This window comes from Lepus europaeus, chromosome 11, assembly GCF_033115175.1.
Source record: "Lepus europaeus isolate LE1 chromosome 11, mLepTim1.pri, whole genome shotgun sequence".
In the NCBI taxonomy this organism is placed as follows: Eukaryota; Metazoa; Chordata; class Mammalia; order Lagomorpha; family Leporidae; genus Lepus; species Lepus europaeus.
The window spans coordinates 90,725,985-90,795,879 of NC_084837.1; the positions used below are offsets into that span (position 1 = coordinate 90,725,985).

Genomic DNA, 69,895 nt, shown 5'->3' on the forward strand with positions numbered 1-69,895 from the left:
AGTGGGGTGTGGGGTGCGTGGGGCGCAGGTGCCAGCTGTCACTCAGCTCCTCTTTGCTCATCAGCTCCCTACCGGCCCTCACCCTCCACTGCAGGGTTCGTGAATGAGGACGATGATGGAATTACTGCCTTAGCATTCCTTCTTTTTGAGAGTGACCCAGCAAATATGCTGGGACTCGTTGTTTCTGTTGATTTGCCATTTGGTTGCTGGGGGAGGGTCTTACGGGCCTTCCCACACAATGACTCCAATGCCAGGAAAACCAAGTGACGATCCAGAGCTCCTAGGAAGTCCATCTCCACGGTGCCCTCCAGCACAGGGATGCAAGGGGAGGGTGAGGCTCAGAACCCTTTGGAAGCCCTGCGAGACAGCCTGGAGCCAGGACACAATGTGCCATCTGGCCCCCTAAACCCTCTCTCTCACTGGAGGCCGTGATGCGGGGCCGGGACCAGGGTGAGCTGAGTGATGCCCCTAGGGTACAGATTGTAAGGGAGCGTTCACTCTCAGGTGCCAGTCCAGCACGTGCACGCATGGAGCGTGTGTCCCTTCTGAAATGCTATGTGCTAGGCACCTTGCTTGCTCACCTTGGTCCTGGCCCTACAATGATGGCCACTGCCATTCAGACAGTCTCTGTCTCATCCCAACCTACCACCTGGGAGTCTTAGCCATTATGGGGCTTCAGCATAGCAGGGGTTGGGATCACCTTACCTAGCACCACCCACGTGCTGCTTGTTGATATCTGCCTGAAGGAGCCAGTTCCAGAAGCCCAGCCCAAGGAGACAGGATCCTACCTGTGCCTCCCGAGAGTGGAGTCTACGACAAAGGCATGCATACAGGAAGTTTATCTGGGAGGCGATCCAAGAAAGCAGGATCCACGTCTGACAGGAAATGCAGCAGTGTTTTCGCACCGTAAGTCTGGGCAGTTGGTGTTTAACGGGAGAAGCAGTGAGGAACGGGCGGCAGCACGGGCGCTGTTCTCTATAGGGGCAGTGGCTCCCCTGCCATTGCAGGCCTTGCTTTTTTTTTTTTTTTTTTTTTTTTTTGACAGGCAGAGTGGACAATGAGAGAGAGACAGGGAGAAAGGTCTTCCTTTTCTGTTGGTTCTCCCTCTAATGGCCGCTGCGGCCGGTGCAGCAGGCCGATCTGAAGCCAGGAGCCAGGTGCTTCTCCTGGTCTCCCATGCGGGTGCAGAGCCCAAGCACTTGGGCCATCCTCCACTGCACTCCCAGGCCACAGCAGAGAGCTGGACAGGAAGAGGAGCGACCGGGACAGAATCCGGCGCCCCAACCAGGACTAGAACCCGGGGTGCCAGTGCCACTGGCGGAGGATTAGCCTAGTGAGCTGCGGCGCTGGCCTAGGTCTTGCATTTTTAAGGGCTGATCATCCTGAGCTGGGGAGCGGGGCTGACATGGAGATGGGATGGGAGTACAGCACGGGGCAGTGGAAGCACCTTACATGGTGCCACACCCAGAGGTGCCTCCATGTGCTCTGAATTACTGTCTCCCATTTCTCCCAGGCAAGCAAGGAATATCCCGGTGCTCCTCAAAGCGAGATCCCATTTTGAGAGTCTGTTTCCTGGGGCCGCATCCCATACCATGTAGGGAAACAGATGGTGTTTCCAAGCTAGTTAATTTAAGGAAGGTAATCAGGGGACCTTTTACAAAGGTGTGGTCAGGGCTACCACAAAGAAGGGAGTAGTGTCTCAGGGCTAGTAAGAGCAGGGGTTACGGGACAGGGTCCTGCCTGCACACACCGTATTAGAGTCACCATTTGAGAATGACAATGTTTATTTCTCGCTGAAGGCCTGTAGGGGACACAGGCAAGGCCCAAATCAATCTGCCCATTGAGGGAGGTTTGGGAGTTTATAGAGTTAGGGTGATTGGGGCAGAACTCAGCAGGTGCAGAGACAAGGGCTGGAGGAAGTCGTTGGAGCATGCGCCTTGACAAATCCCATCTTTACAGGTCAGTTAAAAGAGGGGTACTGAGGCATCATGAGAGGAACGTCACCAGTGCACCATTGGGCAGCTCCCTGGCCAGTCTGAGCTCATTTGCACAGGCTCCAGTTACAGGACTGGCTGTAGCCAGTTCTGTCCAGTTTTATCAAGGACCCTGGATAGACGACAGCTCAGCAGATTTTTTTTTTCCAAAGCAATGGTGATAGGATTGCAAGTTGCTATGCAAGGTATGCTAAGAACTATTATGGGCTGTCACATGCTAGGCAGCCCATGGTAAGCTCGCTGCTGAGCAAGGGCTGGGGGATCCGATCCTTTCTTGTCCGTGAGTTCAGATCAACCCACCCCACCCCACTTCTGGGTTCATTCCTGTCTTGCAGGGAGAAGGGGCAAGGACTGTGCTGAGTGACCTCCTGCTGACAAAAGGTACAGGTTGATCAGGATTTGAGGAATGAGATGGTTTGGCACCAAGTCATGTATATTCTCATTCCTTCTATGGGACTGATAGAGAGGTTGGTACCCCCTGCGTTTGGGGTTGAGATGACACAGAACTAGCCCAGTGGCCAGAAGTGTTTGAGTGACGAGTTCAGTGAGGAATTGGGGGTGATGGGGCCAAACAGGAGAAGCAGTAAGACCATGGCCAAAGGACCTCCGAGTGGGATCTGCCAGGATCTGTTGGGGTGGAATTCCTTAACAGATCTCCAGCCTGCCAGGGAAGGAGGGTCACTGTTGGCACGTGGCCAGCCGGCCTGTGGCTGAGAGAGGAATGCTCTTTCCCTGTTATTCACTGGGGGTAGAACAGGGTCTGGGAACTGGTCCTCCAGCTGCTATGTCAGATCTAACCGGTTTGTACCAGTCTCCCATGTGCTTCCAGTTAGTTGTGAGGCCTTGGTCTTGCTCTCCAGTTTCTCGTAGGTGGAGGCTATTATCTCATTCCTCCCCGGAGAGGTCTATGCCTCCTTGCCTTTCTATGGAAATCTCATCTTCCATAATTGCTTCCCACTGATTAAGGGTGTGGGCCCTGCCTGTCACGGGAGGAATACAATTCTCTCACGGCCCACCCAAGGGTCTCAGGGGCAAGTGGTGTCCGTTGGCAGCAGGCACTGGCTGAAGTCCTTGCAAGGCCGACATTTTCATAGGAAGCTGCTGAAGCCGAGAAGACACACACATAGCAAGCAGGGGAAACAGGCAAGGTCTGAATGTTAGCAACAGTACAGCGAGCGTCGAGGGTCCTGGGGGGCTGAGAACCATGTGGGAGGGGGGAGAGCTGCCTCGATGGTGGTCCAAACCCAGCTGTTTTTTTACTCCTGCTCACTGTTGGGACCACTCCCCTTGTCCATAGACTTTCTGGGTGTTGGTCTCTATCTGCCCTGATTTATTTGCATGTGGGTAGCGAGTGTGATTAATTAATAGCACAGCCACTTCTTTGTTCCACAAGGATACAACCCAGTGCCAAGCAGTGACTGAGGAAGGAATCATGCTGGCCGCGGAGGCCCTGTGGAACGTTTGTTTTTCTTCGTAGGAAGTCTGTCCATATAACTGGGAGTCGAGCCTGGTGGGAAAGTGCTCCAGTTTGCCTTGCCGCTGGAATAGGATTCGTCCTAAGGGGCGAGTGGGTCACTCTGTTAATGAAAGATTGTCAGCAGGAAAACCTGCAGCACCATCGGCTGATTGTGTGGGACAATTTAAGTACACAGAGAAAGGTCAGGGGCAAATAATGACGTCATCTGGCTATCCTGGGCTGTGCACATGAAACCAGGGAGGCAGAAAGAGCTTACCAGAGCAGACTGGAAAGTCAAGCCAGAGAGCCCTCAATGAAACAGAAGCTATAGAAGATGGCGAAAGAATAAGAAACAGACTTTAAAATTAAAGATCAAAATGCCTTGCAAACTTCTACCACCAAGTCAATACTTGAAGTAAACCTTCTTGCTTTAACACAGGGAACCAAATTCTAGTTTTATGTCTGTGCACCTTGGACACCAAAGTTCAGCTTTTAGGAAATCTGGAGTTAACTCCCTTCTGATCTCAGCCAATCTAATCTCACACAGTTTCGTCGTTCACAAACCTGTACAACCTTCTTCCACTCCTTCGGTCTCCTCCTTCTTGCGGAACACCAGTCGTTGTACTTTAGGACAAATATTACTCCTCCTTTGCTTCTTCTCTGTCTAGCTCAGATGTTAATGGTTCAGTTGCTTACACATTTAGCCAGCACTGCCTGAAATATCAAACTTTTAAGCAACCTGGAATAACAGAATTATCTTAATAGGTGCAAAAAGTCAGCAGATCTTAAAAGGGGCCAAGAAAAAACAGGTAGAGCTAGAGAAAGTCGTAACGTGTTAGCTCTATAGTTGCAATTCAGCGTTTTAACTTTAAACCTTGAGTGGGTCCCCATTCCTGGGAGTGCTGGTGTCAGTTGTGTTAATGGTTCTTTCTACTTGGGATGGGTGCTGATGTAAGCCTAGCAGACAGAGCTGGCTACCATACGGGCACCCCCTACGGTGTGTCTGAACCCAAATTTGGAGTCAACCTTCCTAGGCTTAATCCCTCACCTCTCCCGAACAAAGGGGACAAAGGGAGTTGCTGGCCCTTCCGTGTGCGTGCTGTGCGTGGATTGTAGTGTCGGGTGTGAAAATACCAAGCATCGCGTCTAGTTAATGCCTCTCTCCTGGCACGGTGGCCTCTGCAGAGCTGGGAGCTCTGGAAGAGGCATGTGACTGTGACTGGCAGGTAATCGTGCCGAAGAGCCCTTTCCCATGACCTGTTGGCCTCGTATTTGAGTTCGTGTTGACAGCATCTTGTAACTGTTATGCTCCCACCTTGTCATCCTTTTCTGAAAACACCGCGGATCTCACCTTGTGGCTAGGTTCTGTTTGTTTCACGCTACCAGAATGGACCTGTCCTGGTCTCTGGTCCGGTCCCACATTTGCAGTACAGATTCAGCATCATAAATCCTTTTAGCCATGCGTTGGAGCAACAAAGAGGCTTTGGAAGAAGTGGTTCTCCAGCCAACTGCCTAGAGTCCATTGTGAGATTTGACTTTATCAGTTCTGTGGGTGAGAGCCATCATTTCAAAATGTTACATCAGCAGCATTATGCTGGGAGTTGTACTTCTGCAGAATTCTGAGGGACAACAGATACAAAGCCCCAAACCAGCAAGTACACAACACATCAGGTCCATATGTTAAAAGCAACAGAGTTACAGTCCAACGGCAGGCATAGGATGGCTGGCTATTTGCATGAGTACGGCAAGAAAAGTTGATTTGCCATATAATAATCTCAGCTTTAAGGAACTCAAAGTTCAGAAGCCCAGTGAAAGCAGAGTTTAGTTGTTGCTGTTTTAACCATAGTGTCTAATCCTTTGAGATTTTAAGGCTTACTAAGAGGTAGTAATCTTATTTGTTTTCTGTAAAACTGGGAAACCTTGGTGCCGGGCAGTCTGTGTGTATTTTTGGATATGCCAGTGTTTCCAGTTGTATCCTGTTATGAAGATGACAGATTCTTATTGAATTTACGTGAATCATCACATTGTCATCAAAAGAAAAATTTCATAAGTAGGTATTTTTTTTGGATTCTGAAAGAATTAAAATATGGAGCAAAAGCAAATGGTTTTATCTTTATTTACAAAAACGTGCTTTATCAAAATGCTATAAGCCAGTGATAGACCAAGAAAGTGTCTTTAAACTTTAGAAGACAAAACATTTAAGCATAGAACCAACAATGCTTTAAATAAAAGTGATGGAAGCTCACACAACGCTTCAGTTCGTGCAGTCTCAAGTGAGGAATTCTTGTTCAGCCTCAGAAGCTGCATGAATTTCTCAGTTGTCAGAAACCTGTGTTTTAGAAAATTTGTTGGGGCCGGCACCATGGCTCACTTGGTTACTCCTCCGCCTGCTATGCTGGCATCCAATATGGGTGCCGGGTTCTAGTCCCGGTTGCTCCTCTTTCAGTCCAGCTCTCTGCTGTGGCCCGGAAAGGCAGTGGAGGATGGCCCGAGTGCTGGGCGCCTGCACCCGCATGGGAGACCGGGAAGAGACACCTGGCTCCTGGCTTCAGACTGGCATAGCTCTGGCCATGGCAGCCATTTGAGGGGTGAGCCAATGGAAGGAAGACCTTTCTCTCTGTCTCTCTCACTGTCTAACTCTGCCTGTCAAATAAAAAAAGAAAGAAAGAAAGAAAAAAAAGAAAAAGAAAATTTGTTAAGGGGCTGGGCATTGTGGTGTCACAGGTAAGGCCGCTGCCTGTGATTCTGGCATCCCATATGGGCCCCGGCCCAGTCTCAGCTGCTCCACTTCTCATCCGGCTCCCTGCTTATGCAGTTGGGAAAATAGAGGAAGATGGTCCAAGTGTTTCATCCAGGTGTTCTCTCCGTATGAGAGACCCGGAGGAAGCACCTGGCTCCTGGCTTTGGCCCAGCACAGCCCTGGCCATTGTAACCATTTAGGAAATGAACCAGTGGATAGAAGTGCGCTCTCACTCTCTCTCTCTCTCTCTCTCTCTCTGCCTCTCCATAACTCTGCCTTTCAAAAGTAAAATAAATCTCTTTAAAAAAAAAAAAAAGACTATTTGTTAGCGTCTTTTCCATAAGTCAGATTGTGAATGTTTCTGGAAAAGAATCAGAACCATGAATGACAAGAGATTTACAATTTCCATGGCTAAATTGCTGATAGCGGCTTGGCAACTGTGTATCACATTTTATAAAGCAGCTGGAGAGAGTCCTGAAACTTGGGTGCCCTGGGCCTCCAGGCCGGATGGGAGGGGCAGTCTCAGTCATCCTGAGCGCCAAGCTTCCTGGTGAGACAGTCCTGATTGGTAACATCTTGTCAGGACCCTCGGGCTATGTAACACCTCCTCTGTATCCACAGCAAACCTATAGAAGTTTAACATCTTCTTAGAACTTGACCATCTCCATGGATCTAAACCTGATTAGCTCTCATCTCTCTAAGTTGAGCGATGTATCTCTGAGGGTTTCCAGGGGCCTACCTGGACATCTCAGGGTCCAAGGACTAAATTTAAAACTTTGACCCCCCTGGGAACGCAGTAAAAAGTGTCAAAGGTCAAAACAGGACCCCAAGTCTCCCACCTGGGTGGTAGGGACCCCAACTAGTAGAGCCATCACTGCTACCTCTCCGAGTCTGCATTTACAGGAAGCTGGAACCAGAACCAAAGCTGGGACTTGAACCCAGGCTCTCCGGTTTGGATGCTGTGGGCATCCCAAGTGAGATCTTAAACTGAAGCCCACCCCGGATCCGTCTTACTTCTGCTCCCCTCAGAGAGGGAGGTTTTCGCAGCTCTGATGTGTGTTTTCCTGATTTCTGAGTCTTCAGGGTGTGGCACGTAGCAGGTGTCCAATCAGTTTGTGTGAAGTGATGACAAGAAGTCAGAAGTTCATCCTGTGCTGGCCGCCCGTGAGGTTCAGCCTGACGCTGGCCTCCTGCCCTTGACTTTGTCCCAGCGTTCCTGCCTTTTCCTAGGAAGCCGAGCAGTGCATAGTTCAGCAGTTATGTTTTTACTTCAGGGACAAGGGGCAGGGGCACACGGGTGTATGAAGTTTTGCAGCTTGGACAAGCCACGGCCATGGTGTCATTTAAGACGAGGGACTGGGGATGATGAGGATGATGGCCAAGGGGCCGGAGACGGCGAGTTTTCCCCAGAGAACGAGACCTCCTGGCACCCTAGATCTTACCGTAGCAGCACGCTGCCTCCCTGGTGTCTCAGCAGCAGCCTGAGACACGCAGGCTGCGCCATGATCTTCCCAGCCGAAGCCACGGTGTTATGCCTGCAGTCCGTGGTCCCTCAAAAATCATACCACCAGAGACCGAAGTTGAAGCCAATTAGCAGGGTCGTTTTTATTACGAGTTCGAACCCGGGCCTCTCAGTGCCTCCAGGAGAGGAAGCCCCCCGAGAAGCCCCGAGCCCAATTCTTACAGAGCTTTTATTATCATGTACAAGCAGGTTTTAGGGGAATACTTAGGTCAAGCTGACACTTCTGATAAGTCCCAACATCACCGCAGACTCCAGGGTGGGGGCTGGTTGTTATCTCAAGCTTTAAACCTCCCTTTTACATTCCTGGACCTGGGTCAGGGCAGGGTCACATCTGGCCAGGTGGAGGGAGGGGGAGTGTACAATAGCGAGGGCCAGGAACGGGCAGTGGTGCAGGTCGTACAATAATCAACTTAATGTAGCTACTGGATTACTTAGCTCAACATCTAACATAACACATATAGAAAGTCAAAGACACTTAGCATTGCTTATTATTACTACTAGTTGCCTAATGAGCTAATGTGATTACACTTTAGGTTACATTAAAATAATAATATTTTCTAGCACTATTATAATGGATAATAAGGGCGTAGTAAAAGTTGGTTATGCAGGTGTCTTCTCAACGGGAGTCCACGTCTTGCTTTATTAACACCTCGCTGCCTCTCACCTCCTGGAGGCTCCGGTCGCCACTGTCGCCTCCTGCAGGGATCCTGCCTGTGATCTCCTTTCTGATCTCATGCATCATGCGTCTGCAAGCTTGATTTCCAGTCCCTTGGTGACCCTCTGCATGGCTCCTGCTGGCGGGCGTCTGCCCGAAACTGCAAGAACTTGAAGCAGCTGCTGGTGCAAAGGGCAGATTTCCTAGTGGGACCAGTTCCCTGGGGAATAGCAAGGCGAGGCCACTGGCAGGTCCCTGCCCTGTCACCCTCGGGAACCTTGGGACCCGGCAACCACCATCATCCAGGTGGGGGCCCATCTGCCCTGGTTTGCCCTGAGCCCAAGGACTTGGGACTTTGGGTGCTGGGCCAGTCAAGATGAGTTGGTCACCCATGTCCAGGAAAGTTCAACCTCAAGAGGCCAACAAGGAGCCCGTCCACCTCTTGCTTGTCTCTGAGGGCCTTCACCTAAACTCTGCTCCACAGCTGGGGTGCACCGTGTTGTCGCCCGAGTGCAGGGGCTCCGTCGCAGTCTCCGCAGGATGCGCACGTGATAGGGGAGCAAGACAAGGGAGAGAGAGAGAGAGAGAGAGAGAGAGAGAGAGAGAGAGAGAAGCAGCCACACCCGGTGAGCAGAGACCCGCCCAGGAGGAGTAATGCAGCCTGCTGTTGGCTGATTCTGCTGTCAGTCAAGGAGTGGGGTGGGGATGGGGGAATGAGATCCTGATAACAGACCTTTTCTTCAGAGGGTGCAAGGGGCAAGGACTTAGAAACGTGTCCCAGACACGTCAGTGCACACGCTCTTTAGGCCCTGGCTGCCTGCCCGCCATCAACCCGACACGAACATGCACACACACACACGTATGCATGTGTGCACTTGCACAAGGGCACGCACACACATGCGCACACATACATGGGTGCACACACGTGAGCACACACACAAGATCAAGTCTAGAAAGTTCCATTGGAACAGTGCCACAGACTCGGTAGGCCTTCTCCTGCCCTGCCTGTGCGTGTGTGTGTGCACGTGTGGAGGAATATGTCGGTTTGGAAGTGGCGCAGCTTGTGTCACCACCGCCACCAGGGTCAGGGTACAGAGCCACCCCATTGCCTCGGGAGAGCTCCCCCAGGGTCAGGGTACGGAGCCACCCCATTGCCTCAGGAGAGCCCCCCCACGCTTCCTCTCTCGGTTTGCTGCCCAGCCCTGATTCTCAACCCTTGGCGAGGGCTCAGCTGTCGTCAGGACCTGCCACTGACACAAACCTTCATAACACGCGTGGAGGGCATATTCCGCAGTCACACACCTGGACTAAGCGCCCATCGAAAGGGAACACAGTGACACTGTGACACTTCGGCTGCGTGGAAGGTGATGTTCATTCCCAAGGTATGTGCATCCAATTAATTTCATTGAAAGGAGCCCAGAAATGGAGCACTTGCGCTGTTAAAGATGCTGGGCCAGCGCCGCGGCTCACTAGGCTAATCCTCCACCTGCAGTGCCGGCACACTGGGTTCTAGTCCTGGTCGGGGCGCCAGAATCTGTCCCGGTTGCCCCTCTTCCAGGCCAGCTCTCTGCTGTGGCCCGGGAGTGCAGTGGAGGATGGCCCAAGTGCTTGGGCCCTGCACCCGCATGGGAGACCAGGAGAAGCACCTGGCTCCTGGCTTCAGATCAGCACGGTGTGCCGGCCACAGCACGCTGGCCACGGCGGCCATTGAAGGGTGAACCAATGGCAAAGGAAGCCCTTTCTCTCTCTCTCTCTCTCTCTCTCTCTCTCTCACTGTCCACTCTGCCTGTCAAAAAAAAAAAAAAAAATAAGATGCTGGCTGGCTAAGCTGACGTAGAGGGCCGGTGCTGTGGTGGGGCGGGCAAAGCCTCCACCTGCGGCATCAGCATCCCATATGGCACTGGTTCGTGTCCCAGCTGCTCTCTTCCCATCCAGTTCTCTGCTATGGCCCAGAAGATGTTCCAAGTGCTTGGGTGCCTGCACCTATGTGGGAGACCTGGAAGAAGCTCCTGGCTTTTGACTTCAGATCTACCCAGTTCTAGCCTTTGTGGCCAATTGGGGAGTGAACCAATGGTGAACCAATGATGGAAGATCTCTCTCTCTCTCTATCTCTCTCTCTCTCACTCTGTAGCTCTGCCTCTCAGATAAATAAATAAAATCTTAAAAAACAATGTTGACACAGAATCATCTTCTAAGTAGGTGGTGAGAGCAGAGGCAGCACAGTACCCACCATGTGTCCTGTGTGTATATGTGTTTGTATGTGTGTATACATGTGTGTTCTGTGCATGTGTTCTGTGTGTATGTGTATGTATATGTGTTCTCTGTGCGTATGTATCTGTATATGTGCATGTGTTCTCTGTGTGTATATGTATATGTATTGTGTGTATGTGTACCTGTGTGTATGCATGTGTGTCCTGTGTATGTGTCCTGTGTGTATGTGTGTATATGTTCTCTGTGTGTATGTATGTATGTGTGCATGTGTTCTGTTTGTATGTTGTGTGTATGTGTATATGTATGTATGCATGTGTGTTCTGTGTATGTGTTCTCCGTGTGTATGTCTCTGTGTGTAGTATGTGTGTATGCATGTGTGCATGCGTTTGTGTGTGTATATGTGTATGTATGTGTGTGCATGTGTGTTCTGTGTATGTGTGTATGCATGTGTTCTGTATGTATGTAAGTGTATGCATGTATCTGTGTGCATGTGTTCTGTGTATGTGTATATGTGTACATATGTGTTTGTATGTGTATGTTCTGTGTATGTGTTGTGTGTGCATGTGTTGTGTGTATATGTGTATGTATGTGTGTATGTATGTGTGTTCTGTGCATGTGTGTGTATGTGTGTATGTGTTGTGTGTATGTGTGCATATGTGTATGTGTGTATGTATATGTGTGTTCTCTGTGTGCATGTGTTCTCTCTGTGCATGTATGTATATGTGTTGTATGTGTGTGTGCATGTGTCCTGTGTATGTATGTATGTATATGTATGTGCTCTGTGTGTTCTGTGTGTATATGTGTATGTGCATGTGTTCTTTGTATGTGTACATGTGTATGTATGTGTGCGTGCATTCTGTATGTGTATAGATATATATGTGTGTATTCTGTGTGTGTATATGTGTTCTGTGTGTGTGAGTATATGTGTGTATGTGTTCTGTGTGTATATGTGTATGTGTGTGTGTGTGTGTCTCTGGGGTGTGGACATGCAGCTCTGTAATCACAGACATTATGGATCTGTACATTAAAACCATTCTAATGGAGGAGACTGGGGGCTAAGGAATGGGGGGAACTCTCCCTCTCCCGTGCCTTTCTTGCGTGAAGACAAGAATTGACCACCCATCGCCACTAACAGGGAAACAGAACACGCAGAAGAGGTTCATGACAACCCAAAGACCAACTTACCTGGCAAAGCAAAGGTGTGAGATATTTCAAGAAAGTGTGTCAGGGACCTGGCACTGTGGCATAGCGGGTAAAGCCATCGCCTGTAATGCCAGCATCCCATATGTGTGCCGGTTCAAGTCGCAGATGCTCCACTTCCAATCCAGCTCTCTGCTGTGGCCTGGGAAAGCAGTAAAGGATGGCTCAAGTGCTTGGGCCCCTGCACCTGCGTGGGAGACCCAGAAGAAGCTCCTGGCTCCTGGCATCAATCTGCCCAGCTCTGGCCGTTGTGGCCAACTAGGGATTGAACCAGCAGATGGAAGACCTCTCTCTCTGGCTCTCCTTTTCTCTCTGTGTAACTTTGATTTCAAATAAATAAATAAATCTTTTTTAAAAAATTAAGGCATGTCAGGAAAAATTGGCAATGCAGACCGTGAGGGCCACAGGGACATACAGTGACTCTGGGCTGGGAGAAGCAGGGAAGACCTCCAGGAGGAGGTGGACTTCCGCTGGGCCTGAGGGGTGAGCAGTCACAAAGGTACCACACAGAGGCGTCTCTGTGCAGAGAGAAGGGAGACCCGGCAGGTGCCAGGGCAGCACAGCTCTGCGCTCCCAGCCCTGCTCTCGGCTCACTCTGAGCTGAGGTACCGGCTTACCCTCCTGCCGTCTGCCCCTGGCACAGGGAGCCTTAGCATGGCTGCCCCATTGGGGTCTCATGGGGACTTCCTGGGATGCACTAGCACAACCACCTTGCACCTGGGTGCTGCCTCACAGGCACTCAGCACTCAGCCCCCGAGGCAGATGCGATCTGTGGTCCACAGAGCTCAGGAGCATGCCCTGGGGCCCAGGAAACAGATAAGAACCACAGCAGCTATGCTGGCAGGGGCCACTGCAGGCCAAGCCCCTGGGGACACAGGGGAGGTAGACAGATCCCAGCCTCCCAGGGCGTAATCAGGAGGTGAGCAAAGCTGGTGCACACAGCATCCCCTGCAATGCTTTGTTTTCAAAGATTTATTTATTTATTTGAAAGGCAGAGTTACAGAAAGAGGAGGAGAGACAAAGGGACCTGAAAGAGAGAGAGGTCTTCCATCTGCTGCTTCACTCCCCAGATGGCTGCAACAGCCAGAGCTGGACCGATCCGAAGCCAGGAGCCAGGAGCTTCTTCTGGGTCTCCCACACAGGTGCAGGGGCCCAAGGACTTGGGCCATCTTCTACTGCTTTTCCAGGCCATAGCAAAGAGCTGGATTGGAAGTGGAGCAGCCGGGATTTAAACTGCCACCCACATGAGATGCCGGCGCTGTGCTGGCCACAGCGCCAGCCCCACTCTGCAGTGTTATGAACTGGCTCCAAACGATCGATCATAGAATTTGCCTGAGAATTTCAACCCTACAGAGGTGGGACTGAGGGAGCTTGGCCACATTCCAATCACATCAGGATAAACACATTCCATCTGCAGGAAACCTGCGCTGCACATTTTTGGGGCTGGTTGTTTGACCTCACCACCTTGGTTGTGATGCCTCTGAGGAGGAGCTGTCTCCACCCTCCCACCTGGAATGGGAGCTGATGCCTGCAACTCAGCGCCTGTGCCTGCTCTCACTTCACGGCCTGGGGCAGGAAGCCAGGGCCAATTCCCCGGGGAGCAGATAAGGCCCTGGGTCCTGGGGAGGGGTGGGCCAGGTCCTGCAGGGAGCTAGCAGGCAGGAGTGGCAGGCAGGGCTCTGTGGGGCCAGCAAGGCAGTGCCAGCCTACCACACTCACCCGGCACTGACTGTGTGACTGCTGCAGGCCAGCAACCCTCCTCTGCTGAGATCCTCCGGCAAACAGAAGACACGACTTCCTGCCTCCGTGGAACTTACACTCCCGTGGGGAGGGGAGGCAGGCAGAAGCCAGTAACCACAGCGGGTGAGCACCTTACCCAGGAAGTTAGAAAAAGACCCACGATGCGGGAAGATAAGAGGGGCCAGGGAGATGGGGTCAGTAATTTAGGAAGGGGAGGGATACGATTTTTTTTAAATAATTCTTTTTAAAAATTTATTTATTTAAAAAGTAGAGCAATAGAGAGAGGGGGAGAGACAGAAATCTTCCATCCACTGACTTATTCCTGTGACACCTTGAAGAGCCAGGGCTGGACCAGGCTAAAGCTAGGGGCCAGGAAATCCATCTGGGTCTCCCACGTGGGTGCAGGGGCCTAAGTACTGGGCCATCCATTGTCTTCCAAGGTGCATTAGCAGGGAGCTGGATCAGAAGCGGAGCAGCTGGGACTCAAATTGGCGCTCCAAGATGGGATGCCAGCACCACAAATGACAGCGCCACAACACCAGGCTCAAGACCCAATTTTAAACCAGGGAGCTCAGCCTAGACTTCATGAGAAGGTGATAGAAGTAAAAGCTTGAAGGAGGTGAGGGCGTTAGCCACGTGACTCTCTGGGGTAAAACTGTTCTGGGCCAGGATGTAGAAAACATGAGGCTGGGCGAGCGCAACAAGGCAGCTGGTCTGAGTTAGAAAAGACAAGACAGGGGAAGACGGGGCCCAACTTTCAAAGGTCGGATTAAAGAACAGGGAGTTAGCAGGGAGACCTGGGGAGGGCCTGGGGCCCTGGGGTCTAGCAAAGGCCATGGTTCAAGAAGGAGCGAGCACGGACATTTGCCCAATGCTGTTGCGGACTGAGAAGGACCCTAGGATTGGGCAGGAGGAGGTTATGGGTAATCTGATCCAGAAACCTTTCTTTTGAGGAGAGAAATCGGATTGGAATGAGTTCCCAACAACAACAGAATAGGAAATGATGAAATGAAGACCACGTATTGACAACTCTCTCAAGAAGTTTTGTTGGGTCCAGCGCCGTGGCATAGTGGGTAGAGCCACTGCTTGCAGTGCCGGCATCCCATATGGGCACTGGTTTGAGACCTGGCTGTTCCACTTCACATCCAGCTTTCTGCTATGGCCTGGGAAAGCAGTAGAAGATGGCCTGAGTCCTTGGGCCCCTGCACCTGCATGGGAGACCTGGACGAGGCTCCTGGCTCCTGGTTTCAAATCAACCCAGCTCTGGCCATTGCAGCCATCTGATGAGCAGATGGAAGACCTCTCTCTCTGTCTGCCTCTCTGTGACTCTGCCTTTCAAGTCAATAAATAAATCTAAAAAAACAAGATACTATAGACAGATCACCTCTCTCAAAAAAAAAGGAAGTTTTGTTAAGGAAAAGGGGGATTGGGTAACAGCTGGAGAAAGAAGGATCCAACGAAGCAGCAGGAAACGGTGCAGGAGGCAAGGGAGGAATTTCAAGATTCCGGGGTTGGGGAGGGGATGCGGCTCTAGGCACAGGTGATTGGGCTGGCACGGGGAGTGGCGTAGGTGACAGGATGCCCCTCCTCTTCCCCACCGTGGGTCTGTATTGTTTCAGGGGTCATCTGTCTTTCCTGACGTGTGTTACCAGATGAAAGTGGCCGTAGCAATGTCCCCAGCCTACAGCCAGCAAGGAAGACACCAGTGACCCATGCCGTCGGGCTGGAGTGACAACAGGACATGAAAGTTCTGTGTTCCAAACAGCAACAACACAGTGGGGACACGGCTAATGCACCCCCATTTCATCCAAGGGATGAGAACGAGAGACGTTCACAACTTTTCCTTCCACAGTGCTGGTTTCCTGCTGTGATCAGTTTTGTGTCACGGGACAAACATTTTCAAAGATAACCCCTATTAGTACCAGATGTCTGGGGAAACAGGCGCTCTCCTAAGGCAGGGAGGGGAAAGACAGCCGCTCGAGATCTGGGAGAAGCTGCTGGGCGACATCGAATGACATGGGAGACTTCATACTTTTAGGGCTTTGTAATCCCCCTCTGGGGAACCCATTGTAGAGAAATCACTGGAAACTTGGACAGAGCTTTGATCACATGATTTCTCACACAGTCGTTTAGGGCAGCGGAACAAATGCAAGGAAATTGCGTGTCCAAACATGGAAGCCGAGATAACCACAGTTTGACATGTCCATATTTAATAACACGGAAAAACACTTAACGCGTGTTGGAAAATGAGTCACAAAATCATTTCTGTTGAACTACTCAATACTATCTTAGGAAGCTCTCATACTCTCTTCAACTATTTCTAGCCTAAAAATCAGCTGTTGAGTAATTATTACTGCGTTATCCTATTTATTTGACTTTGTCAAATAAAATGCTAATAACCCTACTTTTCTCCATGATCTCTAACTGCATTTTCTTCAAGCCAAGTGGGGTCAGTTTCATTTCTGCCCCCTGTGGTCTAATTTCTTTATAAAGATTTATTTATTTTTGAAAGTCAGAATGATAGAGAGAGAGAGAGAGAAAGAGAGAGAGAGGGATCTTCCAATCCATTGGTTCACTCCTCAAATGGCTGCAACAGCCAGGGCTGGGCCAAGCTAAAGCCAGGAGCCTAGAACTCCATCCAGGTCTCTTATATGGGTGGCAGGGACTCCAGCACCTGGGCCATCTTCTGCTGCTTTCCCGGGTGCATTAGCAGGGAGCTGGATCAGAAGTGGAGCAGCTTGGACTCAAATCAGTGCTCCGATATGGGATGCCGGCCCCTGGCCAGTTGTGTGTGTGTGTGTGGTGAAATCCATACACAACATGCAATTTCTGGTCTGGACCACTTGGCAGGGTACAACAACTCCGTGGCATCGAAGTGTTTCCCACTATTGTGCAGCCATCAGCACCAGCGTCTCCAGAACTCTTTCCCTTGTGGAGAACTGAAGCTGAGCACCCTTCACACACTCACTGCCCACTGTCCCCTCGCTGGCCGCTACCACTCTGCTTCCTGTTTAGGCTGGCCGCTGCAGCTGCCTCATCTTAGTGAAATCCTAATCTTCCATGACTGGCTTATTTCACTTCATTTATGTTCATTTTTATTTTAAGTTCATATTTTTATGCATGCTTTTCTATCATTTTGTCCTTTAAAGATTCTAATTATATTTAGAGATTTTGTTATTTTCACTTCTTACAATGTGAATTATTCTCCCTCTGGTTAGTTTCATGGCTATCTCCAAAGCCTTGTTTTTCCTGTTGAAGGATTTTTTTTAAAAGATTTATTTATTTACTCGAGAGGCAGAGCTACAGACTGAGAGAGGGAGAGGGAGAGAGAGACACAGAGAGAGAGGTCTTCCATCCACTGGATCGCTCCCCAACTGGCCGCAATGGCTGGAGCTGGGCCGATCTGAAGCCAGGAGCCAGGAGATTCCTCCGGGTCTCCCACGTGGGTGCAGGGGCCCAAGGACTTGGGCCATCTTCCATTGCTTTCCCAGGCCATAGCAGAGAGCTGGATGGGAAGTGGAGCAACCGGGACTCAAACCGGCGCCCATATGGGATGCTGGCGCCACAGACGGATACTTAACCTACTACACAGTAGTGCCAGCCCCTTGTTGAAGGATTTTTGGAATGCCAGGTTGTTGGCTCAACTTGAATGGTGACTGTGTGTGTGTCCATGCTCAGCCCTCTTCTAGAAGCTTCCTAGGGTCGGCCACCCAGTTTCCTAGGCCCCCGTGAACCACTGGCCTGGTTGGCGGCTTCAGGTCCTTGAAGACCCCAGGATATGGTGGGTCCGGTCACCAAGCAACCATTGGTCTGGCCCGGCTCTCGTTTAAGAGGCTGTGCCAACTTCTCCTCTGCCCCAAAGTACAGACCGTAAACCACTGTCCCGCCCACTCTGGTCAGCTCTCTGCCAAGGGCAGGGGCCCCGCCCAAGCCTCCCGAAGACAGCCCTGGCTTCTGGACCAGACAGCAGCAAGCCCTTCGCTTTGCTCTGACTCGCTCGTGGGCATTTCTGCCCAACGCGGGTGAACAGGGACGTCTGTTTTCGCGAGCAGCTGGTCTTTTCAGCTTTAAAAGCGCTCTGAGAGTGAACCGAGTTTGATTGAACCGGAAGTCCCACACGGCAGCTCCTTAGGCTCTGAACTCCGCCGGCGGGTGTGGCGGAGGTGGCCTCAGCATTCGGGCCCATCTTCTGCTCCCCGCTGCCCAGTTTCCCGCAGTTCCTCCCCGGGGAGGGTTCCCTCAGCCTGCCCTGCCCAGCCCCTAGGTGAGGACATCCCTCTGCCCACTCTCATAACTCGTGTCATTCTGGAAAGCATCCCTCAGTGCAGGGGCGCTCCCCGGGGCCCCCAAAAATCAAGACCCCAGAGCACCCAAACGGGACCAGAGCCATCTTGAGTCTGCAAAACTGGGGGGGGGGGCTCCTCCGCAGACGCCACCCCATGCCCTCTGCTGAACCCTGCTCAGCGTCCCGACCGCCCAGCGCACGCGCTCAGCAGAAGCCCTGCCCCACTGTGTGCCACAGTGCAATCATTGCTCCTGGAATCATTTAGTGGAGGGTGTTTCTCCTTCTCTCTCCTCTCCAGGACGAGCAAGACAATTAGAACAGCGGAAGTAGCCCCCCCACATGTTGCTGCAACACAAGCAAGTGAGCACCCCTGGTGGGAGGCAATGGACCACCAGGCGCTGTTAGGAAGGGGTGGGGAGGCGGACGGGTGCTTAAGAAGATCGGTGATGTGGATGACCTTGACGTTCTTTCCGGCTCTCCTATCAGGAAGACTAGGGCAGCCTCACCCAGGATCCTGAAATGGGCCCCCCAAGATGCTGTCGTCACAGTCCGCGCCACGGAAGAGCGCCCCACGTGGTCTGCCTACCACTTCTGGCCCCCCAGTAGCTGGACCTCTGGCCGGCGAGGGCGGGCGCGTTTCCAGAGGCCGCCAGGAGGTGGCGCAGTTCTGCAGACCGTCCCCCTGCCTGGCCTGGGGCCGGCCCAAGGGAGCAGCAACTGAGCTGGGGGCCGAGGCGGGGGGCGCCTTCCAGGACCCCCACCGCGGGCCACACAGAAGGGAGTCACTGCTACCACTCTGCTTCAAAACCAGGTGGCAATGAATTCTGGCCCTGATTTTGGAAATTAACAGAAGCTGAACCTCAGGCTCCTCCTGTGTTTGGACTCAACACTGAGCGCCTCTGTGATCCTAAAGGCACGCAGGGTTCTCTCCCCGGCCAGCAGGCAACCCGGGCTGCCTCAGAGCCCAGCGGGGCGTCCTCTAACTCAACTCTGTTCTGTGTGCCTGCAGGCGCCCTCAAGTGGGGGCCGCAGGTGGAGAGCTCAGTCACCATTGCAAGCTCCTGGGGTTGCTTGATCTGCGCCTCCTGGCAGGTTGCACGTTGGGCTTCCCGCAACCCCATCTGCAGGTTTGATTCAGTTGCTGGAGCAGCTCACAGAACTCAGGGAAACAGGCTCCCAGTGTATCACAGCAAACAGCACAGGGGCCAGCGTTGTGGTGCGGTGAGTGAAGCGTTTTATCATAAAGCGCCAGTTGGAGGCCCGGCTGCCCCACTTCCAATGCAGCTCCCTGCTGATGCGTCTGGGAAAGCAGGGGAAGATGGCGCAGTCCTTGGGCCCCTGCACCCACATGGGAGACCCGGATGGAGTTCCTGGCTCTGGCTTTGGCTGCCCAGCCCAGCCGTGACAGCCATTTGAGGAGTGAACCAGCACATGGGATGACCTCTCTCTCTCTGTCTCTCCCTCTCTCTCTGTCATGCTGCCTTTCAAATAGATAAGCTAAAATAAATGAGAGATATTACAAAGGACACAGATGAAGAGATACATGGGTTGGGGGGACGCCCAGTTGCCACGCCCTGTGCAGGTGCACCACGCCCCCCTCAATACTCAGGTATCTGGAAGCTCTCCGAACCCTGTCCTTGGGAGCTTTTTCTGAAGACTTCATTGCACACGTGTTGGAGAAGTCTGGCCACCTGTGTAGAAATGGGACTGGACAGAAGAGGGGGACCTATGGTAGCAGATTGAGTGGGGAAACCGGCCAGGTCTGCTCTGTGCAGGGTCCTCCCGCCTGGGTACAGGGCAGAGCCTCCCCCGACTCGGGGTCTGTTGATCTGCTGGGGACAAAACAGGCCAGGGAGCATCTACAAGCAGCTCCAGGACAAGCAGGCAGGGGAAGATCCAAGTCTCCAAGATCTGCCTCCGGGAGAACTTCTGGTTTCTCTGAGCTGCCTCGGGGGTGGGGGTGGGGGTTCAGAACCAGGAATGGAGGCTAAAAACATATATATATATATATATATATATATATATATATATATATATATAGCAGTTCTGAAAGCCCATGGCAGGCAGAATGAAGAGATAAGTTCATTCTGGCACAAAAAGGAACAACATGGAAATCGCACACGTGCAGGGTGTGCTGACCGTTCACGGGACACGCGCACTCTGGAAAGCTCGGCCTGGATTGCAGAAACTGTTTGCATAAACTCACTGAAGCGCCCTTGTGAATCAAAGTCACACAGCCAGGGACAGCAGAACAGCCCCCTAGGAGGGCCTGAGCTCCACCAGCTGCCCAGGGTTATCAGCTGAGGTTTTCTTTCTTTTTTTTTTTTTTTTTAAGATTTATTTATTCATTTGAAAGCCAGAGCCACACAGAGAGGAGAGAGAGAGAGAGAGAGAGAGAGAGAGAGAGAGAGATCTTCCATCTGCTGGTTCACTCCCCAAGTGGCAGCGATGGCTGTAGCTGACCCGGTTTGAAGCCAAGAGCCAGGAGCTTCTTCCAGGTCTCCCACACAGGTGCAGTGGCCCAAGGACTTGGGCCATCTTCTACTGCTTTCCCAGGCCATAGCAGAGAGCTGGATCGGAAGTGGAGCAGCCAGGTCTCGAACCAGCACCTATATGGAATGCCGGCACTTCAGGCCAGGGCATTAACCCATTGCGCCACAGCGTCGGCCCCTTCTCTCTCTCTCTCTCTCTCTCTCTCTCTCTCTCTCTCTCTCTCTTTTAAGAGCCTGTAGATCCCAGGATCTGCCCATTGCGCCACAGCGTCGGCCCCTTCTCTCTCTCTCTCTCTCTCTCTCTCTCTCTCTCTCTCTCTCTCTCTCTTTTAAGAGCCTGTAGATCCCAGGATCTGTGGGCTGGGAACCTTGCCAGTGGGTGCCCCAACATAGCACATTGGGCCAGATTTAGCTCCCTGGTGGCACAGTCTCCAGGATCAGTTTAACAGGGGGCGGGGTGGGGGGGATGGAACGCCTGCTGAGACACCTCCATTGTCACCTGCCATTGTCACTAGCCTCCAGGCTTCCTCTTCCTCATCAGCACGGTGAACCCCACTCCCCACCCCTGCCCCAGGCTATGCTAGGTGTGGAAAGTGCTCAGCCCAGGCAGGATGAAGGATGAAGTGTTCCTTTTGCTGATCATCAATATTATGGGTTATGGACCAAATTCCCCATGGCTGATTACTCTCCTAGCAGGGCCTGCCTCAGCTGCTGGTGTTTTCCACAGTGCTTTCCTAGACCCCACCCCCCAGGCCCCAGGGCTACATGCACAGGGGCTTCGATGAGGGAGGGAAAGTGGAAGGCACCAACCAAGCAGATGGACCACAGCCAGCATCCTTCCAATAAAAGCCCAGCCCCGCCCAGGGGACCTCCTGGCTGAAATTTCTCTGGACCAAGTCAGCCACAGCCAGCACTTGGATCACAGAGGAGCCGTGAGTGCGAGCAGGTCTTTAGGAAAGTCAGGACTGGGAGGAGCTGGGAGAGGCGGCCTCACCCTCAGGCTGCAGGGCTGACGGTCGCCTTGCTCGGACTCGGGCTCCAGAGGCGCGATGAGCTCACAGGGAGACCCTGCCCAACCAGGTCCCGAGGGCGGCAGAAGGTGAGTGGCGGCCCCCCTGGCCTCTCCACTGTGGGGAGGAAAGAGCGATGGCCGAACTTGTTGCCTCTGTGAATTTACAAAGTGTGACGGTGTCAGTGGTGGGCACAAGTCTCGGAGACCTGAGTTCCAATCTTGCTCTGTTACTGGCGTGCTGTGCCGTCTTGGACAAGTCATTCACCATCTCTGGGCCTGTTTTCTCACCTGTGATATAAGGCATCGGCCGTGTCAGCCCAAGAGCAGTGCCCCCCACCCTGCTTCTGACCTGGGCCTCCCAGAGGCACTTCCCACCCTGGCTCGGGTGGTCCCCAGGGCAGCCCCCTTTGTACGGGCTGCCGGCAGGGTGGTCAGGGGGCTGCTGCAGGGCAAGGCTGCCCCTGCACGGATTCCGGCCCTGGTGAGCGCGCAGATCTCTTGTTGCTCTGAAGTCTGCAGGTCCCTGCTCTCTTTCCTCTACTTCCCTGACTCCTTTTCTCCCCCCCCCCCCCCCCCGCTCTCGCCACCTACCCGCTCTGGCTGTCCTGGTCTCTGCAGTCCCTTCCCATTCCAGGGGGCTGCCACCTTTCTTGTTTAAAAAGCAAAAAAGCAGGGGACAAACAACAGCTACCCAATCCCGGCCATCCTTGGCTAGCTCCTGCACCACGGGCCTGTGCCCCAGAGTCCTCTCTGCTCTCTGCCCTGCCTGCCCCAGGCACCGCAGGAGGTGAAATAAACAAGGGCTGTTTAACACTCAGGGTGGCGCTTCTCCAGGGCTGGGCCCGGACCACCCACACGTGTGCCGCAAGTGTCTGTGGTGTAGACCCCTGGGCCCTATCCCACGTGGAGAGAATGCTCGTTGCCTAAGCTCTCCTGCCTTTGACAGGCATATTCACAGCTCAGGGACCACTCCTCTGTGGGAAGGCACCTTTGGGGGTTGTGGAGGGCTGCCTCGAAACAGCTGGAAGATGCCTTGAAATCAGAGGGAGGTGCAAGGGTCCTGGGGCCAGTGGTGGGAACCAGTGTCAGCTCAGGGACCTCAGGAGCACGCACCCCAGGCTTGGTGGCTGCGGAGGCCACCCCATCAGCAAAGGTGTCAGCTGAGTTGTTGGGCGGGGCTGCAGCCAGGGTGGTGTCATCCAGGAAGCTCAGGGCAGCCGAATTTCAGAGGGGGCTCCCTGGCTGGCACTAAGGTGCACCAGGAATGCTGGAGTGGAAGGCACCAACCGAGCAGATGGACCACAGCCAAAATCCTTCCAGTAAAAGCCCAGCCCTGCCCCTGCACCAGACCTCCTGGCTGGAATTTCTGGCTGGAAAGCCAGAGGTCTGGCTGGAAGCCCCCTCCCACTTTGGCAAGCTGTGGCACCTCTCTGTGCTGGCCCAGCAGGAATGTCACCATAACCATAGTGGCGCCTGCCCCACCGGGCCGCCCCAAAGACCAAAGGGGCGGATGCACTGAGGGTGAGGAGCTTGGCACACAGGAAGGCCGAGGCCCCACTGTGCGCAGTGCGAAAGGGGCCTGAGTGGGCGGGAACCTGAGCCTGGCATGGGCACAGCTCCCGCCACTTCCGGGCGCAGGCTTTCAGGCCCTTCCCTGGCCCCCACTTCCAGAGGGAGGAGCTGCCCGCAGCCCAGCGGATGCCCAGGACTCCGGAGCCCAGAGCATGGCTGTGCCACAAGTCACGGTGGGGCCCTGGGGGGCTACCTCCTCTCCACGTGCCCTCTGGGACATGGGGGCCCTGAGCGCTTTGCTGACTGGGAGGTAAAGTGAGTTCACAGGTGTGAAAAGAGGCGGAGGATGGACGGGACACCTGCGGGCCATGTGCTAGACTGGGGGCTGCGCGTGGTCACAGCAGCTCCACAAGCTGAGCTCTCGCGGGCCGGTCAGGAGAGGAGACTGAGCAGGTGCACACGGCCCGGACGCAGCAGCGGGATGCACTGTCCCACGGCTCGTTGGCAAGTTCACAGAAATGCACATGACTTGCATTTTTAAAGTTAAAAAAAAAAGATTTACTTTTAAAAAAAAATTATTTGAAAGGCAGACAGAGAGAGAGAGAGAGAGATCTTTCATCTGCTGTCCAGGCCAAAGCCAGAAGCCAGGGTCTCCCATGTGGGCGGCAGGAACCCAAACACTTGGGCCACCTTCTGCTGCTGACCAGGTGCATTAGCAGGGAGTTGGATCGGAAGTGGAGCAGCTGGGACTTGAACTGGTGTCTACGTGGGGAGCAGGAGACCCAAGTAGCAGCTTAACCCCCGCCCTGCAACACCCCGCCCTACCTTTCAACTCTGCCATCCACAGCCTCTTCCACACCCCCCCGAGTGTGTACATACATCGCACACGTGACAGCATGCAAAACAGGCTCGGATACAGGCACCAAAGCACACTCCAGGACACATCAGAATGTTCATGGAACAATGGAATTATGTGGCACGTTTGTTTTGGTGCAAAAATATTTTCAAATTCATGCAGTTTTTCATAGTAATCATTTTTCAGGAATATTTTTGAAGACCTCTCCCATACATGGATTTCAAACACTTGGCAGCAAGAACAACTTATTTTTAATTCCATTTCACATGAGCTATTTGAAGTCTGTCATATACCCCCCCACACACACACACACTGCATATACAGCATAAAATACCTTCCTAAGAAGAGATCAGGAGAGAAACAGGCAACCCGGATGACGGCACAGGGTCCCCCAGCAGGTCGGGGTGCTCTAGAAAGCTCACCCCTCCCCCCAACACATCTGAGCATTTCTGCTGGCATGGGTTCAACCTGCAACTCTGCGCGTGCTGCTCAGATCCACACTTCCAGGCCCAGGCTCTGAAGCCCCCAAGCCAGGACCTCAATCTCCCAGCCCACGACAATGCTGGAAGGGAGGGGGCTCCCCAGCCTGCCCTGAAGGTGCAGGTGTTCAGGCACCCAGAAAGCCCCAAGCCGTCACCCGAGTCAGAGTGTCGGTGGGGCAGAGGCGCCAAGAAGAACGAGGGTGTCCTTGCTGAGTGGGCAGGGAGGCTGGAGGGTCGGGGGTGGGGGCCCTAGCGGAGCCCCAGGTGGAGAAGAGGAGGAGGGGCTGTGGGGGCAGGGCAGAGGCCGAGCCCCGACCCCACCTCCTTTATCTCCAGCACCCTGTCTGCCGAGGAGGATGCTAAGTGGCTGCAATGGGTGACGCGCCAGTTTGAGGCCATTGCGGGAGAGGACCGGGAGATCAACTTGCAGGAATTCAAGGCGGCTCTGAACGTGAAAGAGGCGAGTGCTGGCCCAGCAGAGGGCGCCCTGCGTGTGTGTGTGTGTGTGTGTGTGTGTGTGTGTTATTTGAAAGGCAGAGAGAAAGAGAGAGACTGAATCTCCCACCCACTAATTTGCTCCCCAAATGGCTGAAACAGTTGGCGCTGGGCCAGGTCGAAGCTTTGGGGGCCAAGAACTCCAGCAGGGCCACCCACACAGGTGGCAAGGATCCAAGGCCTTGAGCCATCATCGGCTGCCCCCAAGGTGCAGGAGCAGGAAGCTGCAGTCCAAGCGGAGCTGGGACTTGACCCAGGCGCTCCGTCCGACTTGGGAGCTGAGCGTTCGAAGTGGCAGCTCGCCCTGCAGTTGTATTGTATCCAGTTCCCGGTTCTCAGAACACAGCCTCACAAGGAAGGGAGGCAGCTCCGGGGGTCCTTCAGGGTCCCCCACCTGTAAGCAAGGCTGGAAGGATGCTCCCAGGGCCTCCCATCCCCCCTAGTAGCTGTGACCCCCTTGGGGTCTTCCAAAGCCCACCGAGGTTGGAAATCAGTAGTTCCTGAAATCTTGAGCCCTCACAATCCCTGTGAGCCTCCTGGGCAGAGCTGGTGCTGCCCGAAGCCAGTGTGGAAGCCCTGTGTGCAGAACCCCGCCATCCCCAGCCCTGGGGGCTCCACGCTCCTCTGCCCGCCCCCTTCACAGCCTGCACACCCGGACAGTTGGAGGGTGACGTCAGCAGAGGTGGGGGGGTGACCTCAGAGCACCAAACTCTATCCTGGACTGGCATGGGGCTGGAGGTGTGTGTGTCAGGGTGGCTCCTGTGCCCCATAGGGGCCAGCCAATGAGCACTTGCATGGCCCCTGTGGAGCTGAAGCAGCTTGGCCTGTGGGGACCAGAGATGTGCCTCTCCCAGTACACGTGAGGAGGGAAGGTGGCCCATTCTGCGCCCCCACCCAAACAGGGGGCTGTAGAATGGCCCCTCTGGAGGGTTGAGTGACAGCAGTGGTACCCAAGGGTTGCAGAGGAAGAAGAAAGCTGGGGTGTCAGCCAATACAGCCCTATAGACTCCTCCCTGCCACCCCTCCAGGAAGCCCCCCAGGCTTGGGCACCTGTGGGATCCCCACCCAAGCCTTGCAGTTCTGTGTTTCCAACCTCTGATCTCAGGCCTGCAAGCAGGGGCTGCAAAGCCCACGGCTGTGAGCGCCTCCATGCCGGCTGGAGGCGGCCTCAAGCCTCAGACAAGTAGAATCTATGCTAAAGTCCTTCCCCCATGAGACAGGGCCTGTGAGGAGCCTGCAGGGGACCCTCCCTCTGACTCCCTCCCGGCCACCCAGAGTTCTGAACGGCAAGGCTGATGGGGGTGATGGCATGCACGGGGGCAGAGAGCCCATGCCTGGGGCCCCAGCCAAGCCCCACCTCACTGCAGGGCCCGGCACAGCTCTTCCTCTGGGTGCTCAGAGCCCCGCAGGAATGCCACCGCCGCCGTGTGTGCCCTGATCCTGCAGTCAGGCAAAGACAGTGGCAAGCCCGGCCATCACATCTGTGCCTGTGCCCACCCTTCCTGCCCACAGTCCTTCTTTGCGGAGCGATTCTTTGCCCTGTTCGACTCGGACAAGAGCGGCACCATCACCCTCCAGGAGCTGCAGGAGGCGCTGACCCTGCTCATCCACGGGGGCCCTATGGACAAACTCAAGTTCCTTTTCCAGGTGTACGATGTCGATGGTGAGCGCTCCTCCAGCGCCTGGGTTGGGGGTGGGGTGAGGGCAGGGGCCTCCCAGCCATTGGCAGGAAGCTGAATGGGAAGTGGAGCAGCCAGGGCTAGGGCCAGACAGGGCAGGGCCACAGAGACCCTGCCTTAGAGTCAGCCCCATGAGCAGCGGGGAACCCTCAAAGAGCACCCAGCACGGGAGTCAGGGCTGGATTTACAGTCTAGGACATCTCAGGCTCTCTGCAGAGATCCGCGGCTCCTGGGCCAAGGCTTCTCTGGCTCCCATGCCTGCCTGCCCCCATCTAAGCACACCTGGTTCCTGGAACCACTCCCCAAGTAACCCACACCGGCTCCACTCCATGGTGGTGTAGACCTTGTCTGCTTCCTGGGCGTCTTCCTCAGACCCCACGGGACTCTCATCACTGATTGCCTTCTGACTACCTGGCTTCTGTCACCCCTGGGGATTAGAGATGACCTCATGTGGAGGCGTGGCCTCCTGGAGCGCAGAGGTGGGGAGCAAGGGCAGGCCAGGCGGGTCTGTGGATCTGGGCAGGACCCACAGGAAATTCCTTTCCAGTGGCCGCGGTGTTGTCCGGGAGCCAGGCAGGGTTGGGATGGGCGTGAGGCAGGCAGCGGCTCTTGCAGAGAGCAGGGGAGCAGCCTTCCTGGGGCAGCGAGAGGTGACGGTAGGGCGAGGTAAAGATCGTGCTGAAATCAGGCATCAACGCAGTGCTGCTCTTCCGGGTGCTTTTCCTCCACAATGTTCACGCAGCTGCCCTGGCGCTGGGCTCACCCAGGGATGGGATATGTGTAGGGCTAGTGGAATAGGACAGAGGGACCGGGAAGGAGGACTGTGGGTCTGGAATTGGCCAAGGAGAGAAGGAAGCTGTGTGGACAAGAGGGCATCAGGATGGGAGGGCAGGAAGAGGGCAGGAAGAGACTGGCATTGGAGCGAGGGCGGGGACCTGTGGCTGCTTGTGACTAGGGTGGGGGAGGGGCCAGGAGGGGGAGTGACGCTGGTGACTCCACCTTGCACAGGGTGACAGGCTTTGGCGGCGTCACAGCAGCAGTCAGAATGTCCAGTTCTGTGCAGTTACCTCCTTCCAGATCTGCACCTGGAGCTTCCCGACGAGCTACTAGCCCTGAGCAATTCTGGAAGGGAGGAGTGGCTATCCCCATTTCACAGATGAGCAAAGCAAGGCTCGTGGCTCTGAGGTCTGAGAGCCACCCTCGTGCTTAGTGAGGGGCAGAAGCGGGGTGTGTCTGCGGGGAAAGCAGGCTGGGTAATCGCAAGGCCTGCGGCTCCTGAAGAATGAAAATGTGAGACTCCTTCAACGGGCTCGTGGGAGGGGGGAATTAAAAGATAGGGGGTTTGTTGAAAAACAAAAAGGTTGCCATCTATGCATAGTTTTTTCATAATGCACTTTTTTTTAAAGATTCATTTATTATTTATTTGAAAGTCAGAGTTACACAGAGAAAGAGAGGCAGAAACAGAGAGAGAGAGAGAGAGAGAGAAAGAGAGAGAGAGAGGTCTTCCATCCGCTGGTTCCAATTGGCTGCAACGGCCAGAGCTGCACCAACCCAAAGCCAGGAGCTTCTTCAGGGTCTCCGATGCAGGTGCAGGGGCCCAAGGACTAGGGTCACTTTCTACTGCTTTCCCAGGCCATAGCAGAGAGCTGGATGGGAAGTGGAGCAGCCAGGACTCGAACCGGCGCCCAAATGGGATGCTGGCACTGCAGGCGGAGGCTGTACCCGCTCTGCCATAGCGCCGGCCCCATAATGCACATTTTCCATGGGCTTTTTGAAGACCTTTCATACGCTAAGGGAAAAAAATGGGCCCAAAGTTCAGCTCGGCTGGGGCTTCTCTGGGGACATCGCGGCAGACAGAGCTGCTGCCGCTCCCCACCCCACGCACAACGCGCACACGGCCCCTTAGTCTCCGGGCCAGAGCAGGCAAGTGCGCGCTCCAGGTGCTGGGCTAGGGAGCGCAGTGGTGCTTAGAGACCGCGCGGATTCTGGAGACAGGCTTGCGGTGAGGCCCAGGTTCCTTGTGCCTGGGGAGACTGGTGCTGGGCAGTAGGGAGCCATGCACGGCTCTGAGCGCAGGAGAGTCCCCGGACCGGACGTGGCTGGCGGAAGCCGGCGGTGCGGGAGCTGGCGCCCTGTAGGGCGCGCGGGCACAGGGCGCGGGCCGCGAGGGCTCACGCGCGCCCGGCCTCCGCCCTGCGCCCTGGGTAGGCAACGGCTCCATCGACGCGGACGAGCTGCGCACCGTGCTGCAGTCGTGCCTGCGCGAGAGCGCCCTCTCGCTGCCCGCCGAGAAGCTGGACCAGCTCACGCTGGCGCTCTTCCAGTCGGCCGACCGGGACGGCAACGGGGCCATCACCTTCGACGAGCTGCGGGACGAGCTGCAGCGCTTCCCCGGGGTCCTGGAGAACCTCACCATCAGGTACCACAGGCTCTCGGCCCGCCCGAGGTTACCCTGGTGCGGAGGGCCCCGCCCTCCAGGCCCCGCCCCTCCAGGCCCCGCCCCAGTGCGCCCAGGCCCCGCCCCCAGTGCGCCTAGGCCCCGCCCCCAGTGCGCCCAGGCCCCGCCCGAGCCCTCCAGGCCCCTCCTCCACCCCGTCCCTCCCCAGCGCAGCCAGTCTGCGCAGCTCTCTCCCAGGGACACCGGTCTGCCCTAATGTTCTGCAGCACCTGTTGGAGAACCTGCTAGGTGCTGGGCACTTCTCTCCACCCCAGTGCGTTTTGTGGCAATGCACATTTTTTTTTTTTGACAGGCAGAGTGGACAGTGAGAGAGAGAGACAGAGAGAAAGATCTTCCTTTGCCGTTGGTTCACCCTCCAATGGCCGCCGCGGTAGGCGCGCTGCGGCCGGCGCACCGCGCCGATCCGATGGCAGGAGCCAGGTGCTTCTCCTGGTCTCCCATGCGGGTGCAGGGCCCAAGGACTTGGGCCATCCTCCACTGCACTCCCTGGCCAGAGCAGAGAGCTGGCCTGGAAGAGGGGCAACCGGGACAGGATCGGTGCCCCGACCGGGACTAGAACCCGGTGTGCCGGCGCCGCAAGGCGGAGGATTAGCCTGTGGCAATGCACATTTTACAAAAGGCAATCACAGTTAACATCGTCAGCGGTAACGAGCCTGGGAGTGCACCAACCGTTCATGAAGACAGCTGTCATTCAGCCGTCTGGGCGGGGACCAGGACTGGTAGCTCACGGCAATAAGCTGGAGAAGCAACAAGGTTCACACATGTCGCACTGTAAGGGCATCGCAAGTTTATCCGACCCCAAACGGCGGTGCCGGGTCTACAGCTCCTTTTATGGTGTAAACTTCCTTGTGCCAAAAACACACCTCAGATTCTCTCATCCCATCCATGGCTTTTTTTTTTTTTTAATTTAAAAAAGAGTTTCTTTTTTAAATTTGAAAGGCAGGGAGAGAGAGAGAGAGATTCCTCCCCAAATGCTGGTAATAGCCCGGGCTGGGCCAGGCCAAAGCCGGGAGCCAGGAGCTCCATTCAGGTCCCCCCCCCCCGTGGGTGGCAGGGGCCCAAGCACTTCAGCCATCCTAGCCGCCTCCCAGGTGCACCTCGGCACCTGGACTGGACGCGTAGCTGGGATTCTAACCCAGGCACACTGAGGTGAGTCGAAGGACTCCCAAGCAGTGCCTTACCTGCTATGCCAAATGCCTGTCCTTTTTTAAAACTGAGAAGTGGCCGAGGTGGCGGGTCCATCCCCCGGCTGTGTGACTGTGGCCAAGTCGCTGACCTCTCTGTTTCCTGGTGACCCCACATGCTTGCCACGGGGCTCCAAACGAAAGCGGAGAGGAGGTCTCCAGGTTCCAACTCTCTTAGAGCCCCCACCCCGTGCCCAGCACAGGTGCCCCGCTCCCTCCCCCTCCCCACCCCGCCCTCTGAGCCCCGCCCCCGCTCCCGCAGCGCTGCGCACTGGCTGACCCCGCCTGCCGCCAGACCTCGCCCGCGCCGGCCACGCCTGCTGACCCCCGCCTACTGGCACAACCACCGCAGCCTGCTGCTCTGCCTGGCCGCCTACGCGGGCCTCCACGTGCTGCTCTTCGCGCTGGCGGCCAGCGCGCACCGGGCCCTGGGCGCCAGCGTCATGGTGGCCAAGGGCTGCGGCCAGTGCCTCAACTTCGACTGCAGCTTCATCGCGGTAGGGCTCCGCGGGGACACGGCGGGGCGCGGGCAGCGGGACAGGCAGACAAAGCCACCCCCACACGTGGACACCTGGAAATCAGCTGGGCCGGCCCTCACGGCGAAGGGGGAGGCCTGGAGAGGGGAACAGTGACTTGCAGCCGCCATTCCTGTGGCTGACTGCGCGTCCCAGGCTCAGGGCAGAGAGGCCTTGAACTTACAGCAGAACGTGATCCTGTTTCAATGATCAAGTGGGACAGCCCTTGTCGACTGCCCTGGACTTCCCCAGGGGACACCTAGAGCAGGAGGACACGTGGCACCCGCCCACCCAGCCCGTGGACCAAGAGGACGTGGTGTCAACGCGGGCATTAAGTATCAGGCCGAGCTTCCGCGTGGCTCCCGCGTTGACATGAAAAGTAAAACGCACACATTCTCTTGTCCCCCGGAATTCCCGAGAGAGACCCCAGCTGGACCTCAAGGAGCAGTGCAGACTGGGGGGATACAGGGTGGGGGGTGAGACGCCCGTTCAGGAGGCGCAGCTGGCTCAGGAGGGCACGGGCAGCGCGGGGGGGACAGGGGATGGGGCACAGAGAGAGGCTGGGTTCCCTGCTTCCCTGCCCACCAGGTGCTGATGTTCAGGCGCTGCCTTACCTGGCTGCGGGCCACGTGGCTGGCTCAGGTCCTGCCCCTGGACCGCAACATCCAGTTTCACCAGCTCATGGGCTACGTGGTGGTCGGGCTGTCCCTCGTGCACACGGTGGCCCACGTGGTGAACTTTGGTGAGTGGTCTGGAGGAGGGCTGGGGGCGGGGCGTTACGGGGCAGGGGCTGGATGTCTCCTGGCCCTCTCAAGTATCCAGCCCCCAGCCTAAGGGGACACAGGGGAGGGGTGCCCTTTTGGTGGGCGCCCTGCGCCAAAGCCCTCACCTGTGCCCCTGTCTCATGGGTGTAGGGGCGGGGTCCCAAAGGGAAGGCGGGGGTCCCAAAGGGAAGGCGACGTGGGCAGACCTGGGCTTGTCGTCTGCAGCGCTGCAAGTCCACTCTGGAGCCAGCCCTTTCCAGTTCTGGGAGCTGCTGCTCACCACCAGGCCCGGCATCGGCTGGGTGCACGGCTTGGCCTCTCCGACAGGTGTTGCCCTGCTGCTGCTACTGCTGCTCATGGTCGCCTGCGCTAGTGCCTGTGTCCGCAGGAGCGGCCACTTTGAGGTGCCCAGCCCCTGCCCCTGCCTCTGCCCTTGCCAGCTCCCCCCCCGCCCCCGCCCCCGCCCCCCAACACACACACACACACACACCTTCCCTTTGACTTACTCCAGAGCTCAGGAAGGTCCCAGGCTGGTCTGCATGTTATTTGCATGTGATGGGGGGAGGGGGTGGAGCTCCCAGCCAATGGGCTGCGGTTCAGGTCTGCCAAGCGAAAATGGTTTGCTATGGAAGATTGGCCCTTTTGCCAACATCTCACCTTCACTGGCTTCAGCTGGACCCAAACAGGGCAAGGCAAGGAAAACACAGGTTCACCCGGGGGCCCAGTCCCACCGCCCTGCTTTCTGGTCACTCAGCTCTGCTGAGCTTCGATTTCCACACCTGTGAAATTGTAAAGTGTAATTCTCCGCCTTCGAAGTTCCGTTAAGAATTCGTGAGAGAATCTGCGTGAAGCCACTAACTAGCTACCCAGCGCACAGGTGCTCTGAACGTGTTAGTTCCAGTTGTCAAGATGTGGGCGGTCCTGGCGGACTTGGTCTGGGGACTCGGTCTCCTGGACTGAGCTGGCCACATCTGGAATAGACGCCCACAGGCACAGCAACAAGCCTTGGGCGTAGGGCTCCGCACCCTCGTGTGCCGCTGAGAAAGGCAGTGAACTCCCCAAGGCCCCGTAGCTAGAAGCAGAGCAGGCCGTGAAACCTGCACTTGCTTCTCCACTCCCAGGAGTCCACTGATGTCCCCTTGCTTCCTCCTGCGCCAGTGACCTTGACAGCCGCTCTCTGCCCAGTGTGTCCCCAGGCCCGTGTCTGCGGCATCAGGATCCTCCCTTGCACACTCTCTCAGCCCAGTCCCCAGAACAAAGAAGCAATGCAGTGTTCCAGCCCCAGCTTCTTGCCCAACACCGTCCCCAGGGAGTGGGCTCTCTGCCACGCCCAGGCCCTGAGCTCGGTTGGCCACCTCCCCGCTCTCCCAGGTGTTCTATTGGACCCACCTGGCCTACCTCCCCATGTGGCTTCTGCTCATCTTGCATGGACCCAATTTCTGGAAGTGGCTGCTGGTCCCCGGCACCCTGTTCTTCCTGGAGAAGGCTGTTGGACTGGCAGCGTCCCGCATGCAGGCCTTGCGCATCGTGGAAGTCAACCTCCTCCCCTCCAAGGTGCGAGGGGAGCCCTTTCCCATCTCATCCCAGGGCAGGTGCCGGGGTCAAGCAGCTGGGTTAGGCTGTGTGTCTGTGAGGAGAGAAGCAGAGTGTCAGACAGTGTTCAGCTGTTTAGAAGCTATCTCCAGGGAATGCTTCAGAATGTAGGAGGAGAGCCCATGTCAGGGTTTTGAGGGCTGAACAGGAGTTTGTTGGAAGCTAAGGCAGGAAAGGTATTTCTGGGAGAAGAAGCAGACTTGCAAAAGCATGGAGTTATGAAAGGGTCCATTGTACTTGGGAGAACTGTGGGCCCTTGGGCATAACCAGGACAGGGCCAACAGGGAGACACTGGAGAGGCAGGCAGGGCCTGATGGGGAAAGGCCTTCCTAGCCGGCAGCCTGCTGTGCAGGCTGTGAGAGCCCGGGAGCGTGGTGGGCAAGATGAGTGGAACCCACGTGGTGTGTATCCAGCCTAGCTGGGTTTCTGTGCCTGCTCCTTGGAGCAGGGCTGGGGGCTGTCAGCTCAGGGACCGGCTGCATGTGAAGATGGGAGAGGCCAAGGGCCTTGACCTGGAGGCGGTGGCTGTGGGGGGAGGGGCTGCACATCACAGGAAGGCTGAACAGGTACCTGGTGGCATTTCGGGGTGAGAGGGAGGAAGGCACCGTGGCCATCTGTGGAGGGAGGGGAGGCGGCTTCTGCGGGCTCAGCCCTGGACGTGAGGACGTGAGGGGAGAAGCTGGAGGTTTGGGTCTGGCTCCAGCAAGCAGCAGGCCCAGCTGCATTCCTTCCGGCCTCTCCCACCTGGCGGCCTGGGGCAGGTAATGCAAGCTCCCTGAGCCTTCGCTGCTCAGGCACAGGGCACGAAGCAGAGGCCATCTTGCAGAGCCTTTTGGAGGCGCTGCACACAGCTCCGGTACACAGCAAGTGCTTAGCACACAGAAAGTGATTGACACCCCGGGGGGACGCCCACGAGCCGCTGGACAATGCCGAGTACTGGCTAAAAGTGCTGCCCAAATTCCATGAAGAGAGCTGGAGCAGTCAGGAAGGCTCCCTGGAGGAGGGGGCCCCTCAGCAGCTGAGTTTATACCCCGAGAAGTGCAGTCAAACCCTGGGCCCCGCTTCAGGCCCAGCCTGACGCCCCCTTCTCTGTTGCCCACCTCCAGGCTGGCAGGCTGCCAGGGCAGTGTCACGTCCTGTCCCAGGCTTGCCAGGTTTCTGAAGCAGAGGGAGGCTGGGAGGGAGCGGCTAGCAGCTTTGGGCCTGCGGGGGTGACACAGGTCCCCTTGCTGCCTCCCAGGTCACTCACCTCCTCATCCGGCGGCCGCCTCTCTTCCACTACCGGCCAGGCGACTACTTGTACCTGAATGTCCCCACCATCGCGCGCTACGAGTGGCACCCTTTCACCATCAGCAGTGCTCCCGAGCAGAAAGGTATAGCGGCTCCGTGGCTGCCGTGGGCCCAGTGCAGGCTGGGAATGCCACACGGCGTCCCCAACCAGAGACACAAAGGCAGGAGCCCCAGGGGAAAGGGGGCAGACAGGAGGACACTGACCCCGGGGGGTGGCAGGGGCTGTCCCGGCTGGTGGCTGACGGGAGGGTTACAGGGACACAGCGGCACTTCCGTGCACTTTGCAGGGTTGGTAGGTGGTTATGAGATGAGGGAGGACGCAGGAAAGCATGTGTGGAAACATGAAAAATTGGACGCACGGAGCAGTCTGTGGTCCCTGGAGCTCAGGGGAGCAGGTAGGGTGAGCCAGTTAGAGCCAGGGTGGGGCTGAGGACTGGCAGAGCAGAGTTGGGATCCGGGTGGATGGCGAAGGCAGTTGGGAGCCATGGATGGTTCTCTCTCCCTCTCTGTCTCTTTTTAAAAATTATTTATTTGACAGACAACATGAGAGAAAGAGAGAGATAGAGAGGTGTTGCATCCACTGATTTACTCCCCAAATGACCACAGTGGCCAGGGCAGGCTGAAGCCAGGAGCCTAGAACTGCATCCAGGTCTCCCACACGGGAGCAGGGGCCCAAGCACTTGGGCCGTTGTCTGCAGCTTTCCTAGGCGCATTAGCAGGAAGCTGGGTGAGAAGCAGAGCAGCTTGGACTCCAGCCAGCGCTCTGCTATGGGATGCCGGCTTCGCAAGTAGCAGCTTAACACACTGCGCCACAGTGGGAGCCCCAGCATGGGTGGTCCATAAGCAGAGGAGTGGCTGGGTTGGGCAGCACCGCAGGCATTTTCCAGGGGGCTGTGATAGGAGGCCAGGCTCCTCTCCATGGCCTGAGCCTGAGCCATACGGAGCCCAAGGTAGTGGAATGCCTGTGTTCTTCTCCCCAAGCCCTGAACCACTCCCGTTTCTGCCTGGGTCCCCAACACCCACAGGACTGCTAAGCCCTCCGTGCCATGCCCAGCTGTCCTCCAACTCTCACCTATGCGCATGCCTGCCTTCTGGTCCCAGGCTGTTGCTGGAGCTGGCACCTGGACCCCTGCACTCCTGGCCAGGCCAGCGATTGGCCTGGCAATGGTGGCTTCCCCCAGTGCTTGTGCCCAGTAAGGTGGCGTTGGTGTTCTGTTACAGCGAGAGCCCTGCTGGGCTCAGTGAGGGGAGGGGTGTCCAGGGTGCCAGGGACTCCCTGAGTCATCCGCATTCCAAGTTTGAGTTCCACTAGGGCTGCGCCCCGCCCCAGCCCGGCAGGACCCCCGGCTCAGTTCCTACAGCTCAGGCTGCAGACACCAGCCCACGTGGGGCTTCGCACCTCTGTCCTGGATGTACAATGGACTGGGCTGGGGGTGATCAAGGTGGGCTACCTTTCCTTCCTTTTATGTTTTGTAAAGAACATCTATGTTCTCTGAAAGTTCGGGCAATATAGAAATGTACGGAGGGAAATGAAAATCCCTCCAACAAATCCATGCAAAGACAACCCTTCTGTTTGGCGCATAGCCTTCCAGATCTCTCTCTACAGTCGTGCACCACCTACTGACGCTGTGATCCACGACAGACTGCATGGATGGGGGGTAGGGGCAGGGGTCCTGTAAGATACAAGGGGACTTCACAAAGTTCATGGAAAATGGAGTTAGAAGCTAAAGTTTATTTGGGTGCAGGCATAGCATTTTTTTTAAGACTTACTTATTAATTTGAAAGTCAGAGTTACAGAGAGAGAAGGAGAGGCAGAGAGAGAGAGAGAGGTCTTCCATCTGCTGGTTTACTCCCCATCTGGCCACAATGGCTGGAGCTGCGCTGATCTGAAGCCAGGAGCCAGGAGCTTCCTCTGGGTCTCCCACATGGGTGCAGGGGCCCAAGGACTTGGGCCATTTTCCACTGCTCTCCCAGGCCACAGCAGAGAGCCAGATCAGATGTGAAGCAACCAGGACTCGAACCAGTGCCCAGATGGAATGCCGGCACTGCAAGTGGCAGCTTCACCCACTAGGCCATAGCGCTGGCCCCAGGCATAGCTCTTTTATAATGCACGTTTTCTGTAAACTTTTTGAAGCACCCTCTATAATGGAGCTGAAAAATTCCTATTGTAAATTCACATCCTAACAATCATCATATCACGATATGGTGATGCTGGCATAAAGATACCTACTGTACTGCCCATCACATAGACATTTAGCACATACAGTTATGAATAGGAAATGATGCTTGCTAATGATGGTAAATGGCTATACTGTTTGTAAATGATTACACTATTTGTTTACATATTTACCATATTTTTAATCATTATTTTAGCATCTACTCCTTTATGCACGTGCACTTGGCCCGTCTTCCACTGCCTTCCCAGGTGCATTAGCAGGAAGCTGGGTTGGCAGTGGAGACTCCGCACCGCAATGCACGATGCTGTCGTGTCAGTGCTGGCGTGATCCACCATGCCACAGCACTGGCTCCTTGGTTGGTTCTTGAAGGCTTCTCTTCAGGGTCTCCGCTCGGAATCCATCTGTCTCACGAGTCCTGCGTCTCCCTCAGTAAGCTGAATGAGCTTGCGTGGGTGGTAGATACACCCACTCTGTGTGGAGCTCAGTTTGTTGGTGTCCCGGAGTGGGATTCCGCAGAGCAGCTGCAGCTGAGTGAATTCACCGACGTTTACCGACAAAGGAGCCAATGTAGTCTTAAACCATAACATTTGCTAATGTTTTGTAGCTGTTACAACTGGCTTCCTCTGTAATTTCTTTATTAGGATTTTAATTGACACATAGTAATTGTACAAATTTCTCAGATACAATGTAGCATTTTGATTCACGCACAATGGATATAACGGTGTAATGATCAAATCAGTGTAATTAGTGTATCTGTTACCTCAGACATTTGTCATTTCTTTGTGGTGACAGCATTCCAAAACCTTGTCTTATGATTTCTGTGTTGCTATGATTTCTGTGTGAATTTGTATGTTGAAAAACTGTATCCCAAGGAAGAGACGCTCCGTTGCCTTCCCAGTACAGCCAGGGAGTCTGTGGTTTAGAAAAATAAGGGAAGGAGGGAGGGACTCAGCAGGAGACCCTCTGTGGTCCTCCTCGCTCTGATGTTGGCTCCCTCAGCAGAGGGGAACACCTGGCCCCTCCTTCCCACCTGTCACCCACTCAACAGAGGACCTTGGTAAACACCTGCTACATACACCTCAGATGTGGGGTACAATGAGAGCAGTTGGTCTCAGCATGGCTTGAGCACCTACTGAATGCGGAGCTGTTGAATGGTGGGAGCGACCCCACCTGGTGGAGGAGGCAGGGCCCTCACCCTTAAGGAGTTCCTAGTGTGCTCAGAAACTCTGACCCACGCCTGGGGAGAGGAGACGGAACCCTTATTCAGCTTCACTGGCTGCACTGGGAGAGTTGGGATGTCTGAGTGCCCTGGCTGTGGAGCTAGGTTGTTTTTTGTTTGTCTATTTGTTTTAAGATTTATTTATTTATTTGAGTGGCAGAGTTACAGACAGAGAGAGGGAGAGACAGAGAGAGAAGTCTTCTATCTGCTGGTTCACTCCTCAAATGGCTGCAACAGTCAGAGCTGGGCCAGTCCAAAGCCAGGAGCTTCTTCTGGGTCTTCCCACACGGGTGCAGGGGCCCAAACACTTGGGCCATCTTCTGCTGCTTTCCCAGGCCATAGCAGAGAGCTGGGTCAGAAGAGGAGCAGCTGAGGCCGGCGCTGAGGCTCACTAGGTTAATCCTCCGCTTGCGGCGTCGGCACACAGGGTTCTAGACCCGGTCGGGGCACCGGATTCTGTCCCAGTTGCCCCTCTTCCAGTCCAGCTCTCTGCTGTGGCCCGGGAGTGCAGTGGAGGATGGCCCAAGTGCTTGGGCCCTGCACCCCACGGGAGACCAGGAGAAGCACCTGGCTCCTGGCTTCGGTTCAGTGCGGTGCGCCGGCTGCAGTGGCCATTGGAGGGTGAACCAACGGCAAAGGAAGACCTTTCTCTCTGTCTCTCTCTCTCACTGTCCACTCTGCCTGTCAAAAAAAAAAAAAAAAAAAAAAAAAAGAAGAAGAAGAAGAGCAGCCGAAACTCGAACAGGCGACCATATGGGATGCCGGCACTGCAGGCACTGGCTTTGCCAGCTACACCAGAGCGCCGGCCCCTGTGGAGCTAGTTTGACCCTGAGGAAGGACATTGCCACTGGGACTCAAGCATCTGAGGCCAGCACTGACCCCTCCCGCGGTGCAAAGCCCATGTCCTGTCAGAGGCCCGCACAGCCCTTGCTCTGCTTCCCGTCTCTTGCTCAGACACCATCTGGCTGCACGTCCGGTCGGAAGGCCAGTGGACAAACAGGCTGCACGAGTTCTTCCAGGCATCGGACCCCGTGGGCTTTGGTCCCAAGAGGCTATCGAGGAGTCTGAGGCTGAGACAGAGCCAGAGGAGGCCCCAGGTAGGTGGCCGCAGGGGAGGGGCAGACTCAGTAGGCAAACCCATGCGCACCAAGTTGCCTTCTTCCTGCTCAGTGCACAGCAATCATGGAGCAACTGCTGTGTACACGGGCTGGGTGACAGCCCTCGTGGTCCTGGCCTCTGCTGACTGTGTGGTCCCAGAACCTCCTTGAGGACTGGCCACCCCAGATCCAGCACAGCCTTGAGGGGCAGGAGCAACCATGGAAAGGGGCAAACAGAATCATCTCCAGTTCGTGCTGCCACACTTGCCAAATGTATGGCCTTGGGCAAGTCGTTTTACCTCACTCATCCTCAGTGTGCTCATCTGTCAAATGGGGGCAATTTCCTTCCAGGCCTTACTTTGCTCATACGAGTCTCTTAAGGACAACTGGATTAGAGCATGTAACTATTTGAGAATTGAGGGGCAGGGGCAGGGTGGCCCCGGTGGGCCCCCTTCATCATCGCCATCATCAATGTCAACCTTGTTATCTCTGAGCCCAACTGAAACCCACGAAACTGGCAAGGTGCTAGTGCCCCAGAGGGTTTGGAGGACTGAGGAGAGCCCAGAGCAGCTCCCCAGGAAGTAAGGCTAGAAGGGGGGTTGAGGGAGGCTGGGTACAAACTCAGCAGCCTGCACCTGTTGGCTGGAGACCTATTAACAGGAGTTTGGAAACCTGCTGAAGGTCAAAGGCAGACAAGTCCCCAGGCCTGGCCCAGCCCTGCCTTGCTCTTGGGGAATTTAAAGTCCAGGGGAGAATTTAAAGTCCAGGTGAAATCCCTATGGCCAGACCAGAGGACCTTTCCAGAACCCTACCAGAAGCAGAGCTTGGGGCCGGTAGAGGCAGGCAGAGCGCCCTCTGCTGTTCAACAGGGGACATTTCCTGAAGGACTTTCCACCCCCGGAGGTCTGTGGGTAGACACATGGGGATGCCGTTTGCCGGGGACTGGGGGCACCCCTGCCACAGAGTACACTGGCACATTCTTCCCAGGAGCAGCCTGGCCGTACAGACAAGCGTGTTCCACAGGAACACCCCAGCCCAGCAGTTCCCTTGTTAGAGATCGGCTCTCAGAAGCTCTTCGGGCAGGTGCGCAAGAGCTACAGCAGTTGGCTTGGATGCGTTCCTTTGGCGCAGATGGATCCAGCACAGCAGTGACTGTCTTCCAGGCCGCAGCTGAGCCAAGTAGGCCTAGCGCCTGACGCCCCCCTGCTGGGGAGACAGAACACACAAGGCGACCAGGCGGGTGGCGACGAGTGTAACACAGAGGAATAACGCAGGGACGAGGGGCGCTGCTGGGAAAGACTACTTCCTTGGGGACAGTGGTTCAGCATAGGGAGACAGTGCAGCCAGTCCAGACTCCCAGCCAGGGATCATCCCTCTCACAGGATAGAAGGTGCCTAAAGGATGATCTACATTCCAATATACTCGTGTGCAAGGCTGGTCAAGCGTGGTTATGTTGTCTAAAACATTTCTCACCGATTTGTGTCATTGTTTCTGTAGTATCTGGATTGTGTTCAACTAGCACGTATCCATCTTCTGATTTAAATCCTAAAGCGGTTTCCATCACAAAAATAAACAGGGTGTGCAGCCCCAGCCCGTCCATTCCGGGGCCCCAGCCCAGGGAACAGTGGCCACCTCCAAGGACGCCGTCGTGGACCTGGTGTCCTACAGGGAAGGACCTGCCTGGCAGGGCGGTGAAGACCGGGCGTGCACTGGGACCGAGAGAGAGGCTGCAGCACCATGGACAGCATCTTCCGCAGCCCCGGTAAGGCTGTGGGAGCTGGGGTGGGGGAGTGGGCTGGCTCATCTCCCAGAGGCTGGGAAGCCTGGCCTGCATGCAGGAAGTGGCACACAGCCCCTGCTGTGGCTGCAACCCATCACCAGCCACCTGCCACTAACACTGCCTACTGCATGTTTCTCTTACTTCCCCACGGCACTGTTAAGCTTAATTACATTTAAAAAGGCTTCTTTAGATGGCCGTGTTTAACAGAAAACAAAGCATCATCGCTCTGAAAGTAAAATCCATGAAAATCGAGCCAGGGCCGCCTCCCCTACTCCTCTGCTCCCTTACTCTCGATTTCAATCTCCCTCCCTTTCTCACTTTGTTTAAAAAAAGAAAAGGAGTTAGCAGGTGCTCCAGAGGTGCTGGCACAGTGTCAGGCTTTCTGGGTGCCATCAGAAGGATTAGAGATACTTGCAGGGGAGCCAAGCTCACGTCCACCACTGTGGGGAATGCAAAATTCTGTCGCCCCCAGACCAAGCAGCCAGGCGCTGTGATGTGATGGCCCTGTTCGGGCAGCCCCGGCCCCGGGCTCTTCCTGGCTCTGTGGGATCTTGGCCTAGTCCTGTCCACACTCCCAGCCTTGGCTCCTCTCTCAGGGCCTGTGAGACTGGCTGGCTGGCTGGGAGGCCCTCTCCCAGCTCTGCCTCCCTCAGCAGACACAACTGTCTCAGGTCCCTTCAGATCCACTCTGGGCTCTGCTTCCTTCAACTTCCAAAGGAAGGGCTTTGGCTCTGACTGTCCATCTGTCTGTCTGTCTATGGGGGCTACAGCTGGAGGCAGTGGGCGGCCACTGCAGACAGAGGAGGTGCTGCCTCGGAGAGCCGCACGCACCAGCAGCCCCAGAGCAGAGACTAGGCTAGGCGGGTGGAGCCTTGGGCCAGGGTGGGAGACACTGGCTCTTGGAGCAGCCGAGCAAAGCTCTACTTCCAATGAGCTGGACAGTGCAGGGTGAGTGACAGGCAGGGGCAGCAGAAGGGAGATTTAGGCAGAGGGAGAAGAATGTCCCAGGCAGCTGGAGATAAGGAAGGTGGGAGTGGCTGGGGGCTGAGCTAAGAGGTGAGCCGGGTGCTGACCTGGACAGGACCATAAGAGCCAGCGAGGAGGTTCTCAGGGATGGCTACCGTGGTCGTTGTGGTCACAGTACTCACACCCCAGAGACGGGCAGATGCTTACGATCGGGTTTGCTGTCATTTCCCCGAACCCCAGAGCCCCCCTAACTCTCTGCAGGCCCCCGAGATGCCCTCCGAGAACCACCAGTTCTGCAACATCAAGGTGAGAGGCTCCAGGCTGGCCATGGCCGAGAACCCCCACCCCTCCCCACCACTGTGGCTGTGGTGCCCGTGCTCCTCAAAGCCCCACGGCCCAACTTCCCCACCCCCTGCTCTTCATATGCATGCTGCCCAGCCCCATCCTCTGCCCATGTCTCCTCCAGGGGTGGGGATGAGTGCAGAGAGCCCCGTGCGCAGCTCCTTAGCACCCCGTGTGCAGAGGAGGGGCACTGCTGGGTCCCATCTCAGCACATCTGCACTCGCACCTGCCAGGGCTCTCCCCAGACTCGTGCTGGGCACACAGCAAGTGCCAGGAGCACTGGCGCAGGAGCCGCTGGTTCTAGCCGCAGGATGATGGCCCGAGTATAACGGGGTGCTCTCTTCCCTCTCACCCACCCATGCCCAGTGCTACATCGACGGCCCTTATGGGAGCCCCACCCGCAGGATCTTCGCCTCAGAGCACGCGGTGCTGATTGGGGCGGGCATTGGAATCACGCCCTTCGCCTCCATCCTGCAGAGCATCCTGTACAGGTGAGGCAGGTACACCGTCCTGCAGGGCGCCCTGTACAGGTGAGGCAGGTGCGCCGTCCTGCAGGGCGCCCTGTACAGGTGAGGGAGGGGCAGCCAGGCGTGGCCACTCCTGGGCCCTGGGCCAAGTGCAGGGCGTTGTGCTCCCTCTCCCCTTCCCCCTTCTCTTCCTCGTTCCTCCCCTTCCACCTGCTCCCCTCCTAGCATTTCCTCTTCTCTCTCCTGCTCTTCTTCCCGCTGTCCATTTTGTGCGTCTCATCCCTCCCCTTCCTCTTAGAGTAGACACTGCCACCCTCTCCTGAACTGCTCTTTGGGGTGCTGAAAAGTCTTGTATTCACCCCGGATCCAAAACCCCCTTCCTCCTACCTCAGGCACCAGCAGAGGAAGCGAGTTTGCCCCAACTGCCAGCATTCCTGGACTAGTGGCATCCAGGACGAGGACATGAAACTGCGAAAGGTGAGTGCTGCCTCCTGCAGGCAGGCCTCTCAAATTTCTCCCCAGGACACCTCCTGGAACAGAGCTGGTCCTCCCGTGCAGAGGTGGGGAGGGACAGATGACCGTCCCCTCCTGGGGTCCTTTAGCTCCCCACAAGCCACCTGTCTCGCCCAGATACCCTGGGTTCTCCTGGTGCCCCTCACTATCCATGTGTCTCCTGTCGGCCATCTGCTACCAGTGAGACCCCCACTGGAGGCTGTGAGCTTGAAAGGTCATCTGGAGTCAGTTACAGCCACGTTGCCTGCTGTCCATGACCCCACAGAGGTTTTACAAGTGAAAATGTGTTTTTGCATTTAGAAATCCATTCATGGGGCTGGAGCTGTGGCATAGCAGGTAAAGCCGCCACCTGTGGTGCTGGCATCCCATATGGGTGCCGGTTCAGGTCCCAGCTGCTTCACTTCCAATCCAGCTCCCTGCTATAGCCTGGGAAAGCAGTGAAGATGGCCCAAGTCCTTGGCCCCTGCACCTGTGTTCGAGACCTGGAAGGAACTCCTGGCTCCTGGCTTCAGATCAGCCCAGTTCCAGCTATTGTGGCCAACTGGGGAATGAACCACCTGATGGAAGACCTCTCTCTCTCTCTCTCTCTCTCTCTCTCTCTCTCTCTCTCTGCCTCTCCTTCTCTCTGTGTAACTCTGACTTTCAAATAAATGAATAAATAAATCTTTAAAAAAAGAAATCCATTATTGTACATAGGCCACTTAAGGGAACCTCTAACAGAATAACTAATTATTTTTTCTGTTAGTATCTAAGCACTGCTTGCTATAACCAACAGAGACGATGCTGGCCTTGGAGTCAGGAGTGCAGGCTCTCATCCTGTGTGGCTCTGTGGCCCGGGAAAGGCTCCTCACCTCCATTTTCCCCTGTGTTGAATGGCAGTGATGATGCCTGTCCCGTGTCACCAGCGTGGGCATTTGGGCTCCAGGAACCACAGAGGTGAGCATGCTGCCTGGGAGGGGCCATGCTGAACGAAGGGCTGCTCTCTGCAGGTGGACTTCATCTGGATCAACCGAGACCAGAGGGCTTTTGAGTGGTTTGTGAGCCTACTGACCAGGCTGGAGATGGAGCAGGCCAAGGAAGCTGAGCGAGGTAGGAGAGGGACAGGAGTTGAGGGCAGTGCCGTGGGGCAGGGGACTTGGGGTCTTCATTTTCTAATAACTAATCAGGGTGAGGTTCACATAGCATAAAACGAACCATTTAAAAGTAAACTCAGGAACTTTTTGGGAAGGTGTTTATTCCATCGTTAGCAAAGGTGGGTGGGGGTAGATTCCACTAAAAGCTAACACTTTGTAAAGTGGAAAAACAGAGGAAGAGAAAGAGGGGAATTGCACATAATCCCAGCCAGCTGTGCAAGTCGCTCCAGGCACTTTAAAGGATTTCCCTCCCCTTTTCATTTTTTTAAATTCTCATTTTATGAAAGTATAGTTCTTTATTTTTGTAATTTCTCTTCTTATGATGAATTTTTCATTTGAAATGGGCACTGTTAAACATTTAGGTTCCTTGAGGCTGGTGCTGTGGAGCAGAAGTTGAGTCTTCCTTGCACCACCAGCATCGCATGTGAGCACTGGGTCAAGTCCCGGATGCTCCACTTCCGATCCAGCTCTCTGCTAATGTGCCTGGGAAAGCAGCAGAAGACGGTCCTAGTGCTTGGGCCCCTGCTACTCAATGTAGGAGACCCAGATGGAGCTCCTGGCTCCTGGCTTTGGCCTGGCCCTGCCCTGGCTGTTGTAGCCATTTGGAGAGTGAACCAGCAGATGAAAGATGCTTGTTTCAATGCGTAGTTTGTTGGTGAGTGGTATTCCATTTTATGGATATAGTGCAATTTGCTTTTGCATTCCCTTGTTGTTGGACATGGAAGGTACTTCCCCTTGGGGCTGTTTTGGATACAGGTGCAATGACTATGTACATCCAAGTTATTCTGTCGATGACCACTCCCGTTTCTGCTGGGTAACACGTGGGAGAAGAATTGCTGGGTTATCTGAGCATGCTCACTCTATGTTCAGTTTTTCGAGGGGCTGCCAGATTATTTTCCAAATTGGCTGCTCCTCTCAGCTGTGTGCAAGGCTTCCAGTTTCTCCATGTCTTTACCAACACTCATTGGTATCTGTTTATTATTATTATCATTATTATTATTATTATAGTCATCCTAATGGATATGGAGCAACAGCTCATTGTGGTTTTGATTTGCATTTCCCCAATAGCTAATGGTGTTGGGCATCTTTTAATCTATCTATGCCCCTGTTCTATTTTTTAACTGGATTTTTGTCTCTTTTATTCTTGAGTTGTAATAGTTCTTTATATATTTTAGATATAGCACCTTATCAAATATATCATTCGCAAAAAATTTTCTTCCTTTCTCTGGATCTATTTCTTCTTACCTTTAGTAGTTAGTATATTTCATTAAATCTACCTTGGGTTGTTGGTACATTTCAATAAATCTGTCCTTTTTTTAAGTTACTGAATGTATTGGCTTTATAATATCTGTAATATTATCTTATTATCCTTTTCATGTCTGTGTGGTCTGTAGTGATGCCCCTTTTTCATTCCCGATGTTAGTCACTTATCTTTTCTCTTTCACTCCTGAACAGGACATCAGAGGATTATCAATTTTATTGACCTTTTCAAATAATCAGTTTTTATTTATTTATTTATTTTTTACTTTTTCACAGGCAGAGTGGATAGTGAGAGAGAGAGACAGAGAGAAAGGTCTTCCTTTTGCCATTGGTTCACCCTCCAATGGCCGCCGTGGCCAGCGCGCTGCAGCTGGTGCACCATGCTGATCCGAAGGCAGGAGCCAGGTGCTTATCCTGGTCTCCCATGGGGTGCAGGGCCCAAGCACTTGGGCCATCCTCCACTGCACTCCCTGGCCATAGCAGAGAGCTGGCCTGGAAGAATAGCAACCAGGACAGAATCCGGCACCCCGACCGGGACTAGAACCCAGTGTGCTGGTGCCGCAAGGCGGAGGATTAGCCTATTGAACCGTGGTGCCAGCCCAAATCGTCAGTTTTTAATTTCACTGATTTCTCAATTTTTTGTCTCTTATTTTATTGATTTATCACCTTAATTCCATCTTTCTGTTTATGTTGCATATAATTTGCTCTTCTTTTTCTAATTTCTTAACACTTAAGACCTTGCTTTTTTGTAATATATTTAATATTATAAATTTCTTTCTAAAGAATACTGCCTCACACAAATTTTTATTGTATGCATTTTCATTATCATTCACTCAGAATGTTTTCTTATTTTCTTTGTTATGTCTTCTTTGATCCATAGGCCAATTATAAGTTTGTTTCATTTTAAAGCATTTGGAACTTTCTTTCCACTACTGATTTCTAATTTAATTGTGTTGTAGAGGGAGAGTGCATTTTTTTAGGACATGTTCATTTAAATTTGATGGAAACTTGTTTTATAACCTGAAGTATGGTCTTTGTTGGTGATTATTCCCTCAGCACATGAGGAGAATGTGCAATTCCACTGTTCTGCAAGTGATCAGGTGGGCCAAAAATGCTGTTCATGTCTGACTTTTATCTGTTTGTTCTGTCAGTTAACAGAACAGGAGTGTTTAAATTTCCAGCTGTCATTGTGGACTTACCTATTTCTCCTTGGCTTTGTTTATTCAAAGCTCTTTGGTAAGCTTTTTCTGACACCAACTGGTATTTGCAATGTCATTCTACTCGTAACTGGCCCGAGTTAGCACAGATACCACACAAGGCGAGGGCTCAGTCCTTCACGACGGCCCTCGCTCCAGGTACCAGCTGTTAGGTCACTCAGACTCCTCACCAGTGGGCTGCGATGTGTGGGTTCTCACACCCACCACAGGCTAAATGATTCACTGCAACGACTCAAGGGACTCAGGAAAGTGTTATGCTTGGGCTTACAGTTTTACAGAAAGGACACAAAGCAGGACCTGTGGAAAGATGGGTAGGGAGAGTGCTGATATGATTGGGTTCAAATCCACCATCGTTTGTTTTCTGTTTGTCCTTTCTTTGTTCTTTTTCTCCTCCTTCCCTCTCCACTTTTGTATTAGTTATATATTTGTATAATCATTTTTCTCCATTATTTGATTATTAAGTATACGTTATTGTTTTATTTTATTGCTCTAGTGGTTGCTCTAGGGTTTAACTTCTTACAGCTGTTTAGTATAACATCTTTACCATAGTAAACACTCAAGTGCCACATAACATTTTGTGGCCAATGGTGAACCACATAATTACAATGCTGCTGAAAAATCCCTACTCTCTCTTGACACGGTAGCCACTTGTAACGTTGTAGCAAAAATCATGACTTCCTTGTCTGGGGTGATGCTGGGACAAGCAAACCTGGGCTGCCAGAAACACAACAGTATAGCAATTCAGTTATGGGCAACACATAATGCTTGATAACAATGACTATGCTACTGTTTATCTGTTTAGTATAATATACATTTCTGCTTATTTTAGAGTGTGTCTTTTCCACTTCTAAAAACCAATGTTGCCTGTAAGGATGCTGGGTTATGCCAGCAGCATAACACAGTGCTCACCATAGTGTTCGCCACTACATTCGTCTCTCGAATGTAAAAGGCCACATGGAGTGTTTGATCTGTGCCAGCGAGCTTTGTGTGACCACACTGTGGCAGAATCACCAGATGAAGCACTTGCCTGTTGGTGAGTGGCACGTGACTGCACTTCCTGCCCTTGGCTGTCTTGTCATCCACCCTACTTCTACTTGTGTTAGAGACCCTGCAATACACTGATCTTTTTTTTAACTACTATATTTTAAAGATATTCAAAATAAAAAAATATCTTTTATGTTTATACCAATAAATACCATTTCTGGTTCTTTTCACATTTTTGTGCATAAACATTTCCAATCTGGTGTAATTTTCCTTCTCCTTGAAGAACTGCCTTTGTCATTTCTTGTAGTGGTGATAAACTCTGTTAGCTTTATTTGTCAACAGAAATCTTTATCACATCTTGGTTTGTGAAAGAGATTGTCCCCAGTTGACTTTTTTTTTTTTCATTCACAATGTCTTTGTTGTGTTCTGGCTCCCATAGGTTCTCACATGAGGCCAGTTGCTATGGCCTTTGCTCCTCTGTATGGAATGTTTATTTCTCTCACTGCTTCAAAGGTTTTATCTTTGCCATTGGTTTTCAGTGTTTCTTATGATGTGTCTCGCTTTGATTTTCTTCATTTCCTTATACTTGGAGTTCATTGAACTTTTTGTATATATGGGCTTATAATTTTCACCAAGCTGGAAAAGTTTCAGCTACTTTCTCTTCACATATGTATTTTTTTCTTTTTATTTTTAATAAGATTTTATTATTTTAATATTTATTTGAGAGGGAGAGGCAGAGAGAAAGATCTTTCATCTGTTGGTTCACTCCTCAAATGGATGCAATGGCCAGAGCTGCACCGATCCGAAGCCAGGAGCCAGGAGCTTCTTCTGGGTTTCTCACGCAGGTGCAGGGGCCCAAGGACTTGGGCCACCTTCTACTGCTTTCCCAGGAATAAGTGGAGAGCTGGATCAGAAGAGGAGCAGCCAGGACTAGAATCAGCATCCATAGGTGCCACAGGCAGAGACTTAGCCCACTATGCCACATCGCAGGCCCACATACATGTATTTTTCTGTGTCTTTGCCCCCTTCCTATCACTCCATTTACTTGTGTGTTAAACAGCTTGATAGCATCCCACGGGTCACAGGGGTGTTTTCCCTCTCACTGCTTCATTTTGGATGCTTTCTTTTGCCGCATCTTCAAGTTCACGGCTGCTCTCTTCTGCAGCACCTCATCCTCATCCAAAGCCCAGCAGGCAGTGACAACATAGTGACAACAGCTGTCCACAAGCTGGTTCTAGCATTTAATGGAAATCTAACAGACTTAGAGCCACCGTTGAGTCTGTCCAGTGGGTTTTTCAGTTCTGTTATTGTATTTTCCTTCCCCACCAGTGCCATTTGGGTCTCGTGCATGTCTCCCATTTCTTTCCTCATTACGTTTGTTTTGTCCATTTTGCTCTACTGTCCTTGAGCACAGGAATAACAATCCATCATCCCTCATCGCTGCCACTCCCAGGTCTGTTTCCAAGGACTCTCCCGACTGAATCCTGTTCTCTGGTGTCTTTGCATGCCTGGCTATCAGACTTTGTGGCTCTCCCATTGTACTGCAGATTTTGTGATATGTCTTCAAACCATCCTGCACTCCTTTCTGGTACCTAGTTCTTTAGGATTCTGTGGGTTTTTTCAAGACATGCTTCCAGTTTTGCCAGCATCCAGAGCAGTCCCTAGTGTAGGGTTAAGTTAGCTCCAGCACTAGGGCATACACTTCTTATTTTTTTTTTAATTATTTTAAAGATTTATTTATTTATTTGTTTGAAAGTCAGAGTTACACACAGAAAGAAGGAGAGAGAATGAAAGAGAGAGAGAGAGAGAGAGAGAGAGAGAGAGAGATCTTCCATCTGTTGGTTTACTCCCCAGTTGGCCACAAAGTCCAGAGTTGAGCTGATCTGAAGCCAGGAGCCAGGAGCTTCTTCCAGTTCTCCCACACAGGTGTAGGGGCCCAAGCACTTGGGTCATCTTCTCCTGCTATCCCAGGCCACAGCAGAGCTGATTCGGAAGTGGAGCCACTGGGACTCCAACCAGTGCCCATATGGGATGTCAGCACTGCTGGCGGTGGTTTTACCTGCTACACCACAGCGCCAGCCCCCAAGGGATACACTTCTGATATAACACGACCCAGCGCCCTGTGTAGTGCAAGCTCTCTCCATTCCTTTTCGCCCTTGTGTTCTTGGGTCATTTTCTTCTACACAGGTGCGGCCAAGGACTCAGGGGGAACTTGATGCAGATTCCGAGTCACTGAGTCCACAGCTTCCCGCCGTCTGCCCTTCCCTTCCTTCGCTCCCTCCCTCCCTCCCTGCCTTTCTTCTCCCTTCCTTCCCCCTTTTTCTCTCTGCAAGTCCCCTTTCCCATACTGTGCCTGGCAGAGTGGAGCTCCCTTGGCCTCCCTGCACTCCAGTTTTTGACCCTCATCGCCAAGACGCTGGCACCAGGCAAGATGCTGGCCCTGGTGTGCTGACCTCATTGGTCTCCCTTCTCGCAGCAATTCCAGTCCTTCTGCATCTGCTGGAAACTGCTGGTTAAGGTGGAAGAGTAAACGTGGTTCCTTTTGCTCCAATACAAATTCTTTATAAATATAATAAGGTTTTTTTTTAAAAGATTTATTTATTTATTTATTTATTTGAAAGTCAGTTATATATAGAGAGAGGAAGAGATGGTGGAGGTGGGAGAGAGAGAAAGAAACAGAGAGAGAGAGAGAGAGAATTAGAATGAATCAAGATCCTCAGATATCTTCCATCTGCTAGTTCACTTCCCAGATAGGTTGAAGCCAGAGGCTAGGAGCTTCTTATGGGTCTCCCAGCTTCTTCCGGGTCACTGTTTTATTTCAGGGGCACAAGATACATTTTTAACTTTAAGAGAATTGAGGTAGTTTTTCCCACTGGCTGAGTTCCCTGGAAATAGATCTTATTGGGCTGCATAATTATCACAAGGTTTTCATGAATAACTTCAAATCGCTACGATAAACACAATTTACAAGTTCAAATAATGAAACCCGCAGTTTTCTGCAGGAAATATTCAGACAGACAGTCTACCATAACAAACATTCAAAGCCCGAAGTTCAAGGGGACCCTCCGGGGAGATGGCTCATAAAGCTTAGACCATCACAGCGAGGCTCCCGCCCCGCCTGGCCCGGAACAATCACAGCAAATATTTAGATAGCATTGACTTCATCCTCAATGCTCTTACGCATATGAATTCATTAGGAACTTAATTTTATGATGACAAGCTAGAGGAGAAGTTTCAATTGAATTTAAAACGTCTAGTTGCTGGTATATAAATATTTGCTGTTTGCTTCTTCCTCGTGTGCATACACAAAAGGGGTGGAGCCAACCCAGGGCTTTGCATTCCCAGAGCATCTTGAGCCGACAGTTTCTTACATCAGATTTCTTTCAGGGTTTCTCATTAACTGCAGCTGGAACTTGTAGGTCCTGGCTTCAACTTTATACAGCGAGGTTTGAATGCAAGAACTTGTGGCTTATGATTACAAAGAAAATTTGCTTATTGGAAAGAGTGACAGAAAGAGCGAAGGAGCCTCCATCTGCTGGTTTACTCCCCAAAACAGCCCCAACAGCCAGGAGCTCCATCTGGGTCTCCCACGTGGGTGGCAGGGGCTCAAGCACTTGGGCCATCCTCTGCTGCCTTCCTGGGTGCATTAGTGGGGAGCTGGACCCATAACAGAGCAGCCAGGACTCCAACCAGTGCTCCGAGATGGGATGCATCCAGCGCCACAAGCCGTGGCTTAACCTGCTGCGCCACGAGGCCGGTCCACCGTTTCTCAATCCTATAGCTTAATCTTCCGCCTTCTGTTCGAGATGTCATGAACAAAGCTGAAGTGAATATAGCTGTGCGCATGGCTGTTCTCTCTCCTTCCTGTGGATGTTCCAGAACTGGGACGACTGCTCCAACACGGCTGTCTGGAGAGGCCCCACCCCTCCCTTCTCCCCCTGCCACCCTGCTGCCTCCTGTCCCCTCCTCTCAGCCCCCCCCCACCTCGGGGGCACAGAGACTCCGAGGGAGGGCTACGAAGGATTGCGACCCCTCGCGTGGGCTTTCCTTGTAGCGTTTCTCCCTCCGGCCCATACCACCCGGCAATGCCAAGGCCCAGGTGATTTGTGACACAACTGTACCCTTCCTGGGCCGTTGGCTTTGCCACATGGCTGGGACCTGAAGGCAGCAGAGAATGGGCCGAGGGCGGCGGCAGGTGAAGCCACAGAGACGGCCCAAAGCCCTGCACGGGGCCAGAAATGGAGGCAGAGCAGGCGAGAGATTCCCCGCCCACCGCTGCACACCAGCCAGGCGGTCACCCTGAGCCGCGCCTGTTCCTACCTCTCTCCTCTGCTCCTGCCTTCCCTTCTTAGGCTGCCTTCTTCCACCCCCTACTCCCACCCCAATCCTGCCCCTGAGACCTGACCCCACCCCACCCCTCCGTCTGCTGGAGCCTGTCCCTGCCCATCAGTGGCGTGTGCTGTCTGCGCCCTTCGTGCCTCCCTCAGCCCTGTGACCTGACCCCTTTCCACGCACGCTTGGCTCATGTCCCCAAGCACTCTGGAGATGGACACGACCAGAAACGGAAGGGCATGAGCTTTGAGCCCGAGGACCCCCATGCTGGCCGCCCTGGGATCCACGGCCCCTTCTATAATCAGGCTTAGCTTGTGCAGTGCTCGGAAGGCGCACGCCGGCAGTGAGTATTAAGGAGCTCGCGTGCATCTTGTACGTAGTGGGCCCAGCTCAAGCCGTGGGCCGTCTTTCCTCTCCAGAGCCCGACCCCGTGACAGGTTCTGGCAACTATGGTTGGCTGAAGGCACGCGTTCCAAGACCTCTCGGTCTCGCTCCACGCTCCAGGCGAGGCCGTGGCTGCACCAGCCTCTCAGCACCACGCCCTCCCCCCCGCCCACAGACCGCCTCCTGGAGCTGCACATGTACATGACCTCTGCCCTGGGCAAGAATGACATGAAGGCCATTGGCCTGCAGATGGCGCTCGACCTCCTGGCCGAGAAGGAGAAGAAGGACTCCATCACAGGCCTCCAGACCCGCACGCAGCCTGGCCGGCCGGACTGGAACAAGGTAAAGGCAGCCTGCAGGGCTTCATGAGGCCGAGGCGCAGCCAGGAGATCAGGGGACGAGCAGCCAGGGGCCCTGCAGTCACGGGCCAGACAGGATGGCAGAGCGGGCCAGCAAACCCCAGCTCGCTCACAGAGGACGTTAGCCCACGGACCCATCAGGGCCCTGCCGGCCATGGCTCCCAGAGGGAGGAAGCCCAAGAGGTCTGGATCCTCGGCAGACATTGAGTCTTAGCTCCTCCTGTCACCAAGTGGGGAAACTGAGGCCCAAGACGCAAAGAATTTGCAATCTTTCCATTTTTTTTTCTCAGATTGCTTTGATCGTTTTTATTCTCTCCTGAGCAGTCGGGGCGTGGAGTTGGGAGCAAGTGGCCTCACGCGTGTCTGTTATGGCACCCCATTGCTGCCTGCGGTTTGCTGCATATGTCCTCCACGGAGGCAGATCCCGGAGTGCAGGGCCTGGCTCTTGCTTATCTCTGGCCCTGGCCCCTGCCTGGGCTCCTGGGTTGTGTTGGGAGCTGAGCAGTGGCCCTTAAATGAACAGCCAAGGGCAGGCTCTACAGTCAAGCACAGCAGGTGCATCTCGGGACTCCTCAATGTCCTCTGTGTATGGGGGTGCTCACGCTGGGACCATCACGTGCTCACTTCCGGCAGGCTGGCCATCTCACCACCCCTTCCTGTGTTCTCCCCCAACCCCGCGGACTCCAGGTGTTCCAGAAAGTGGCCGCTGAGAAGAAGGGCAAGGTGCAGGTCTTCTTCTGTGGCTCCCCAGCCCTGGCCAAGGTGCTGCGGGCCCACTGCGCGGACTTCCACTTCAGATTCTTCCAAGAGAACTTCTAGCCCCTGTGCTCCGTGCTCAGCCCCCAGCCCAGACGGTTCATCCGCTTCTCTGGTGCAAGTGCCCCACAGGGACCAGCCTCAGACCACCTGCCAGGCAGGACAAAGCCCAGGGACCACCTGATCCTGCTCAACACGGAGACCCGGGCAAGGGGACTTCAGTGCAAACTTGCATCAGAACCCAAGGAGGGGCTGGTGCTGTGGGGCATAGTGGGCTTACTCTCTGCCTGTTGTGCTGACATCCCATATGAGCGCCGGTTTGAGTCCTGGCTGCTCCACTTCCAATCCAGCTCTCTGCTATATCCTGGGAAAGCAGTAGAAGATGGCCCAAGTGCTTGGGCCACTGCACCCACCTGGGAGACCCGGAAGAAGCTCCTAGCTTCAGATCGGCCCAGGGCCTCCAAGCAAGTGTTTCTCCAGCAGCAGCCCCGCCCCTGCTCGATCATCCAGTAACTTGGGAGAGGCACTCCCAGCAGCTTCTTAGGAAAATTCCCAGATGTACAGAAAGTGCAGAAGTGTCACCCAGCTGCGAGACGTCTCAGTTAACGCTCTGCCCTAGTGCTTCTTACCCACCAGTCCCTCCCTCTCGCACCTGCCAGTTTTTCTGACCTTCCTGGTCATTTCAAAGTGGCTGGACATTTGCCACTCAGCATTTAGATGCAGACTCCTGGGGCCCATGCCCAGAGCGTCTGATTGTGCAGGTGTAGGGGATGAGAGCTGGAGTGTGTGTTTCCCCCAGATCTGTCCTCAGAGGGAGACGTGAACAGCATGCCCCCACCCCAGGTGTGTGTCTCAGTTTCCCTTCTTGCTGTTTGTGTTGGCCTCCTTGTTCTCTCTCTGGGAGCTGATCATTAGGGACACAAGGTAGAGACGGCCTCCGGGTGGGCTGTCGGTGCAGCCATGGGAAGCCATCCGCCTGTCAATCAAGCAGGCTGGGAGGCAGAGCTCTGCTCAGCCGTGCTGTATGGTGTAGCCTTGGCCATCCCTCCCCCTCCTGCTCTGTGTGGTCTCTGTGTCTCTGCCCTTTCCTCTAGGCCCCTGTGTCCCCGGGCTGCAGCCCTTGTTCGCTCCTGTCTGGGCAGGAGTGGCTGGCAGAGCTGCACCTGCAGAGATGGGGGCACCGCGATCAGGGACAGACAGCACCCACCCTGCCCTCCCCACCCAGCAGCGCATTTCCGTCTGCAGCCAGGCTGACCGGCCCTCCCCAAAGCCACTGGACTCGGGCAGGCGCCAGTGGTATTGCAGCTGGCACCTTCGTTTTCCATGGAGTGGAAGCCCCTGGCGGAGGGACAGGGAGAGAGGCTGGGTGGGGACCATGGTGATGGCATCCCTATTTCCAGGTGGGGCTGGGGCACAGGGAGGAACCCTGCAGGTGGCACTGAAACAAGATGGATGAGTGTGTTGGGGGGACCTGTTCCCAGAGAATAGGCGGTGGGGAAGCTGAAGGGGGCCCTGGGGAAAGGGCAGAGCACCCCAAGGGCTGGGCAGACGTTCAAGTTTGTGGGGGAAAGAGGAGCTGGCGCTCAGCCCTCGTGAAGGAAGTAGCCACGGCAGGGTGGCTGGGCAGACGCGGGCAGACGCGGGGGTGGGGGGGGGGGGGAGGCTCTTCCGCAGCTTGGCACAGAGCCTCCGCCCCCTGGGGCAGGAAACAGGCGGGGCTCTTGGGCCGGGGTCTCCAGACAGGGCCATGTTTCCTTCCTAGTCAGCCCGGGGCAAGGACCGCCCCCCCTAGGATTTGGGAGCGCCATGGGGACCCCAGGCCCTTGGTCCCGACTCTGGGGCGCATGGGTCACAAAGGGCAGTCACTTAGGGGCCTGGCGACGCCGCTTTGGCCCTGGACTGGCCTCGCCCCACGCCGAGCGCCTGTCGATCCTCTACGCGCACGGCACGCTGGCAGCTGTTTGTGCGGCGCGGCGGGAGGGAGCAGTAGGAAACGGGGCTCTGGGAGCCACAACCAGCCCACGAGGCTGCCTCCACGCGAGTCCGCGCCCTGGGTCTTCTCTCGAGACTGCGCCAGGTGCCCACGAGAGGGCGCTGCAGAATCAGGGATCGCGGGAGGTTTGTGGGGCGGGGAGGCGAGGCCTGTGCCCAGGGCCAGCGGTGATAGGGGTCGGGGCAGTAGGGGTCCGGGCAGGGCCAGCCGACAGTGCTCATCTGCGAGGACCAATTGAGCCGTGCAGGCCGGCCGGGACAGGGTTCCAGCCATCGCGGGTGTCAGGGCGGGCAGCACACGGACAGAGGCCCCTGTCCATCAAGATGTTTCCACAGAAACCAGAGGAAGCTCCGACTACCTGCAGAAAAAGGGAGCGCTGGGAGTGGGCTGTGCCCCCCATCATGGAGGTGGAACACCCCGGGGGCAGGCTTGTGGCCCCCAAATGTAGCACAGAGCAGAGAGGAGTGGGCATAACCTGTCAGTCCCCACCATGCAGGGGGCCTATGAAGGGAGTTGTTGTGCCTCTAATTGTCACTTTTGCCTTTGTCCACGCCTTTCTTTGGTAACAACGTGACAGTGGGGCCAGCAGACGTTAATGAAACAAAGGATTCGGCAGGACCCACCCAGAGCACTGCACGAGTGCCAGGGGCGGCCCTGGGCGGGGAGGCTGAGGGGCTGTCTCCAGCCTTGTGGGCAAGGTCAACACCAGGGAGGGACTGGAGACACCTGCAGAGATTGGCACCCGGAGACACCGGACACACAGGTGCACAGTGGAAAACGCAGAGCCGGGCACTTGCCTTTGCCGTGAGCTATGGGAGCCCTCCAAGCCGGCGCTTCCTCGTCTGAGAATGGACCACGTTTGCAGACCTGTGGGTGCAGAGTCCTTTCTAGAACACACAGAAGTGCCTTTGTGTGCCCCGCAGGGGGGAACGGGAGGCGGACAGGGGAGGGTTTGGGTTTTGGGGGTGTGGCGGTTGTTGCTTTTTTGCTCCTCTGTGAAGTCTGTGAAGAGCATTTATTAATTTGATGGTTTTATTTTAAATAGAGGCCCAAAATGCAATGTTATGTAAAAGAAAAGAAAACAAGCAGTAGATGTTTTATATAATCCTATTTGTAAGACAAAAAGAGAGATGACCGTGTCTGTGCCACGTGGGGATAAACGGCTGGCCGCAGGGGGACCTGAGAGGCCGCGCCCCAAGAAGGTCCCAGCGGCTCAGCATGGGAGGGGGCTTTGCTTCCTGCCTGCTCCGGGTGTTTCTGTGCTACCCAGAGAACAGCTCAGCGGCAAGGTTGTGTGCCTTGCCCTTCGGGTATTACCTGTGTAGCCTGTGCGCTTGCGTCTGGCTCCTGTAACTGTGTAAAGGATGCAACAGAACACAGAGAGGCTCAGCCATGTTGTCTTGAGGTTGCTCCTTCGTTCTCAAGTTCAAGTGTCTAGGACATGGGCTGCAGGAAGAGAGGCTACCCAGATTGAGGACACAAAGTCGCCGGCCCTGGAAGACCCAAGGATGAGACTAGAAGGCTGGAGCCTGGCGCAGGAAGAACGCAGAGTTCTTGGGCAGATGGGGGAGGGGGAGGGAGGTGGTGTCCACAGGGCTACGGCCAGCGCCCACCCAGCCGCGCTGAGTCCAGAGGCCTGGGGTGCAGAGGCTTCACAGAATAGATGCTCCTCTCACCTTCTTACGATCTGTCTTTACCGTTAGGTGACGCAAAATTAACCAAGAAATCCATCCCCAGGGGAAACACACCCAAGAGTAAGGGCAGAGGGCTGGAAGCAGACTGGACTCCCAGGAAGCATCGGCCTCCCAACCTGGCCACCCAGCACGTGTGCCACCTGGGTCCTCCCTGCACCTGTAGCTGGAAAAGAAAGGGATGGAGAGAGAGAGAGAGAGAGAGAGAGAGAGAGAGAGAGAGGAGAGAAAGATGGAGGGAGAGAGTCAAAGAGGAGGGGAGGAAGGGAGGAGGGCGTTTCCGCACAGCAGGGAGAAAGGGATGTGGTTCTTTTTTTGGTAAAAGAGGAGCCATATTCTGCTCAATGCAAGTTCATACGTGCGCCTGCAGTGTGTTCCCTGGGACTGGATGCTGCGAGCTCTGGGTCCCCAGAGACTACCACAGCATGCCCCCACACACACCTGGCTGGGCTCCACAGAGGCTTTGGCCAAGGGCGGCCACAGGAGGGGCCCTGAGCCTGCTCAGCCGGGCCTGCCCAGTGCTCCTCACACCCACCCCCTTCCCCCTGGGCCCTGCCTTGGCTCCGTGCCTAAGTCAGTTTCTGTCAGGTTGAGGACACAACCTCTGCCAGCTGGGGTCCACCCTCCACACAAGTGCAGGACTGGCCGCACCCCCTCCCCAGCCGGATGACTCCCCTGGCCTGGCACGCATGTGTCGCCCCAGCCCTGACCCAGGACCCACTGACAGTGGACCCATCCTCAGTGTCATTACCTGGTCATCTCACTCCTGATGCTCTCAGGCCCCACTTAGTGCCACACCCCTCCCCCCAACACTGTGCCCCTCACACCTTCCCCCACCCCCGACAAGTACCGGGCCTGCCATTTGGAGCCCCCTGCCTGCCGCCAGGGCTCCCATCTAGCAAGAATGGACAGCCTCCTCCCTCTGATAGTGTTGTGTGTACACAGGCTGCTTCTAACACAGGTGCTGCATGGTGCTGCATTTACCCATGTACTTGACTGTGAACTCCTTGAGGGCAGCACACTGTCTGTCTCCGGCTGGGCTCCTGGGAGCCGCTGAGACTGCCCCGCCCCTCCCCCTCTTCTTTCTCAAGCCCTCTCTGCTTTGGATAGCCCTGAAGGCTTGGGCAAGGGGGTGGAGCAGGCAGCTGTCTTCCAAGTCCACTTCTGCAGCCCTGGAAAGAGTGCCCCCTCCCCCTCCCCCAAACCACCCGCACCAGCCTTTCTTCCACAACCAGAGCCCAGGTTTGATTTGCAAACCCCACCTGCAGAGTGGAGCTGCCTCAAAGTCACTCCAAAAAGCTGGTGGCAGCTCCTATGCAGAATGAGGTGGGGGGGCCCATGGTCCCTTGTGCCTCTGTGTCACCTCCTCCCCCACTTCCTCCTCCTCATTCTTCTCTCGCTTTCTTCTTCTAACTCAAAAGAGATGAATGACTTAGAAAGAGCAAATGAATCAGAAATAGGGGAAGCAAAAAAAAAAAAAAAAAAGAGTCATTTTGCCAAGTTATTATTCAAAGGCGCTCTGTGGGACTGAGAGCCGGAGGGCCTCATCCATCACACAGCCAAGCTCTAGGGCAGGTGGGATGACGGGCGTGGTGTCTGTGGGTAGCTCTGTGCTTGAGCAACCGGGCCGGGAGCCTGGGGGTCTGTCAGCCCCCCAGGAGGAAGGAGGCCCGAGGAACCCTGAAAGGGGACAGTTGGCCCAAAGGCCCAGGGGAAGGCTTGCTCTCTGACCTGGAGACCTGGCTCTGGACCCCTCCAAGGGTTGGGAGGAGACCCCCATGGCCTGCAGGGGCTCACCCTGGAGCCTGCTCTTCCCAAGGGGAGGCAGCCACTGCCTCATCGGAGCTATGTTTACCTCTGTATTCCAGGCTTCAGCCCAGTGGGTGCATCCCGTTTTTAATGTTGATGATTGTATTTGTGTGGATTTGAAAGATGGAGAAACAGAGAAAGAGAAATAGGGAGATGGACAGAGATCTTTTTCTGTCCTCTGTTTCGCTCCCCAAATGTCCACAGCAATCAGGGCTGGGCTAGGAGCCTGGAGCTCCATCTGGGTCTCCCCCTGCATGGCAGGGACGCAAGCACTTGAGCCATCATCCGATGCCTCCCAGGCACATTGGGAGGAAGCTGGATGGGAGGCAGAGGCGGGGCTCATGAGCATCCCTAGCAACGGCTTAACCCTCTGTGCCACAACGCCTGGCCCCAGTGCCTGCTGCTTTGAATGGATGACACAATTATTAGAGCATCGCTTGTTTCTTTTCATGTTTTTTGTTACTTCAGACCTTACTCTTGCATGCCTTTCCTGCACAGACTGTACCTGCCCGTTACATTGTAACTGCGGTCTCCTTGGGGATAGGACTCACACACCCAGTCCTTCTCTGTTCAGGACACTGCAGGAGAACCTTAGAAAACCAGCCTGGAGGAAAGAGGGCCAGACTGGGGTGCCCGGAAGGGGCAGGCAGAGCCTCTCCCGTGGCTCCAGCACAGTCAGTCCCCCCAGGTCCCACAAAGCTGTGGTCTGGGAGGTTGCTGGCCATAGGGTTCCACAAGAGAGTACTTTGTGGTGCAGTTAAGTAGACAAACTGTGGGTTCAACATCTGACAGGAGAGCTAAGGCCCTTGCTCTCAGTTTCCTTGTCAATACAATGGGTATGAGCATAACCGTGAGCCCATCAGCTAGGATGCTGACAGGGACTAGAGGAGTTCTATACCCAGGGTGTTTGGAGCAGTGCTGGGTGTGTGTGTGTGTGTGTGTGTTGTAAGTGCTAAGTCATCCTGACCACCCTGTCCTTACTACTGCCCCCTGGAGGCCAGGCCAAACAGGTAAATAAGCAATGGCATTCCAGAGAGTGCAGGCTCACAGAGGGAGGGGGCAGGGACAGGGAGCGGGGCACGCAGAGTCCACGTCCTGGACATCGTGGGAATTCAGTTCACACGAGGGCGGCCGTGCGCCGTCAGCACCGCGTGGGCGGGTAGGGTGCGTGTGAGTGGGGGGGAGGGAGGAGCATTGGGCAGGAAGTGGTCAATGAATGTCCATCACCACTCCTGCCCATTGCACGCCTGGAGAGGTGCTAAGTCAGCGACAGCTGTGATTTGGAAATTTCCCAGATGTTAGGACTTGGTCTGTTTGACCTCTCTCTGCAGGGAGGTCACAGTGGGTCTCCTTCCTTGTGTGCCCCCTGCCCCTGCCACCAGGTGGCTTCTTTGGGTCCTTTGTGAGCAAGTCACATTCAGGTCCCCAGTAAAATGCCCATCCCTCCTGTGGACGACCGCCAGGCTTGAGGGCCCAGCAAACCGGAAGTGGAGAGGGTGACAGGGCCCCTCCCTGCGTCTCTGCCCAAATCTGGCGGATCCAGGGCTCTGGGGGGAGGGGGGAGTGGGGGAGGCAGCCCTCCAGCTCATTAGTGCTGCCTGTGAATTCTTCCGGGGAAAACCCGAGATCTCTTCTCTCCCAATGGCTTTGCGGCCGCCTGTTTGTCAAATCGCAGCCACACTTGGCAGCTCCCAGCTGCCTTGCTGGCTCCTAGGGGATTTCCTTCTGAGATGGGGACTGAGAGACAGAGCACAGATGGCCTCCCCAGTGCCGCCGACCCCCACCCAGAAGCCAGACTCCAGGGCAGGGAAGCCTTTCTTCTCCACCCTCCGCAAACCCCTCCCCCCCCCCATGCTCCCCAGTCATCATCGGAGAATCATTCATTCATTCATTCATTCGCCATTCCACATGGCTCCCAGGCCTGGCTTGGGCCAGGCAACAAGGGTATCCAGAGGAAGCAGGGCCCCGCCCATGTAACCAAGCAACAGAGAGTGACAGCGCCTGAACCCAAGGCAGGTGCCAGCACAGGCGTCTTGAGATGAGGATGGGCCTGAGCCCCTGGAAGCATTGAGCAAGGCGTGATCTGTGCAAGGGGCGTGGGCAGGACAGGCAGGGAAACTGCCTCCTACAATGATTGGATAGCAGTGCGTTCAGTTTCCACAAATCCCCTTTTACTGCCCCAGGAGCAGGTGGTCTCAGGGGTGTGCGTGATCCCCGGCCAGTCTGGAGGTCCGCTGGGGCTGGATCCTTCCTCCCCTTCACGTTCTCGGCACAGCATTTGGGAAAGACCTCAGTAAACAGCAAGCACTCCATAAGGACTCTGGGCCTGACCTCCCACTGCATCTAACGTCACTGTTAGGGTGGTTGTCTATGTATACTTACCAAGGGACGTGTACGGTGCCCGTGCCTGCCTCACCTTGCAGACGCCTGCCTGCCTGTCGAGTCTCTACCCTCTTCTCCCTTGCAAGTCACACCCTGACTCTGTTCTGGGCAGCCCCGGATGATGGACAGCAGCTGGATGAACTACTCAGGAAATCTCCGATGTCCCCAGGTGCCTGGTTCTCCCTGGGGATGGTGCATGGGATGCCCCTGCTGGGATCTGGGGAAGGCTTTGCTCTCCTGAGGACAGGAACAGGTGAGGGGCTGGCATTGGAGCACAATGGGTTAAGCTGCTGCCTGCAGTGCTGGCATCCCATATGGGTGCTGGTTTGAGTCCCAGTGCTCCACTTCTGATCCAGCTCTCTGCTGTGGCCTGCGAAAGCAGTAGAAGATGGCCCAAGTCCTTGAGCCCCTGCACTCATGTGGGAGACCTGGAGGAAGCTCCTGGCTCCTGGATTCCAATTGGCACAGCTCTGGCCGTTGTGGCCATTTGGGGAGTGAACCAGCAGATGGAAGACTTCTCTCTCTGCCTCTGCCTCTCTGTAACTCTGCCTTTCAAATAAATAAATCTTTTTTAAGAAAAGAAAGGAACAGGTAGAACAGGTGCCACTTCTTCCTCTTGCCTCCCGCCTTGAGTGAGATCCTAGGCTCCTGAGCTCTGCTGTGGCTGCGAGGCAGAAGCCCCAAGCCCCTGTTGTCTGAGGGCAGGAAGCAGGTCACTCCCTCTGCCTTCTCCCCAGCCCCGGCACATTGTCACCGCGCCACAGTCCTTCCTGGCTGGAGGGGAGGTTTGGGTTGCCTAGGTCACTATGGATGGGAGCCTAGTCCTAACCCGGTAACTGTTCACCAGTAAAAACAGCACTTGCTGAGGTTACAAATGGAGGAAAGGGGGCAGAAGCACCACCTCAAATCAGAAGAGCGCTCACACAGCCATGAGTCTCCTGGCTCCCTGAGCACACCCCGCCCTGTCTTTCTGATCCCGCAGCTCTGCCCACTTGGTCCCCGGCCCCTGCAGCCTGCATCCGCACCCCATCGCTCAAGGGCGTGGCAGCTCTGCTCGTTGTCTCACGGGTGCTGGTGTTCACCTCGTGGCCTTGCCGGACTCCCAGAGCTGGGTAACCACGCCCACCCCAATCTTCCCAGGAGCAGAGCTTCCAAGCCCCCCAGACGCCAGCTGGGAGAGCAGCAGAGGGAGGGACTCGCAAGCCATCCCTGCCATATGGCGGCAGCCTTGCCTTGTCCCTGCCGTGGGCCATTAACCTGCTAATTACCAACCAATTAGCTCTGCTCCTCATCAACCACATGGAGGGGCCCTGCCCGGCCCTCTCGTCCCCGCCAGCTGTCCTTGGGGGAGGCATCAAGGGGTTCTCGGCAAACAGGCTCTGCACACCTTTCTCCAGGGCTGCAGGAGAGGAAGCCCCCAGCCCCCTGCTTCATTCGAAGGCTCTGTGCGGCCATCTACAGACGGGCGGAACCGAAGGGACTGTTCGGCCGTAATGGGAGGAAGAAGAGCTCATGACGGAACCTGCTTTCCTGGGGTCCCTGCTGCAGGCCTAGAACCTGGCTTACTACCAGCCCCTCGGAGCCCTGTCACTTTTATATCCAACTAATGTCAAACTTTGCTTCCCAGGTCCCTCTCCACGTGAGCCTAAGTTTCTAGCTATGTCGCTGTCAGCGCCGCCTCCCATGCCATTCTCCCCAACGTCATCTGCCCTTTCCTTCCAAACCCCACACAAGACTCTGCCCCGCTGGGGTGACTCCTGCCTCCCTACCAGCCCCCTCCGATCCCTATCAACAGTGGGTCTGTTTGCACCGGGACCCTGAGCATACCCCTGTGTGCGTCTTAGTGTCTCCAGCCCTGTCCTAGCCCGTGTGCCATCATCTTGCCCTGGGAGCTGTTCGCCCAAGTCCCCAGGGCAGTGCCTCGGAGCCCTTCCCAATGGGAGCGTGCATGTGGGACCCCATGGAAGCTGGGAACGGTGGCTGCCTGCTCCCGGGACCTGTGGATGTATGACACCACGCTCCCAAAGTGAGCAGATGGCTCAGGGTCCCTGCCATCTCAGGAGCCCGTGGGTTCACTGGGATCAGTCGGGCTGTTTTCAGGTGCACACGGCATTGGCTGCAGCCATGGTAGTCTGGGAGCTGGACTGGGCCAAACTGTGCATCAGGGATCACTCACTGGAAGGGGGGTTAGGAGTGGCTGAGTCGGGGCATTGGGCCAGCTGGGCCCCCCTCCCTGTGGTCTCAAAGTCTCTCCCTCGCTTATTCTCTCCATACACAGTGTCTCCAGTGCAGACACCACACTGCTTGCGTGCTGGCTTCCAGCCCCTGGACACAGCAATACAAGCCTCTATGACTTCTCAAGGCTTAAACCAGAACTGGCCCAGCATCACCCTTGCCGTGTTTTATTGTCTGAAGTAAGTCGCAGAGCAGCTGGGAGTGACCTCACCTGGGTGTGGTGATGGGGCGGCCTGGCCTGGGGGGTTCTAGGACACCTGCTCCTCCTGACCGAATGCCCAGTGGTGTCTTATGAAGCCTGGCATTGGCTTCTGTAGTGCCAAGATTTCCATGAAATCCCAGCTGTCTCCTCCTCGGACTGCTTTCATTGGGAATAAGAAGAAAACACTCACAGACACACACCCGCAGACACACAGACACAGAGACACACACAGACACAAACACAACCCCACAGACACACCCAGACATATACACAGACACACAGACATATACACAGAAACAATCACAACCACACACACTGACACACAGAGACACCCACAAATACACATAGACACACACACAGGCACACACAGACACAATCCCACACACACCCAGACATATATACAGACACACACACAGGCATATACACAGAGATAATCACAACCACACACACATTCACAACCACAGATACACAGAGACACAGACACATAGAGACACCCACAAATACACACAGACACAATTCCACAGACACACACAGGCATATACACCAATATACACACATATACACAGAAACAATCACAACCACACACACACAGACATTCACACCCACAGATATACAGAGACACAGACACACACAGACACCCACAAATACACACAGACACAGGCACACATCCAGACACACCTAGACATATACAAAGACAGACACAGACATATACACAGAGACAATCACAACCATGCACACAGACACACAGAGACACCCACAAATACACACAGACACACACACAGGCACACACAGACACAATTTCAAAGACACACCCAGACATATATACAGACACACATGCAGACATATACACAGAGACAATCACAACCACACACACAGACACACAGAGACACCCACAAATACACACAGATTCAGGCACACAACCAGAGAGACACATCCAGACACACCCAGATATACACATAGAAACAATAACAAACACACAGAGATGTACACACAGACGCACACAGACACACCTCCTGGAACACAGCTGCCCCCACCTGTAGCACTCTCTGAGAGGTGAAGGTGTGCATACATCTGAAGACACTGGCTGCCATTCTTTGTAGCCACCTATTTTATTTTTAAAATGTTTTACTCATTTGAAAGGCAGAGAGATGAGGGGATAAAGAGAGAGAGAAAGAGAGATCGTCCATCTACTGGTTCGCTCCCAAAATGCCTGCAGCAGCCAGGGCTGGGCCAGGCCAAACCCAAGAGCCTAGAACCCCATGGGGATCTCCGACATGGGTGGCAGGGACACAGCACAGGAGCTGACACCTGCCGCCTCCCAGGGTGCTGGTGAGCAGGGAGCTGGATTGGAACTGCAGGAGCTGGGGTTTGAGTTAGGCCCTCTGATATGGAATGTGGGAGTCCCCAAGGGGCATCCTATCGGCCGCTCCCAATGCCCACCCCAGCTGCCTGTTTTAAAAGTATGTCTTAAATAGGTCATCTCCTTTGGCCTCGATTTCCATCCCCGTTTCACAGCACCTGAGGCTCAGAGATGCTAAGTCCCTTCACCAGAGCTCTGAGGCTGAGTCCGTCTACCCCCACAACATCCCATCCCGTTGGGAAGAGTAGTCTGTGATGACTCCATGCGGTGCAGCTGAAAGAACGAGGTCCTGACAGGTGGAGTGGTCCAGGATTCCCTCAGCCAGGGTCCCGATGCCCCTTCAAGGAGAATAGATGCAAGAGAAAGTGCAGGGCCTGGCACATAGTAGGTGTTCAGTAAATGCAAACGCAAACTGAGCTCTCCGCTCCAAGCCAGATCTCTCGCGCAGCTCACGTCGGGGGCCCCCAGACTGCAGCCAGGGCATCGCATTATTGGCCTGACCGTGGTCATGACTGAATTTCCGACTGGGTGACTGACAAGCTCGGAAGGAGTAGTTCCCTCCCCCACTTGCCTCTCTCCCACAGCCGTCTGGTTTCTGAGCGATCTGTTCCTAGAAAGGAACAGATTGCTGCATCGACTGTGTGTGGCCAAGTGATTTATTTTTAATGTGACCAAACAAGACACACACCTGCCTATGAAAATGTAAGCCCGTTGACGCCAATGGCCCACTAGGCAAGGAAGAGACAGAAGAAGCCGAGGAGAGAAGAGGGAAGGAGGAGGGGGAGGGGGAGAGGGGAGAGTAGGAAACCAGGGGACACGTGTCAGCCCCCTGAAAAGGAGGCTGTGGGCAGCATCAGTGGAGCACCTCCCATTGGCCTAGCAGCCCCCCCCCCCTTCAGCTTTGCCAATGGCTGACATCTCAGAATTCACCTGCGCCTCTGCAGTTTCATCAAGCCGGCCCGCGCCGTGGGAGTGTCAGTGCCGGGAGCCCAGCGCAGCACTGCACCGCACCCATTGTTTTCACGTCAGTAGGAAGGACATCGTGGGGTCCTTTAAGAAATCAGGATTTGTTTTATTGCCCCCTGGGGGATGGATGTGGGCATGAAAGCAACGTTTATGGAGGTCACCAGTTAGGGGACAAAAAAGACACAGAAAGGAAACTGAGGGGTTCTGGACACCCTTCTTCACAGCTTTCTTAATTATAACAGCGGCCTCTAACTGGTCACCTACTACGTCCGGACGCCAGGGGGCCTAACGTGTCACATGGGTCATTTCAGTGTGTCCTCACCATCGTCCAGGAGTGCCGGCGGCGTTGTCCCCACTCTGCAGAGAGGCCAGCCTGGGGTCCGGCTCAGCCCCCTTCTGCAGAACACTCCCCCAGGGTGTTGTCTTGCCGGCCTCCAGCCTGGCTGGCAGAAGGCAATGCAGCAAAGCGCCAGAGAGGACCATGAATGAGCCGGCGTCACTCTTTGCCGTTAGCCGCAACTTTCTCCCAGGCGTTCTCCCAGCTTCTTGCAGACGAGCCCAAGAAATTTCTGAATCATGTCCTCCATCCCAGCTGCCTCCTGCAGGTCCCGGGGTGGGCACCCAGATGCTCTACCTCATGGTTGGGCTTGCTCTGCGTTCCAGCACCGTGGGGGAGGCAGGCCCAGCTTCTCTGCAGAGATTTTTGGGGGTTCAATGAGTACTTTCATACCTGCAGGAATGTCTTTCTCAAAAGCAGTAGAGGGGACCGGTGCTGTGGCATAGCAGGTAAAGCCTCTGCCTGCAGTGCCAGCATCCCATAGGGGCATCAGTTCGAGTTCCGGTTGCTTCACTTCCAATCCAGCTCTCTCTATGGCCTGGGAAAGCAGAAGATGGCCCAGGTCCTTGGGCCCCTGCACCCACGTGGGAGACACAGAGGAAGCTCCTGGCTCCTGGCTTCGATGTTGTGGCCATCTGGGGAGTGAACCAGCAGATGGATGACCTCTCTCTCTTCTCTGCCTCTCCTTCTCTCTCTGTGTAACTTTGACTTTCAAATACAGAAAACTTCAAAGAAAAAAGCAGTGCCATCTCTTTGTGTCTTGTGTTAAAACCAATGGTGGACACTTCTTTTTCTTCAATCACAATGGTATCTTGCACCCAGCCCTGAGCATGTGGCACAGCGGCACATCAAGGAGATGTAACCTCAGATGTGATTGGTACAGCGGCACAACAAGGAGATGTAAAGTCAGACGTGACTGGTGGATACTCAGAGATGGATGATAAATGAGTGGTGTGGGCAAGGCTAGAGGAAATGAGACTCCAACATTGTCCATGAAGCTGTTTAGAAGGCAAATCAGGGCCAGCATTGTGGCCTAGTAGGTTAAGCCTCTGCCTGCGGTGCCAGCACCCCATGTGCGCACCAGTTCGAGTCCCTGCTGTTCCATTTCTGATCCTGCTCTCTGCTGGTGGCCTGGGAAGGCAGCGGAAGATGATACCGGTGCTTAGACCCCTGCACACACATGGGGGCTCCCAGGGGAAGCTCCTGGCTCCTGGTTTTGGATTGGCTCAGCTCCAGCCATTGTGGCCATTTGGGGGTGAACCAGAAGATGGAAGACCTATCTTTCTCTGGTTCTCCCTCTCTCTGTGACTCTGCCTCTCAAATAAATAAATCTTAAAAAAAAAAAAAAAGGTAAATCATCAGTAAATCATGAGATGGGATTTATTTTCCATGCCCAAGCCTAAGCTGGTAGGAAATCCTGGGGAGAGAGGACACTCAGGCCCACGGTCGTGCCCACGGGTCCAGGTTCTTTCGAAATGTGGCCCCACCACCCCCCAAGGTGTCACCCCCCCCCCCATTCCCCAGCAGAGCTGACTCCAAACAGCTTTCTCCACGAGAAAAGAGAAGTAGAACACACAGCACAGCCCACTGGCTAGAACTGAGTTACATACCCAGGAAAGGAGACTGGAAATGATGTTCTCAATTAGAGGCCAGACAAGGCTCGGGAGATTCACTGCTAAAAATAAGAGAACACGGATACCAATTACGTCTCAGACATGAACACGAGCTGTCAAAATTAAAAATGCACGTCGCTTCACTCAGCAGTTCCAGTTCTGGAGATCTTCTCTAAGGAATGATCACACAAGCACTCACAGATTACAGGTAAGGGAAATGCTGATGGCTTTGAAATATGTTCACAAAGAGTTGGTGTTGTGGCCCAGTGGGAGACGCGGTCTGGCTGCTCTACTTCCGATCCAGCTCCCTGCTAATGCACCTGGGAAAGCAGCAGAAGATGGTCCAAGTGCTTGGGCCCCTGCACTCACGTGGGAGACCCAATGGAGTTCCTGCTTCCTAACTGCTGCCTGGCCCAGCCCTAGGCATTGCAGCCATTTGGGGACTGAACCAGCAAATGGAATGTCTCTCCCTCTCTGGCATTCTGCCTTTCAATAAAATAAAATAAGTAGTTTTTTAAAAATTATAGGAGTCTTTTTTAATAAGAACAGGTTTTTTTATTTTGTTTTAAGATTTTTATTTTATTTATTTGAAAGGCAGAGTTACAGAGAAGCAGAGGCAGAGAGAGAGAGAGAGAGAGAGAGGGAGAGAGAGAGAGAGAGGTCTTCCATCTGCTGCTTCACTCCCCAGTTGGCCGCAATGGTCAGAGCTGTGCCGATCTGAAGCCAGGAGCCAGGAGCTTCCTCCGGGTCTCCCACGCAGGTGCAGGGGCCCAAGCACACGGGCCATCTTCTACTGTTTTCTCCTGTGCATTAGCAGGGAGCTGGATCAGAAACTGCACCATGATGCCAGCCCCTCCAAGAGCATTTTGAACACGCTGTCATTCAAGTGCGGGTGGTAATATGGTCCTAATAATATGAAAATAGAAACTGTTATGTGTACATGAACATACAGACATATATGCAGTGAAGCCGCATTTACGTGTACACATGTGCTTAAATTCTGGCCATTGGGAGTGAGCCGGGTGCGCCTGACTCCCGCAGAGGTCTCCCCACGAGGAGGTGGGGCGGGTGGGCGAGTAGCTCGCTGTCCGCTCCCTTTGGCCATCGGATACATTGTTGTCACTTTTGACGGGGTTCCATGTCAGACAGGAGAATCCCAAACCAGAGCAGACAGCGGCGAGGGAAGGGAGAGAGCGGAGGGAGGAGGCGGCTTGGCCGGCCACCCACCCAGCCCCGGCTGCAGGCACCTTAAGAATAGAGCCCGCACTGGCCTTGTCCTCGCTGGGCGCCGGCTGCCCACTGGTGCGGGGTGGGGTGGGTGAGGGCCGTCTGCCCCGGAGCCCGGGAGCAGGGGGCCAGGAACCTCCTGGCTTGGGGCTCGCCTCGCCTTGCGCGCCGGGAACTCGGGGGTGGAGTGTCTGTGACCCACGGAGCGGGGCGGCCTCGCGGGCTCTCGGGCAGTGCGCCCAGCAGCGTGGCTCCGAGGCTCCGGGCGCGGGAGTCCGGGCGGGTGTGGCAGAGAGGCCAGCGTCAGGATCAGCTCCAGGGCCCCAGCCTGGAGGAGCCCACAAGAGGTCCGGGCTGTGCGGTGCTGGGAGTCACCTCGGGGTCACCGCGCTTGTCGCTTGTCACCGCCCGGCCTGGGCCTCCCCGGAGAAGGGAGATGCCAGAGGATACAGGACCGGAGGCCGCAGTGGGCACCGCAGGGGAGCGAGAAGCCAAGCACTGCACCCACCTCCCGCGCTCCCCGCGGTGGCTCCTGCTCGGCCTCCCAGAAGAACACAGACCTGAGATCTTTTTGCCTCTCTCACGCGTGAACCTCCCCGTTGCGCGGAAGTCATATCTCCAGCGACATCACATAAAATAAAGCCCCTGTGTAAATGGGACCTCACCGCTGAGCCCTGGCGACTTTTCCCCAAAATCACTTCAGCAGCAATGACACAGTACGCCCCTGTCTTCGATGCCCTGAGGCTGGCTCCACCTCTCCCCACCTGCCGCTGCACCTGCCATACCTGCCCATTTCCGGTCCCCTGGGGCTGGCTCCTCCTGGGCTCCTGGCCTCCCCCCAGACATCCCAGAGCCAGGCAGCTCCTCTCCCCACCTCTTTCCCCAGCCGGCCATGCCCCCAGCGGCCTCTCCCAGTCCCGCTGGCTTGCCAAAGCCCTTCCAGGGCTGGCTGGGCGGGT

General features: G+C 54.9%; 1 protein-coding gene across 5 annotated transcripts; it reads left to right on the forward strand.

Annotated features, from left to right (window-relative positions):
• The first annotated feature begins 21,186 nt into the window (after positions 1-21,186).
• Positions 21,187-54,744, forward strand: NOX5 (NADPH oxidase 5). Of its 5 annotated transcripts, XM_062206212.1 has the most exons (17): positions 21,187-21,394; positions 24,494-24,617; positions 26,165-26,315; positions 28,540-28,750; positions 30,236-30,470; positions 31,077-31,230; positions 31,478-31,656; positions 32,624-32,806; positions 34,086-34,218; positions 38,486-38,628; positions 40,205-40,390; positions 41,636-41,680; positions 42,083-42,207; positions 42,576-42,660; positions 43,686-43,785; positions 52,182-52,348; positions 53,053-54,744. In XM_062206212.1, the coding sequence occupies exons 1-17, from the start codon at positions 21,345-21,347 to the stop codon at positions 53,182-53,184; spliced, it is 2,403 nt and encodes an 800-aa protein (XP_062062196.1). In that variant the 5' UTR covers positions 21,187-21,344; the 3' UTR covers positions 53,185-54,744. The 5 variants fall into 5 exon arrangements, with proteins under 5 accessions (XP_062062196.1, XP_062062198.1, XP_062062199.1 ...); XM_062206214.1 differs by lacking the exons at positions 52,182-52,348; positions 53,053-54,744 and adding an exon at positions 50,678-50,952; XM_062206215.1 differs by lacking the exons at positions 52,182-52,348; positions 53,053-54,744 and adding an exon at positions 49,478-49,541.
• Positions 54,745-69,895: the final 15,151 nt, after the last annotated feature.

What these genes read in the sequence shown, in the direction of transcription:
- NOX5 (XM_062206212.1), top strand. Translation starts at nt 21,345, where the DNA reads ATGAGCTCACAGGGAGACCCTGCCCAACCAGGTCCCGAGGGCGGCAGA. An exon ending in CTGGAGAACCTCACCATCAG is followed by an intron (nt 28,751 to 30,235) that starts GTACCACAGGCT and finishes CCGCTCCCGCAG; the next exon opens with CGCTGCGCACTGGCTGACCC. An exon ending in AGGACATGAAACTGCGAAAG is followed by an intron (nt 42,661 to 43,685) that starts GTGAGTGCTGCC and finishes TGCTCTCTGCAG; the next exon opens with GTGGACTTCATCTGGATCAA.